A 72,089-nucleotide genomic window follows, 5' to 3' on the forward strand; every position below is an offset into this window, starting at 1 on the left:
CAATAACAAAAAGTAAAAAAATATATAAATAGCTTTGTCAGCACGCAAAATCAGATGGAGGGCAGGAAGTGAACTGACTGGAGGAAAATGCCGATGTGTTGTGTAGTTTACGGCTGTGCCAGTCGTTCTAACCGAGAGAAGGAAAAGCGATTTTTTTAGAGTACAGAATATCGTCGTCCACAAAGGTCAGAAATGGGAAAAGCCGACAGAACAACGCCGTAAAAAGTGGATTACAAACCTGTTTGTGGTCGGGAGGATCAGAATTCGCTAATGCTCGTGTCTGCAGTGAACACTTCAACAAAGTTTTGTTACAAAGCTAAATAGTTTTTTGTGGTTTACCTAAACATAAACGAATCATTAACGACTAACGACGTTTGTTGACATTAAATAGTTCAGATAGAGGTCACTGCCGATACACTGCAGTTTTTCCCATAACGTCTATACACATAAAATAAGAGAAACACTCACCCCGGCGAAGACCAAACGAACGATAATCATCATTTAGGCGTTTTGCACCAAGGTTGAGGATCCATCCACTGACAAAAAAAGTTATAAGCCTCCAAACTTTTGTACGACTTCATCTGTTGTCTGGTGTAGAACGATGTCTGAAGACCTAAATAGTTCGTGATCTCCTCTGCCTCGATTGTCGGCAAATCTTTTACTTCGGTTGAAAATTCTCTAATTTTCATCAGATCGGGGTCACGTCCAATATATTTGTCGACTAACTGCTCGTACTTTTGCCTCGCTACTGGCTCTAAATCCTTACAATAAGAACTCTTCTCCATATCTGTGTTCTCCAGAGCCGTGTTTGTCGTGTTTGTCTTCACTTCCTGCCCTCCACCTGAAAATCGCGCATCATCGTGATCACGTGACTGAAACCCTCCTATTGTAGGGGTGTAACAAAGGGGGTACACAAAAATCCCGGTTTGGTACGTATCTCGGTTTTGGGGCCATGGTTCGGTTCATTTTTCGGTACAGTATGTGAACAAAAAACATTTGCTTGTTGTTTATTTGTGTTTTTATTAAATCAACAACTTACAAACGGGAAAATAAAATAAATGCAAAGTGCTGCTTGGTAATACTAATAAGTTAAATAAAATATTCTCAAATAAGCAGCAAATGTATGAAATATTATAGAAAATAAATTCCTTGGAAACCGTAAACAAAACTTTTCAAAAAGTAAAACGCAGCACTAACAGTTCCAGTATGAAGTTTTACTCAATCTTCAAATTTTTGGCCAGAAAAAAAACAACTTGTCCACATTGTCTGCAGTAAGTTCAGATCTGCTGCAGTTACAACGTCCCCAGTGTTTGAAAATACCCCAGGAGTGAGGACCACGGCGTGACAACCGTACTTGTGCGAGGATTCACATAGTTCAGAGGGATGTACTTAAAGGTTGTATGGAGGATTTTTTTTGTTTCAAATTGTCAGTGATAGATTATAGATGCAGTAGCCTTGTAATTATGATGACCAAAGAAAGAGAATAAAAATTCATCAACTCTGGACGTGGTGGGGCTAAACATTTGCCAATAGATAACGACACTGCCTCGTTATCTGTGAGCTGACAGGCTGTCAATCAAACTCCCTACGTTTCTAGCGTAACTGACTTGCCTGCGCTGCTGTTACGTGGTTTACGTACGACTGTCACGCAGTCCACAGACGCACAGACACTGTTTACTTCACCAACGCAACAGTTCTTAGTGGCTTTTTTTGACCTATATCTTCCTCGCAGTTCGCACAAAGTTTGTTGCAATGGCGACAAGAATCCAGGAGCAGTTCGCCGCAAAAGAAAGTCCGTTTTTGAGGTCGCTGAAAGAAGAAGACAAGGGGAAAAGCAGCGAAGCCAAACTAAGGTGATTCTTGAAGATTCATTCCAGCGATGGCGCGACTGAAGCAGACGAAGAGTCTAAAGACTGACGCACTGGTCCACAAATTACTCCTGGACAGGAAACTTCTGCTTATTATGAAAACGTACTTTATTTCCAAGAGCTAGACAAACGTTTTTCAGGACACGAAAGCGATATCCTATGTCTGAAAACGTAATTTTCAAGGCAAAGAAAGAGTCCGCTTGCTGCTGCGTGTTGTAGCTAGTTCATTCGCACTGAATCTCCGCGCAACCTTCTCTGCACCCCTTTCCTGCTCCTGTCCCCGCTGCCCGCTCCACTCTTCCTCCTGCTTCTCACTTCTTGTCCGCGCACGAAATGTCCGCGCACCCCCTCCCCCCGCTCCTCACTTCTCCGTCTTGCCTAACCAACACTGTAGTTAGTTGTTTACAAGTCATGTGCACCGGCTGTAAACAAACCTGTTTCTGGCGTAAGGAGGAGGAGGGAGGAGGCGTTTCTACGTAGGAGCTGTGGGGGAGGGGGGGTGGTTTCACACATGCGCAACATTTGAAAAAGGACAAACAGTCGCTGGATTTCTCGTTCATGGGAAAATCCTCTATACAACCTTTAAGGCGAGGGGCTGTTGTCAAGGCAACCGCCCTAACTATGAAGCGCTGCAGGAAACACTGCCACAAGTTTCCTCATAAATGTGTGACGAATCCCTCAGTTATCCAGGTAGCATCCATGTTGAGGAGAAATTCAGCTTATCGACTGGACAAAGTTCGTTTGGTTGACAAACTGAATTTCTCCTCGACTTTCCTCATGAATATCAAAGAGCCGAGCCTCCGTGTAGCTGCACATGTAGAGGAGGAATGGAAAGACACACAAATTGCACAAAATCATCCATGCACAGCCCTACACCGAACCGTACCGGAACAATTCGGCATGAATAGACGTACCGTTACACCCCTAATAAATGGTAATAATAAATTTTAAATAAGTAGCAGTAGATTGGTATCGATTAAGGCATAATGAAGGTATTTTCTTCTTAATTGGTGATATAGTCACGTTGGCACAAATAGAAAAAAAAAACAAAAGCATGATAACTCCAAAGTCAGTGGAATCGTTTCTTTTCTTTTCTAATGTCATTTCCAGAAGAATATTGCGATTTCAAATTATCAAAATTATAACATAATGATCCACACGTGTCATAGAGTATAAGTATATAACAGACACAAGCACATTTTTTAAAGGATTTGATGAAAATTTTAAACTCAAGAGTACACTGAAGCTTTGCATTCTGTGAAAAAAATGACCAGGGTTTGTACCGACTTCAATTTAAGGTTTTCCATAACTTCTCCATCACCATTTCTCAATTTTTCATGACCTCGAATTAAAACGTTTCAACCAATTATGTACTTTTATCAGCTGATTCAGACTGAATAAAATAATTGTATGAATTTCAAACAGCAACTCAGTTACAAAAAAAAAAAAAGCCTGTGTAGTTTGACCAAGATGTTCTGTCATGATTAATTTAACCCTCAACCCACTGACATGAACAGAAACACTGTGTCCTCTTTAAAGATTTTATTTCCTATTTATTTTATCATTTTTTTTTCAACTGATTTTCTCATCTTTAGAGCATTAGATAACTATATTTCGTCCTGACTGTCAGAATAGAGGAAATTAAGTAAATATGAGACATAAATCGTTCATCTAAATTTGGTTATAAACACGATTTGAACTTCTGACTTGTATTATAATGCCATTGCAGAGGACTACAGGGGGTCCTTGGCACATTTTCATACAGATGAGTGGTCCCTGGCCTCCAAAAGTTTGAGAACACCTGTTTCAAGTGAATTCGGTGAAGTAGAAACTCTGGGAAAGAGACTGAGCGTTAGGTCACAAAGTCCATTCAGACAGTGTTTATGAGCTTCAAGAAGGACACATCCTTAAACTTACACTTGTGTCACTTTAAATGAAGTTTCCTCAAAAACTTCAGAGCACACCTTGTCTGCCATAAAGGTGAGACAGTTTGAGGTAAAAGCATTTGTTGAACGTTTAAGTGTCCTCATTGGCTGTTTTGCACTACGTTAGCGCTCGTCAGTCCTTCCCATTAAAAGCCTGCTCTTTCACAGATTACCTCCATGACCCTTTAGCTGCCGAACTTTTGAAGAAGTTTTAAGTAATTACGTTTTTATGGGCCCAAACGGCAGCGGGGCCCGGCCATTGTCCTTCTCCTTGTCTGCAGACCAACCCGGAGGTCTCGGACACAGCTTGCATATCTTCACTTCAGCTGGGTCTATTACGGAAGCATAAAAACACACTTCCACTTTCACTTTGAAAACACAAGAAAAATGGAGCCCTCTTCTCGATATTTAACTTCATAAACTCGTGAGAATCCATCTTAGCATGTGCCTACCGAAAGGGTCATCGGGCGGGTGGACCAATCACGTCGCGGCATAAACGAAGCAACCTTAACGAACCAAAACAAAAATCCGTGTATCATTCGTTCATTCGTTTTTCAATATAAAACCAAAAATAAGAAAACGAAAAAAAAACCAACAGTTTTCTTCAGTTATTTGTCTCCAAAACCAAAATGAAAAAAAAGGATAACGATTTGTTTTTTCAGTTTTCGAATTTGTGTTTAAATAAAAAATGGAAAAAATGAATAAAGGCCGTTTCCCGTTTACGTGACTTCCGTGACTGCGATGCCGGACTTTTGCACCTCATATGAACTGAACCAGGACTGATCCAGGTCCGAGACCAGACTGGGACCAGAGTGGGACTGAGACCGGACTGAGACCGGGACCAGACCAGGACCAGAGCGGAACTGAGACCGGGACTGAGACCGAGACCAGTGGTCCGAGCGGTTCTGTGTCATCGTCTCCGCGCTGGTTCCGTGCGGGGAAAGTGAGAATGTTCTGTGGACTACAGGTCCGGACGGGCTGCTCCAGTCCTCCACACTCAAGAACCGCGGCTGGTTCCGAGGTGGTGCAAAGCCTCCAACTGACGCTTTCACACCAACGAAAACGAACCGAACTAAGAGCTTTTGGTTCAAATGGACCAGGTCCGGGACCAGACCGGGACCAGAGCGCTACTGAGACTGGGACCAGAACGGGACCAGACCGGGACCAGAGCGCTACTGAGACTGGGACCAGAACGGGACCAGACCGGGACCAGAGCGCTACTGAGACTGGGACCAGAGCAGGACCAGAGCGGGCCTGAGACCGAGACAAGCCTGAGACAAGACTGGGACTAGACCGGAGGCTCAGAGCCCGGGGGCCGGAGCTCGAAGCTGAGGGTCAGACCCTGCGGAGGCTGGGAGTCAAAGCTCGGAGTCCGCCCTGGTCCCACTCTGGTCCTGCTCTGGTCCCGGACCTGCATCAGTCCTGGTTCAGTCCGTACGCGGTGCAAAAATTCAGCATCGCAGTCACGGAATCACGTAAAAGGGAAACGGTCGTTATCCGTTTTTTTTCCATTCTTCATTTAAACACAAAATCGAAAATTGAAAAAAACAAATTGTTATCCATTTTTTCATTTTGGTTTTGGAGACAAATAGTGAAGAAAACTGTTGCTTTTTCATTTTCTTATTTTTGGTTTTATACTGAAAAATGAATGAACGAATGTTACACGGATTAACAAACATGGCGACGCCGACAAACGGACTTCAGCCTATTTTATCGACAATACAGATACAGACTTTTTAGTTTGTGAAAAAGATGCAGAAGGTGAGAGCTTTGTGTATCTGTGGACAGTGAAGATGTCTGTCCTTTTCTTGATGTAACAAAGTATGTTTTTTTGACCTGTTCTGCTGTTGTGATGCTTCGACTAATCAGGTTCAAACAGTTGTCAAGACGATCCTTGTTTTCAGCTCTCACTCTGAACACTGTTCCAGACTGATCATTTGTAGAAGTCGGTTCTACACACGCCAATCTGCCGCAGTTAGTTAAAACTCTACAGAAGTAAAATACCTCCTCTTTAAAGATGCTCTGTGTAATTTTCAAAGAAGCTGCCTGCTTGTCTCCATAGATTGTCATTGCTTTGCCTAGAACAGGGGTGTCAAACTCATTTTGGTCCGGGGGCCGTATCCATCCTACTTTGATCCCAAAGGGGCCGGATCAGAAAACTCATGTCATATAAACCCCAAAAAACACCAATAAGTTAAAATATTTGTGCAGAGAAACACAAATCTATTACAGAAATCTTTTTTAACTGGTGAACTCTTTCTTATTATAATATTATGAACAACCTGAAACTTGAAGAAAAATTCAATTTCAACACAATGTTTTAACATGAACTTGTCTGTAAACAGGAATAAGTCAATTTTTCTTGTAAAATCCTGCACTCGGCTCCACTTTTCTCATGTTGGACATTTTTCTGATGAGGGTGTCACGGTCAACAGTCAAAACGATCGTCCTTTAAGAGCGTTTGGAAAGAGACAAGTCTTCATTTGTGCTGCTCTGGTGGGAGGGGCCACGTACAGAGACGCTGGAGACGCTGCTGTGATAAACACCACAGAAAATTAACAAGATTTTAATAGAAAATATCATTAAAATATTTTAGTAGAAAATCACCCAAGGGCCACATTAAAGGTCTTGGAGGGCCGGATCTGGCCCCCGGGCCTTATGTTTGACACCTGTGGCCTAGAATGTTACATGATCTGGCTTTAAACACATCTCCCGTGAGTAAAGCATTAGGCCACTTAACCACTTGATCAAATTAGAGCAAGAACAATACAGTAAGTAAGTAATACAGTAAGAACAGCCTCAGTGCTTTTAAAGTTGTATATGTAAATGGAACATAATTTTAATGCCATATTGAGGAATGTTCCAGGCAAAGCAATGAGTGCGTATACATATATATCATACATACATACGTACATACATACACATCAGTATCCCGGTTATGTCAGTATTCGGGTTACTGTGTTACATGTGCACTGAGAAACCGGGATATTCTTGTCCCCGTGTACATGATCAAATGGATTATCCCGGTTTATTGACATGATCTGACAAATGCACAAACACCAACATTTACTTAAATCAATTTAATAAACCAGGAAAAATACAAACCATGAGCTCCTTTAGCAGAGGAGGTTTAACCAGAGGTGAGGAGCTACATCCCACAATCCACTGCACACATCAAACCCAACAGATTCTTCATTAAAATCTTCTGCATAAATAAACTCAACTTTACAACATATAAACCAGAACCACTATAGAACACATCAGCCTTTTGATCGGATAATTCAGCTTTGATCACATTTGTTTACGTTTTACAGAAACGAAACTTAAAACCACATGGCTCATTTGCATAAACTGTAAGAGTCAGGACTAAACCAGGACTTAAACCAGGACTAACCAGGACTAAACCAGGACTAAACCAGGACTAAAACCAGGACTAAACCAGGACTAAAACCAGGACTAAACAAACAGGACTAAACCAGGACTAAAACCAGGACTAAACCAGGACTAAACCAGGACTAAAACCAGGACTAAAACCAGGACAAAACCAGGACTAAACCAGGACTAAACCAGGATTAAAACCAGGACTAAAACCAGGACTAAAACCAGGACTAAAACCAGGACTAAACCAGGACTAAAACCAGGACTAAACCAGGACTAAACCAGGACTTAAAACCAGGACTAAACCAGGACTAAAACCAGGACTAAACCAGGACTAAACCAGGACTAAACCAGGACTAAACCAGGACTAAACCAGGACTAAACCAGGACTAAAACCAGGACTAAACCAGGACTAAACCAGGACTAAACCAGGACTAAAACCAGGAGGACTAAACCAGGACTAAACCAGGACTAAAACCAGGACTAAACCAGGACTAAACCAGAACTAAACCAGGACTAAACCAGGACTAAAACCAGGACTAAACCAGGACTAAACCAGGACTAAACCAGAGGACTAAACCAGGACTTAAACCAGGACTAAAACCAGGACTAAACCAGGACTAAAACCAGGACTAACCAGGACTTAAACCAGGACTAAACCAGGACTAAAACCAGGACTAAAACCAGGACTAAAACCAGGACTAAACCAGAACTAAAACCAGGACTAAACCAGGACTAAAACCAGGACTAAACCAGGACTAAAACCAGGACTAAACCAGGACTTAAACCAGGACTAAACCAGGACTAAAGCAGGAATAAACCAGGCAGCAGTGATCTCATATAAAAATAATTTCTCTGTCAATAATATTTTTAATCTGATTAAGTAAAAAAAAAAAAAATTTAGCAGATAAAACATCTGATGTTAAGATTCTGGTCTTTTCTTCTCTACAGTAAAACAAAAGTCTGTTCATGGAGACTTGGGCTCAACAGACAATTTGAAGAGAACAAACATGAATTTTCAGGACCTGGTCGGTACATTCATGTAGTTTTAAAAAAAAATGACAATATAAAGTAATCCAAAGTAATCAGATTACGTTACTCTCTTTAAGTAATTTAGTGGATTACCGTTACAAACTACATTTTGGTGGATGTAATCTGTAATCTGTAGGGGAATACATTTTAAAAGTAACCTTCCCAATACTGTGTATGGTCACTTTATTTATGTTAAGATGTAAGATATGCATTAGTCCCACAGTTTATTTGCAACGCACAATTTAGAACAGCAGGAAAAAGGTAACACAGATTAATAAATAATAGCTGAAAATAATTAAAAATAGACTTAAAAATAATTGCACATTTATGATGACTGGTACATGTTGGTCATTTATGTTACTGTTGGTCACTTTATTTATGTTGGTCACTTTATTTATGTTGGTCACTTTATTTATGTTGGTCACTTTATTTATGTCGCTACTGTTGCGGTGAAAAGACTGGAAAGTGTTTGTCTTTTGGACGCATGCACACTCAACTTTATGTAGCAGTAACCGGGATACTGCAGTTACTACTGTTACTATCGGAATATACCAGCTACAGTATCCCGGTTTCTAATAACCGGGACACTGAAACCGGAGTACTGTGTTTACATGCACCATGAAGAAACCGGGATACTCAAAAAACCCGATCATAACGGGGATACTGATGTGCATGTACTGTATATGCACTCAATGATGAAGATCAGCCAACAGTGAACCTTCAACCAGAAAAGACCACAATTTCAGATCAATTTTCAGTGTGTGTTCTGCATAGTTTTAGTCATATTTTGTAAAACTGGATTTTTTAAAGCACTCAAACATGCATCGACTACTGTAAATACAACTTTAAATGAGTCAGTGAGTAGGGGGAACAGATATAACATGGTTACAAACTCTGAAAGTTCTTTAGTTTTTGTACAACAGTTCACTTTTTCTTTTTGCCTTGCAGTGGCAGAAGTTTCTACGCGTCTGCAAACATTTCGAGAGTCTTTTCTGTTCAGACTTGGCTTAGGTATGAAACAGGTCAGGGTCTGTGGGACTTTTGTGCGACAGTGGTGTACAGCGACGAGACTGACATCTGGGTTCGTCACTGGAACACAAAGGAAAGAAGTGACACAAAATCATCTGCTATAAAATATGTTAGCTTTTTGTCCAGGGTCATATAATGGAAATCTGAAAGAGCTGCAGCGTGGCCTTGAATTATTATTTAGCCAATGTGTGCACATGACATTTTAAATGCATTGAAATATGCAAGACTCATATTTAGATAATAGATAATATTTTATATGTAACCACTGTGCCAAGTTTGAATTAAATCCATGAAAGTGAAGGATGTGTCTCCGGCCAAATGACGGAGAATTCAGAGTCGGTTTGGGAATGTGGAAACATTATTTCTGTTATACGAGGTTTGAGCTTTTTTTTTTAAAATTATTATTATTTGTTTATTTCATTCATAAAGTATAAAAAGACATCAACAGTGTCACAACATCAAACATGAAAGAAATGAATGAAAAGGAGCAGAAATAAAAAGTCATTTTATGTTCTCTGCCCCATTTTCCCTTTTCTAGACAAAACATCAACACTGATAGTCACTTTAAAATATTTCAAATCCATACATTTCAGTTCAGGCACAATTATTAATCAATTGCAAACAGAAATCTTCACTATTATGCACAACAACTTAGTTTTCTTTTTCATACATACACATTTCATTTGATTTTATGTGTTTTTTTTTTTAATTCCATTATTGTACTTGATTCTTTTCTTTGCTTTTATCTCAAACAGACTTTGAATATTTACAGGTAAAAGATTGCACTTTGCTTTATACATGACTCTGAGGCAGGGGTGGGCAAACTTTTTGGCTCGCGGGCCACATAGGGTCCTAAAATTTGCCTAAAAGGCCGGACAGAACACAGGACATGACGTGTAAAGAGCTCAGCTGCATTATATTCCTATTTATGCTTGTGTAGGAAGCACATTATGCGCTACGACTTTGCCGCGAAAAATCCAGAATACACAAAAATGAACAGATCTGCTCCACTACACACCACAGGTGAAAGTGAATTACGAGCCATTAGATTTTACTGAGAAACAGAAACCACATCACAAAGTCACATGAGCTACAACAAGAATCTTAAGACATTTTATGCATTAAGATTTATAACACAATGTCTATAACATTCTAACCTTTGATTTTTATTAATTCAAAGCAGTGGAAGCAGTGCAAGGTTATATCTTGAACACCACTACTTCACTCATGGTCCGAATAACTCCTGTAAGAACACTTTCCCATAAAGCATTGCAGCCAACATAATACGCCGCACCTCAATGTGTATATATATATATATATATATATATATATATATATATATATATATATATATATATATATATATATATATATATAGTGCGCCATCTACTGGGAAACGCCGGAAATGCATGAAAAATAAAACATCAACAAGGTTTATTATTGTAATTTATTCAAGTTCGGCAGGCCGGATTAAAAGGTTTAAAGGGTTGCATACGGCCCCCGGGCCGTAGTTTGCCCACCCCTGCTCTAAGGAGACTTAAGTCAACAACATCCTTGTTACGACCCAGAAAGATGAGTCTCAACATACTTATATAAAAGGACACGGAGACCAAATTAAAGACTAGAGTTATTTTATTTCTTTCTTTGTGTAGGGATGTTTTTAAACCCAAAAAGAAACCCTTAACCCGTGCCCAAACCAAAAAAGTAACAACAGAAAGGTGGACCTGATGAGCCGGCCAAAAAGAACAAAAGGGTGCTACACCGGGCCAACCCTGTACAGGGCCATAGGAGCCGGTGCCAGCGCCCGTAACTAAAGACCAAAAAAAACACAACAACCTAAACCCAACAAAAAAGTGAAAACACCAGGTCAAAACAAAAGGGTAAGGGCTAACAAAAGCTACCCAAACGATGGAGCAGGGAGCCAGCATGGCGGCTCCCGGCGCGAAGCGTGCACACTCCAGTACCTGCGGCAGCGGCGGACGAGGAGGAGGAAAGAATGAGAGAGAGCGAGGCGGCGCCGGGCTCGCGCATTTAAGGCCTCCCACCGGAAATGAGTACAAAAAAGAACACAAAAACATAACTAACTTACAAAAACAAAACTAAGCAGAAATGCTTACAAAAAATATAAACAATAAAAAGAAAACAGGGAAAACCAAAAAGTGCCCAAACATAACAATCCTGCATTTTCAACGCTTCATTTCAAGCTGATAAACTGGGAAGGTTTTTTATTCTTGAATTGTTATTCTATGTCAATGTGTCACAGTTAATTCATATGTAGAGAAGATTTGTCCTTGAGAATGCCATTTTAAAATATATTTTTTCTATAAATTATCTATTAATAGTAAACAGAAATATATAAACCCCTATAAAGTTATGTTGTTGCATTCCACATCATGTCAGGATTCTTCCAAATTTCACGACTCTGTGACACTGTATGTGACTTTAGTAATAATTTTAACACACTCATTTCATTTCACACAAGGACGGTCCCACAGCAAGGACTTTTGGGTCCTGAGACTGAACGAAGCCCAGCTGAAATAATAGACTGTGTGTGTGTGTGTGTGTGTGTGTTGTGTGTGTGTGTGTGTGTGTGTGTGTGTCTGTGTGTGTGTGTGTTTGTGTGTGTGTGTGTTAGTGTGTCTGTTTGTGTGTTTGTGTCTGTGTGTGTGTTGTGTGTTGTGTGTGTCTGTGTGTGTGTGTGTGTGTTTGTGTGTGTGTGTGTGTGTGTCTGTGTGTGTCTGTGTGTGTGTGAACAGGACCATAGACTGTATATGTTTTCCACACATTCTAGATTTTTCTCAACGACCACTATGTATATCTTTTACAACATAAGCTGGTTTGGTGTTTAAAAAATATTTTAATTATTTTTATAGCAACACCATATTACAGTTATGTTTGTAATTGCTTTGATATATTTTGTGACATTTTTAATTAATCAGGCAAATCTTTTATGCACGTCGCAAAACCATTCACACAAAACAAATGAAAACGTTTGAAAAATTAAGCTTTGTAAATTAAACATAAAATCAAACTTCGTGATCAAAATGCAAACAGTCATCCGATTTAAAAACTCATGTAACCATCATCCAGACCGAGGCCAAAGAAAATATTTTGTCATTTTTACCTGCAACAGTTCTCGTGTTCATTTTGTGATTCCTGAAGTGTTAGAGTATGGCACATGCAGGTGAGTGTTTACAATTGGAATCTGTGTTCAATTTTGTTACTGTGTCCGGTCAAGTGGTAACGGAGGGAAACAGGGGCAGATTTTTTACATTCAAATGTCTCTTATTCAGAAACTAGAGGGACTATTGAAATAAGTAAAGTATCAGAATGTAGGAAAGAGTTACACTCCAACAGGGTCAAGTTAAACCTGTGATATTCTTTCAAGTTGTTGACAAAAAATTTAAAACTCATGTCGGTAACGGAGGGAATGAAATATGCAGCACTTTTTGGGCAATACAAACAGTGATAACTCTTGCGTACTTACATATCCTTAACAAACTGGTTTGAATATTTGCTTCATATAGTTTTCTACCATATGGTACAAGATTAGGTTGAAAAACCTCTTACTTTTTGAGTATTTTTTTTTATTAAGAAACGTTCATGGTAACGGAGGGAAAAGTAATGGAGGGAAAATTGTGCAAGTAAGTAGAAGGTGCAGGATTTTACATAATTTGTCGCTTTTTTCTTCTGAATACTTTAATATTACTTCAAAATGAAAGGAAACTATTTCTATAAAATATGTCAGTCCTTCCAAGCAAATTTTTATCATTTTAAATACATTTTATTTTATTTTTTTTAATCATGTACCTTCATCAACAGTTCAAAAATCGAATAACACAAGATATGATGAAAAACATCCATTTATTTACATGATTTGCAGGTCTTTGAAATTTGGGAAATAATTTTTGTTCCATGTTTCATACATGGTCTGTTTAAAACGTATGGAACTTTAGAACCAAAAATGCTACAGACAAAAAGCTAAACAGTTTCATAAACTAGAGTACATATGTATCTGTTCAATACATTTTTATATCAGATGCATTAACTTGAATTTTTGGCCTTACTGTATATTTCTGCTTGACCGGGCCCAACTACAACAGGAAATACTGAACTAGACGACTAGACTTTGCTGAAAACATGTGCAATTCAAAAACTGAAGAATAACTTAGAATAATGTGAGGCTACATTTGTACAAAATAACATACCTTTACCTTGAGCATTTGAGTTATTGCGCGAGACCCTTTCCAGTATCCACACATTGTTCCTCTGTCAGCAACACACACACACACACACACAAACAGGAGCGGCTGTCCTGATGAGCCCTATGTCCTTGTGTCCAGTGCACTGGCTCTGGCCTTGGTCATAGCCGTTGGAGAGGAGCAGGAGCACTTGTTTACCTGCCCTGTGCCATCACTCATGCCATTCAGGGAGGCCACACAAATAAACTCACTCTCCCCGGCCAGCCAGGTATTCACCGCAAGACAATGTGAACTCATATTTGAACTGTAAGAAGGAGAACAATAAGGCTTTAAAGGTTTTTATGACGCTATTGTCTGATCTGCGTTGTAAGGATCCGACTTGCGATGTCATGAGGTACACTAGTTCCTCGTTTATCGCGGTGGTTACGTTCTAAAAAAAACCCGCGATCGGTGAAATCCGTGATGTAGTCAACTTTATATTTTACAATTATTATATTTGTTTTAAGGCTATAACACCCCTCAGCACAAACTTTATACACTTTTCTCACACAGGACAGTTACAACCCTGTGTGCATCCTTCTTAAAAGTTATCGCTGCTGTCGTCCTTTTGTTATTTTCGTCCTTTATGAAACAAACCGAAAATTCATTTATTCTGTAATGCAGCCCTACAGAGCAGAGTCCTGCATGGGTTTAGTCCTGGTTTTGTTCCGGTGTAGTCCTGGTTTAGTCCTGATCCGCCTGTGTGTAATCACTACCAATTCCAAAACCTTAAAACCCGCCTTTTTCAGCAACTATTTTCCCCGTACCCGACCCGGTGCGGCACTCTGCCACAGCTGCGTAACTTCTACCTTCCTTCAGCGTGTCCAGAAGTCCAACTTTTTGTGCAGTGGTTAGATCTTCCTCTGCCTTTTAGGTGCGAGCGCAGGAGACTTTGTCAGTGCAGAATGTTTATAAACTTGCAAACATACAGCACTTCAGAATCACACTGCTAGAGAGCGAACATTTATGTAAATTTGACAAACTGAACACATTCTGTACTGTACAGGAGACGCTGCACGGAGGAGATTGATTGACAGTGGTCTACAGCCAATCGGGACACAGGGGGAGGAAAACAATGTGCATTCATACACTGTAAAAAAAAGCAACAAAAAATAAGGCAAGGCAAGTTTATTTGTATAGCACAATTCATACACAAAGTAATTCAAAGTGCTTTACAGAATAAGAAATACATTAAAATCATAATAAAAACAAATCAAAACATAAATAATCATGAAGATTAAAATTAAAAAAGAGAGAGACATAAATTGGAGAGAAGAGTGTGAGATGAAAACCTTTCAGTTATTTGCACAGTTAAACAGAAATGTTTTGAGTCTGGATTTAAACAGCGTCACAGAAGAGTCTGTCTCACATGTTCAGACTGTTCCAGGTTTTAGCTGCATGAACCTGAAACTCTGACTCCCCTTGTTTAGTCGTGACTCTGGGCACCAGCAGGAGGCCGGTCCCTGAGCTCCTCAGAGTGTGAGATGGTTCATATGACACTAACATGTCACAGATGGACTTTGGTGCTCGGCCATGGAGACACTTGTACAAGCAGAGCTGCTTTAAAGTCTCTGAGCCACAGGAGCCAGTGCAGAGACCTGAGCACAGGACTTATGTGCTCGTACTTCCTAGTTCGAGTCAGGACCCGAGCTGCAGCGTTCTGGATGTTCTGGATGTTCTGGATGTTCTGGATGTTCTGCAGCGTCTCACAGCTCGTTTGGAGAGACCAGTGAGCAGAACATTACAGTATCTAATCTACTGGAGACAAACGCATGGATAAGTTTCTCCAAGTCTGATTTAGACAGTAAACCTTTGATTTTTGCGATGTTTTTTAGATGGTAAAAGGCTGCAGATGTTATTGATTTGACGTGGCTGTTAAAGTTCAAGTCTGAGTCCATTATTACCCCTAGATTTCTTGCCTGATTTGAAGGTTTTAGAGAGAGAGACTGGAGGTGATGCTGACACTGTCCCTTTGTTTCTGTGGACCAAACACTATGACTTCAGTCTTGTCAGAGTTTAGCTGGAGAAAGTTGTTTTGCATCCACACACTGATCTGTTGGATGCAGTGACCAAGTGACTCCACTGGTCCATAGTCTCCTGCTGCCAGAGAGACGTAGATCTGAGTGTCGTCTGCATAATTGTGGTAGGACACGTTATTGCTGCTTATTAACTGGCCTAATGGCAGCATGTAGAGATTGAACAACAGGGGGCCCAGGATTGATAAAAATCCGCGAGGGACACCGGAAGTGCTCTGTTGGGTTCTTCAACTCCACAAACCTTCACCAGAATCATTTGGATAATTTCAGTCCTGGAATTGCCAATCTCTACAGAACTTAAGGTGAAAGGTAGTTGGTACATGACGTCACAAGGTGGAACAGAGCATTTTGAGCTTTGGAGATGTAGACAGACTAATAATAAAGAGTTACTCAAACATGTGTGAAAGAAACAAAACACAACTCCAGGTCTGTCTTTGAGCAGGTGACAACATTCTAACACAAGAATTTACATAATATAGGACCTTTAAAAGTGATATATGTAACTTTTTCTGCTTGTTTCCATGGAGATCGTTTTTGCATTGCCTCGAACATCCATGTCCAAACTATGGCCCGGGTGCCAAATGCGGCCCTAAGACCAGTTTGTGTGGGCCCTTAGGTTTAGTACTGCAGGTTTTTAAGAATCCTACTGTCATAATTAGGCTAACTACAGGTTTCAACAACAATGAGTGCGTATACATGCACATCAATAACCCGGTTATTAGCCATATCCCGGTTATGTCAGTATTCGGGTTACTGCGTTTACATGCGCACTGAGAAACCGGGACACTCATATCCGCATACATGATCAAATGGAGTATCCCGGTTTCTTGACATAATCTTACAAATGCGCAGGCGCAAAAATTAACTTAAATAAATTTCATAAACCAGGAAAAATACAAACCGTGAGCTCCTTTAGCATAAGAAGCTAAGGAGCTACGAGATCTCCCACAATCCACTGTGCAGATTCTTCATTAAAATCTTCTGCATAAATAAACTCAACTTTACAACATATAAACCATAAACACTATAGACACATCAGCCCGTTTGATCAGATAATTCAGCTGTGATCACATTTGTTTATGTTTTACAGAAACGAAACTTAAGACCGTTTGGCTAATTAGCATAAACTGTTAGCGGCGATAAAAACAACTTGCTCCTTGCGCCGCTGATGCGATCAGTTTTTTTTTTGACTAAATTGTGGATTTATGTGTGTTATTTCTGTGACAGAAGAGGCGCTAATGATGGTAAGTGTGTTCCGTGCGTATAGAGTATAGGAGATAGTTCATGTTTTAGTTTTCAGCGTCACACGAGTGCAGGTCGTACGAGTGCAGATTGTACGTGTGCAGGTTTAGCGCAGCTCTTAATTTTACAGTCATTTCACTCATTTGGTCACTTTATTTATGTTGGTCAATTTATTTATGTCACTGCTGTTGTGGTGAAAGACTGGAAAGTGTCTTTTGGACGCATGCGCACTCAACTTTATGTTGCAGTAACCGGGATACTGCGTATACATGCACCATCAAGAAACCGGGATACTCAAAAAACCCGATCATAACCGGGTTACTGATGTGCATGTATACACACTCAATGTGGCTCTCTGTGAATAACACTTGGACACCTCTGGCCTGGAATGTTCCACAGTATTGTATTAAGCTTGACTATGGAGAGACAAGCCTATTCAGAGTAATTGTAAGTGCATTCACTGAGTTCTAATAAATAATTCTAATTGAGTTAATGTAAGATGGTTCAAGACAAAGAAATAATATCAAGACAAATTACAATAGTGCACGTTTTAAAAGGTCCTATATTGAACAAATTGACTAACAAAGTGACTAATATTGTTTACCTCCTAAAACATTAGCCCTTCTGGCGCCACCTAGTGCCTCTGCTCAATTTCATTTCTCTCCAGCGACTGTAGGTCAGGACGGTTCACAAAAAACCCCGAAGTGCGAGTTCGGGCACCAGCCAATCAGCGAAGAGCCATATATTCTGTGTTGGCAACGATTCCTGAGATCAAGGATTTAAAGCCGGAACAAAGAGAATGTTTGGTGAATTTTATCAAGGGGAAAGACGTTATTGTCCTTCTTCCTACGGGATTTGGGAAAAGCTTAATAAACCAGTTAGCTCCGTTAGCGGCGCATTACATACGTCACGACCAGTGTTGGGAAGGTGACTTTTAAAATGTATTCCCCTACAAATTACAGATTACAAACACCAAAATGTAGTTTGTAACGGAATCCATTAAGGTACTTACAGTGAGTAACGTAATCTGAATACTTTGGATTACTTGATTTGCTGTAGAGAAGCAAAGATGAGGAAATTTTCGCATAAGAAGTTTTGTCTGCTAAAAGAAAATAAAAAGCCCAGACTTTCCTTAACCAGATTAAAAAATATTATTGATAGAAGACGAGGAGACATGGTCCGCGCGGCATGGTTTAGTCCTGTTAAATCCTGTTTTAGTCCTGGTTTAGACCTGGTTTAGACCTGGTTTTAGTCCTGGTTTAGACCTAGTTTAGACCTGGTTTAGTCCTGTTAAATCCTGTTTTAGTCCTGGTTTAGACCTGGTTTAGACCTGGTTTAGACCTGATTTTAGACCTGGTTTAGTGTCCGGCAATGAGTGGAATTACAGGAAAAAATAAAAGGGGGGGTATAGCCCAAAATGTAAAAACAGGAAAATATTGCCCTGTAATCCACTTATTTCAACAAAGTAACTGTAATCCAATTACCACTCACTGAAATGGTAACTGTAACTGAATACAGTTACTCATAATTTGTACTCTGATTACATAACTCCGGTACATGTAATCTGTTACTCCCCAACACTGGTCACGACCAAATAGCAGCGATTGGTTAAATGAATAAAGTACCCGCTACCATCGAGAGAACAAACTCTAACACTGTGACGGCTGATGAATCAGGCTACTGAAACATACCATTCAAAGATGTGTGAATGAAACAAAACACACTCCCAGACTGTGTCAGGAGGTAACAACATTATAACAAAGATCAGAAAATAGTGTTACAATAGGCCATTTGAGGTCCTGTTTTGCATCTGACTTAATAAACTTTATATATATATATATTTGTTTTAATAAATAAGTTATGTATTCCACATTTTAAACCAAGAGGGAATTATATGGAGCAGTGGGCGTGCAAGTCAAAATAAGATTTTCAGAGTTTCAAATACAAGACAGTATAGATCACTCCTACATGCATGAATTATTCAAAACACAACTTAAAGTTAGTTTAATATGAGAAAAACAGTATAACATGGCATGATTTTTACACGATTTAATATGGAGTCAACTAATCAAGTAATACTAACAACAACTAGCATGCTATCAGCACAATTCCTGATTCTCTAACAGTAAAATGCTTTGTAATTAGGAGCAGACAGTCTATATCTGTACAAGACACATTTTGCTCATATACATTGGAAAAAAACAATGAATTGTTTTGGTTGGGGATCCGTCACTTGCTTGTTTTTATGAATAGTAGGGATGGGCATTCAATGAAATTTCATTAATCGATTGTCAGGAGAATTAACGATCGATTATCGATCAATCATTATCATGTTTTTATATTAAATTGATCATCATTATTATTACTACTAATCTGCATAAATAAATTCAACTTTACGACATATAAACCGTAACGACTCTAGAGCCACATCAGCCCGTTTGACATTATAATGTGTTTAATGCAGATTTGCGCAACTCTCACAGAAACGAAACTTAAAACCACATGGCTAATGTGCATAAACTAAGCAAAGAAAAAAACAGCTCTTGTGCCCTGATGTGGTTCAACTTCTGTCGGATTAAAGGACATGACTCAGTGGATTATAGGTTAGTGTGACCAAATTTTGTGTTTGTCAAAACCAGGACACCGTACGGGGGGCGGGAGGTGGGGCCTCCTCATCGACATTGAGTGACTCTCACATGGCAAAGCTTTTTAATGTTTTTTCTGAGGTCCCTGGCACCACCACTGGACACCGACAACATATGTGTTGCTTTGTAAACTGTGCACATGGCCTCCCACTTGTTCCGACCGGGATGAAAAGCGGGGGATTTCTGATACACGTTACTGACTAACTGTCTGTGTCTGCTCCTTCTCCTTCTGAGTGCACAGAGAGCTACGAGTTTAATGGCCCAATGAAAGGTAATGAAAACCTGAACATTTGCATCACTTTATACAAAAAATAATAATAATCTGGACGGCCAGGACAAGACGTGGAAAACAGACATGAACGGACGTTAGGTCACCCTACGCTACGCACAGCAACCTACATTCGGTTTGTCGATTAAAAATGAACGTAATCCACAAAATTCTTAATGATCAATTATCGATTAATCGACTAATCATGCCTATCCCTAATGGATACGTCATTGCTCTGCCTGGAATGTTCCACAGTGTGACATTAAACAGTTCTACTTTACATTTGTTCAATTACAGGTGGTTTTATAGCTCAAAAATACCTCGAAAATCAGACATTCTGACTGTGATCAGGGTCGCCTCTCCACAGATCCGTCCTGTAACTTGGTCTAATTTGATCTCCACGAAGATAGAAAGGTTTAATGCCATACTGTGAAACATTCCTGGCAAAACAATAACATCTGCATGGAGAAAAGACTTTGATTCATTCTCCACAACTGTGCCGTCTTGACATTTCAGTATTTCTCGATTTTTTTTCTCGTTTGTTTCTTCTTTTTTCCCCGAACAGGCAATTCCTCTCTCCTTTCGGCTCCTCTGCTCCCCCCCGTCCCTGATTATGGCTGGTAGCTTCGCCGTGGTTTTGGTGAGTCTCGTGCATCTTGATTAAAGCCAGTGGACGCCGCGCTGCTCAACGGTTTGATTTAAGACGATGCCAGGAGAACGTTTTTGCGCCTCTTGCATAATGTAGGTAAAAATAATTCCTGTAATTTCCGCGTCCGAGTGCGTCTCCTCACCACGCCGAACAAGCTGCAATTACCACACTTGATTTCTAACTGTCCGCGTCCAATCCGTCCTCACGTGCAGGTGGAGGAGCGGGATCCAGCCTCGTCAGTGCTGCTGCTTACAAAGCTCGTCAGTAGTGTTTACCAAATGCAAAATTGTCCCCTTACAATTAAAAGGCTCTATCTGCGTTCTGTGTCCCTCTGAGATATTTTGGTTTAAAGTTTTGACCAATTGTACAGCAGAAATAAAAGAGGGGTACATTAATGTCACCCTCAGGAGAGTCTTTATGACTTGTGGACAGGCCCGTTTCAAGGTACTTGGCAAAGACCCTATGGGCACCTACTAAATAAAATTAACACAATTCCAAATGTTTACAGTGTATACACATGTACAAATAACTTTAAAAAACTTCAAATAAATGCAGGCATTAATAAGAACCTCTATAAGAACATAAGGTAAGTCACGCACATAATTATCTTGACTTTCTACTGGAGTCGCCTAGGAAAACTTTTGTAAATATTTGTGCGAATAGGATAGAAATTCATGCATATTTGGCTGGAGTTGAGCATAAAATAAATAAATAAATCAGGACTAAACCAGGTTTAAAGCAGGAAAAAAACAGAACTGAACCAGGTCTAAAGCAGGACTGAAAAAGGACTAAACCAGGTCTAAACCAGGACTGAAACTAAACAGGAAAACTAAACAGGGGACTAAACCAGGACTAAACCAGGTCTAAACCAGGACTCTAAACCAGGACTAAACCAGGACTGAAAAAGGACTAAACCAGGACTTGAAACCAGGAAACCAGGACTAAACTAAACAGGACTAAACCAGGAAAACTAAACCAGGTCTAAACCAGGACTGAAAAGGACTGGACTAAAACCAGGAAAACTAAACCAGGACTGAAAAAGGACTAAACCAGGTCTAAACCAGGACTGAAAAAGGACTAAAGGAAACTAAACCAGGACTAAACCAGGACTAAACTAAACCAGGACTGAAAAGGACTAAACCAGGACTAAAAGGACCAGGTCTAAACCAGGTGAAAAGGACTAAACCAGGACTAAACTAAACCAGGACTAAACTAAACCAGGACTGAAAAGGACTAAACCAGGACTGAAAAAGGACTAAACCAGGACTAAAAGGACTGAAAAGGACTTGGGACAGGCTGGAGTTGTGCTTGTGCAGTTGTCGGGTGACCGCAGTCACCTGCTCGTGCTTTACTGACACCGCGGATTTAGTCCTATTTCAGTCCTGGTTTAGACCTGGTTTAGACCTGGTGCGGGTGGGAGCAGGACTGAAAATTCTGTCCCGCGCAGACCTCTTTTGTGAACCTTCGACTATTGGAATTTTGATAAACACAATACACATCAATCTGGGAGAATTTGGGTGTCTTTGACCTATTTGTGTAGCACAGGGGCACCCATACTTTTTCAGTATTGAGCTACTTATACAATGACCAAGTGAAAATAATCTACCTCACAATCAAATCAAATTTATTTGTCATTCCAGATAAAAAATACCAGAAACGAAACAATGTACTCAGGTCCAGGTCAACAGAGCACAGATAACAATAAAAACAAATAGCTACTACAGAGCCAAGCAACCTGTTCTGCACTGAAACACTCTGCACCCCTTTTTTGGACCCTCAGCCACAGTTTGAGAACCCCTTCTTAGAGCCGCTTCTTAAAGAGAACTTCCACTGGCACAGAAGAAAGTGAAGAAAGTGGGTAGGATTTTGGAACCTAATTTATGAAGTTCCTAACTGGAGTTACATTCTCTTTCTGGTTCTGCAGTGGGATTTAGCCTCTGCACATTTACCAAACCAAACATACATATGCATTTGTGCACTTTTATCAGACAAACTTCAGCCACATGTCGCGGTAGGCCTGTTATGTGCTGTAGGAATCCTCTGTGCCGACACTGTAGCATAAATTTGGATTCATTTTTGCTTCACGTTTTGTCTTCTAGTCAGAGCACATACAGGAGGGAGCCTGTGTGCGCTGTACGCAGGGAGGAGCGAGAGCGTGAAAAAGCGAGGAGTACCGGACTGACGTGAGGCAGATGGACAGTAGGAAGTAAAAACAAAAGCTTATGCAATTAAACGACACAAAGGCAACAGAGAGGCGCAGTGTAAATGTTGCTGCAGCAAAACCTGACTGAATTTCCCTCAGGATCAGTAAAGTACTATATGTCTGTGTCCACATTTGTCTATATCAGGGATCTCAAACCTGTAGCTCGGGAGCAACCAGTAGCTCCCCACCCCCTTCCAAGTAGCTCGCCAAAGGATTTTTGAATTATATGTCTTACACTTAATAACTAAAATCTGATCAGTCACCTTTGTAAACGTGTAATTTTGATGCCTAACTTGTGCACAAAATGGATAATGGTTTATGTTTGATATACATCTAACTGTAATCATGCCATAGCTTCTCTACTTTCTCAATTTCTTGCGACCTCTAAAATGAGTAGTTCACCAGAGAAAAAAGGTTGGAGACGTCTGGTGTATATGGTTACGCAGGCAGGGACAGTGTACAGGGTTAGGGTTAGGGTTTCCAACATGGAGCTCAGACGCTACCAGTAGCTCTCCACAATCCGTGTATCATTCGTTCATTCGTTTTTCAATATAAAACCAAAAATAAGAAAACGAAAAAACAACAGTTTTCTTCGTTATTTGTCTCCAAAACCAAAATGAAAAAAACAGATAACGATTCGTTTTTTCAGTTTTCGATTTTGTGTTTAAATGAAGAATGGAAAAAACGGATAACGGCCGTTTTCCCGTTTACGTGACTTCCGTGACTGCGATGCCGGAACTTTTGCACCGCATACGGACTGAATCAGGACGGATCCAGGTCCGAGACCAGACCGCGAGACCAGAGCGGGACTGAGACCGGGACCAGACAGGGACCAGAGCCAGGGGACCAGACGGACTCCGAGCTTTGACTCTGAGCCTCCGACGGGGTCCGAGCCTCAGCTTCGAGCTCCGGTCCTGCCGTGGGCTCTGAGCCTCCGGTCTGGTCCCGGTCTGGTCCTGGTCTTGTCTCGGTCTCGGTCTCAGGCCCGCTCTGGTCCCGGTCTGGTCCCAGTCTCAGTAGCGCTTTGGTCCCGGTCTGGTCCCGGACCTGGTCCATTTGAACCAAAGTCGGAGGCTTTGCTCCACCTCGGAACCAGCCGCGGTTCTTGAGCGCGGAGGACCAGAGCAGCTCTGTCCCGGTCTCAGTCCCGCTCTGGTCCCGGTCTGGTCTCGGACCTGGATCCGTCCTGATTCAGTCCGTATGCGGTGCAAAAGTTCGGCATCGCAGTCACGGAAGTCACGTAAACGGGAAACGGCCGTTATCCGTTTTTTCCATTCTTCATTTAAACACAAAATCGAAAACTGAAAAAACGAATCGTTATCTGTTTTTTCATTTTGGTTTTGGAGACAAATAACGAAGAAAACTGTTGTTTTTTCGTTTTCTTATTTTTGGTTTTATATTGAAAAACGAATGAACGAATGATACACGGATTCTCCACCCCCTTCCAAGTAGCTCGCCAGTGGATTTTTAAATTATACATATTGCGCTGAATAACAAAATATAAATATAAATTATATAAAAATAAATATATAAAAATGTGATTGATCAAATGCCTATTTCCCTTGTAAATGTATCATGTTGATGCCTAACTTTGTGAACTGTTAATGGTTTAGGTTTTATAGGCGTCTAAGGCTACGTTCAGACTGCAGGGCTTAACGCTCAATTCCGATTTTTTTGTGAAATCCGATGTTTTTGCGAGGTCGTTCACATTTCCAATTAAATGCGACTTGTATGTGATCTCCAGTGTGAAGGTTAAACGACCCGATAGTGTCCCGCATGTGCACTGGAGACACGACGACGTCGACCGCAGCGAGCGTCTCTGTGTTTACGGAAGTTGTCCAAACATGGACACGAGCATTGAGCAACTGGCGATTTTAAAGTTTCTCTCGTACCGGAGCCAGAACATGAACAACTTACTTGTTTTAAAGAGGAGATTGAGAAGGAGAAGGACGAGGTTTTTGGCCGTGTTGTTTTGTGGGACAGCGGCAACGACGTCCGTTGAAAGGAACGTGTGGATGTGGAGATGTAGCCAAGAGTGGTGAGTGGTGAAGAGTTCATTAACAATTTTCACCTGCTTCAGCGCAGAATATTGACATTTGTGGCTTGTTGATAACGTGTAGGTCAGATGAATGCGCTTTGGCCGTTCACACTGAAGTCGCACGTCAAAAGATCAGATATGTATCTGTTTCAGGAGCACATATCCAAGTGGCCTGGGTCGCATTTGAAAAAATCGGATCTGTGTCGTTCAGACTGTCATTAAAAGATCAGATACAGGTCACATAGAAGCCAAAAATCAGATTTGGGTCACTTCAGGCTGCAGACTGAACGCAGCCTAACTGTACCCCATCTGAGGCTTACCGTGGCTTTTATGTTTCCTTTGTTCCTCTGCCAATCTCTAAAATTAGTAGCTCTCTGGCATTTTCGCTTTACAGAAAGTAGCTCAGAGGAGAAAGAAGGTTGGAGACCCCTGAGTGTACAGTGATGCAAACATTTTTCCCCAACCTTGAGGTGAGCAAATCTCTACCCTCCTCTTTGTTCTTCTTGTCTTCTCTATAGGTCTTCAAGTACCCTATTGAATTTTTCTTTTTTGATTAAGCTTAATAACTTTTAAAACTTTTCTGTGCAATAGTAATAGACCGATCTGCAAAGTTTTTCACATTGATTTTTGAAGTGCCACTTCTTTGTAGGAAGCATAAAACCAGAATTAGATCAAGGCTTGGCTGGTCCAGTCCATGCAGCAGTGCTCTGATCAGAAGCACTCATTTCATATAAATGAATTTTTGGCTGTAGTTAGAAATCATCCAGTTTGAGACTATAGGAGCCAGAAAAGTATAATCAAGCTTTATCTCAGACTCCAATGGGCCCACATGGAACATTTTAAACAGACAGAAGACAAACAAAACTGTAATAATGGTCCATATAAGCAGCTCCTCCAATGCCTCCAGTGTTCAGAAGTGAACCTGACACCGCTCTGCTCAGGCATTATTAAAACATTCATATTTTCATTTTGTGAGTCCTCGAGGCGCTTCATAAACTTGGGACATTATTCTGCACAAACAGCAAACTGGCACTTGTCCATCGAGGGACTTTCAGCAGGATACGAAGCGCATCATCTTTATATGAAACATGCAGCTTCTTAAATTTAGTTTTACTGTAACTGCACCACATGTGTTCTAAAAGTTTTTGTTACACATTTTGAGTTTTAAGCTGTTGTTTCATTAGGGGACAGTGCAGTGGTTGTGTAATTTATCTGCGTCATCATGAGTAAACAAATAAATACATACAGGTTTTAGCACATGGAAAATAAAAAGTATATACAACAATAACTAAATAGCTAAAAATAGAATGAAAAAAGGTAATACATGTTTTTGTTTTTCAATTTCAATGTGTTTTTTGCACTAAAAATCTTGAAAAATCCAACATTCATACTGTGGGCCTCCCCTTGTTTCCATGGAAATATTGTCTCTTTGGCAGTATAGCATAAAACTCAACTATATCCATAGAGAATGCTTCAAAGCGTGGTTTAAACTTTTTATTTCCATGGATTCATGCAGGTGATGTGCCACCTGCAGAAAGTTACATACTGTATCTTTAAAGGTCAACTAAATAAACACGAAGGCTTATCATTCCAGGTCCTACACTGTGAGTTTAAACAGAAAAACAGCATGTGCAGTTTGTGGGCGTATTGTGTGTGGTTGTGTGTGGTTTGTTTCTGATGATGCAAAACTGAACTGTAAATGAGAGCAAAAGCAGAGTGAGTGCAAAGGTTTGTGTGTCTCTGCTCCTGTGGGCGACTGAGTTATGGTCTTAAGGGTTGTGCATTTTCACATTTGCCTTAAAATCAAAAACATTCTCACAGTGTTTGGACTAAGGAGCGTCTCTGAACAGCAAATTAAACAGTGTTATTCTACAGTAACAACGTAGGACATGAGACAGTGTTGGGACATGGAACAGACTTAGAGACATAAGCCTGATTTTAGGACATGGGACCGACTTGCTACATGGGACAGACTTCAGGATATGGGACAGTTTTAAAAATATAGGACAGTCTTTAAGACATGGGACAGACTTTAGAACATAGAGAGGAGGCCAACATCTGTCTCCACCTTGTCAAAAATAAAACAAACCTCTGGGGTATCCATTTAAGCACAACAACAACACTAGAAATAGATTCAAAGATGTAATTAGAATAATTTATTTTGTTGTCTTAAGTTTTCTCCTGAATGTCCAAAAAATAGTGACCCTTGTATCACTATAACACAGCGTGTAGAGGTGTAGTATTTTTAAAGTTTATTCAGTGTTTTGCAGCTCCGTTTTTCAGCACCCCTGAGTGGGGTTAGTTTGGAGTTGGATTGAGGTTGTTAGGATTAGAGCTAGAGTTTCTGTTTTTCTCACGAGAAAGAGAAAAGCAGAAAGAGACCTTCATTTGGAGGTCTGTAAACCCAATTATTTTGACAGCAAATCTTCGTATAATCGACTTGTGGATCTTTGAACACACAACTTTGACGTGTTCATTCCTTTTGCGACCTATCTGTCTAAAATGTAGCTCTAAATACTGTTTTTCAAGCCCCGTAAACAGGAGTCATAAACAGAGTGCTATGTTAACTTTCAGCTCAAATGTAGACCAGCTGCTGAGCAGCTGTTAAATAATTGGACAATCCATTTACTCAAATAATAGACACAAAATGGTGCAGCCTGTTGAGCTTGGCCTTAAAATAAGGCATGAAACAATAAAAATAAGTATATGAAACAAGTCAAAATCAAACAACTGGAACATGAGCAACTTCCTGTTTAAAAATACTGTGTAAATGTTGGCGATGGGGAACTTGAAAAGTCAACAACAGTTTTCCTTTAAACTTCACAGACCTGCCACACAAACTGAATGTGCAAATCCCCTCACAAAAAAAAAAAAAAAAAAAAAAAAAAAAAAAGCATTAATTTGTCTGTACGTCATTTTACAAAATCTTCCTTCTTTCCAAAAGTGAATTCAGCTTTTATGAGTATCTGTCTGGTTGTTCCATGCACAGAGAAAAATTTAATTGGTGAAATATTGAAACCTACGATTGAATACAAGGAAAAAACAAACAAAAAAAAAAAAGGAAATAAATAGAAGGGGTGGTTGCACCATTTTAAGACTCCATAATCCAAAGGAAGTACAAGTTTCATCTGAAAACCAGACATGGATATATTACTAGATTCTTTGGAGTCATGCAGTGCTAACATTTTTGTCATTTTTGCTTAGTTGGCAAAACACTGTCTCTGAACATCTAATCGGAGGATAACCAAAGGTTGAACTTAAACCCCTGCTTCACATGCTGAACACTCTACTCATTTGGCAAATGATCCCATAGCAATGTCTGTTTGGCATCGAAAAGAAAAGTGCACAAAATTAAGTATTTGCTTTATTTTATTACAGCATCAAACTTAAGCGTTGATAGTTATGCATGACATTTTAAAGGGAATTGGTAAATTTGGAAAAAAAAAAAAAAAAAAGTTCCTTCAAAACTGTTGTGAAGAACTTCAAGAATCTGACAGTGGCATGAGTAAAAAGTAATAGTGTATCCTTCTTTAAAAAACACTGTGTCTAGTCCAGTTGCATGATGCCAAGTCTATGCACTATTGCAGTTTACTAATCATGAAGCTGCATTCCTTCATGTTCTTTTAGCCAGTTCTCTAAAGTGAACATGGAACACCAAAACTAACAACCATGGGTCGATGTTTCTATCACAAACCATGTTCAGAAGCAAAACTTAACACTTCATATTTGCAGCATGAACTAGAACATTATGGAGTTGACACAACACTGTGTTTCCAACATACTTTAGCCTTGATTTTATGCTCTTAAAGCATCAATTTAAATTCTGCTACAATATTTTCAAGTATTTTACTCTGTTTCAGCAAGTGGTGGACTTTACCCAAAGCTCATCGACTGGACTCAGATTGCTCGACCCTTTGGTTCCCTGAAGGTATCCAGCACCAACGCTAATCGAAAATAATCTCTTGTGCAGTATCAAGTCCTTGTATCACCAGACTTTACGGACTTTACTACAGAAATTCAAAGAGTCTAAGAAATTCGTTCCAAACGCGGCCGGTTAGCTCAGTTGGTGAGAGCGTGGTGCTAATAACGCCAAGGTCGCGGGTTCGATCCCCGTACGGGCCAGCTGATTAATTCTGTTACAGTATTTACCTCCGCAAGGAGGTTATTTTTTGCCAGCGTTTGTTTGTTTGTTTGTCTGTTAGCAACATAACTCAAAAAGTTATGGACAGATTTTGATGAAATTTTCAGGATTTGTTGGAAATGTGAAAAGGAAGAACTGATTTCATTTTGGGGGTGATCCGGAAGAAATCCTGGATTCTGGATCACTTTGAAATTTTAGTTAACATTGTGGTAAATGGGGCCAAATATTTTGGTTAATCTCGGTTAATTATCGACCAAACCCCATGAAATTTGACTCGGGGATGGACAATGGGATCCTCTTTCATATTCCAAAGGCTGATCCGGATCTGATCCAGAAGACTGATTTTATCGCAATTTATATAAAAAATGGGGGTAGTCCTTGGCGGAGGTCTGCGCTCTCTGAGTGCTTTTCTAGTTTCAAGTATTTTACTCTGTTTCATCAAGTGGTGGACTTTACCCAAACCTCATCGAATCAAATAACCTCTTGTGCAGTATCAAGTCCTTGTATCACCAGACTTTACGGACTTTACTACAGAAATTCAAAGAGTCTAAGAAATTTACACTAAACACGGCCGGTTAGCTCAGTTGGTGAGAGCGTGGTGCTAATAACGCCAAGGTCGCGGGTTCGATCCCCGTACGGGCCAGTTGAGTTTTAACATAAATCTTAACACGGAACACCAAAACTAACAACCATGGGTCGATGTTTCTATCACAGACCATGTTCAGAAGCGAAACTTAACACTTCGTATTTGCAGCATGAACTAGAAGATTATGGAGTTGACACAGCACTGTGTTTCCAACATACTTTAGCCTTGATTTTATGCTCTTAAAGCATCAATTTAAATTCTGCTACAATATTTTCAAGTATTTTACTCTGTTTCAGCAAGTGGCGGACTTTACCCAAAGCTCATCGACTGGACTCAGATTGCTCGACCCTTTGGTTCCCTGAAGGTATCCAGCACCAACGCTAATCGAAAATAATCTCTTGTGCAGTATCAAGTCCTTGTATCACCAGACTTTACGGACTTTACTACAGAAATTCAAAGACTCTAAGAAATTCGTTCCAAACGCGGCCGGTTAGCTCAGTTGGTGAGAGCGTGGTGCTAATAACGCCAAGGTCGCGGGTTCGATCCCCGTACGGGCCAGCTGATTAATTCTGCTACAGTATTTACCTCCGCCAAGGAGGTAATGTTTTTGCCAGCGTTTGTTTGTTTGTTTGTCTGTTAGCAACATAACTCAAAAAGTTATGGACAGATTTTGATGAAATTTTCAGGATTTGTTGGAATTGTGAAAAGGAAGAACTGATTTCATTTTGGGGGTGATCCGGAAGAAATCCTGGATTCTGGATCACTTTGAAATTTTAGTTAACATTGTGGTAAATGGGGCCAAATATTTTGGTTAATCTCGGTTAATTATCGACCAAACCCCATGAAATTTGACTCAGGGATGGACAATGGGATCCTCTTTCATATTCCAAAGGCTGATCCGGATCTGATCCAGAAGACTGATTTTATCGCAATTTATATAAAAAATGGGGGTAGTCCTTGGCGGAGGTCTGCGCTCTCTGAGTGCTTTTCTAGTTTCAAGTATTTTACTCTGTTTCATCAAGTGGTGGACTTTACCCAAACCTCATCGAATCAAATAACCTCTTGTGCAGTATCAAGTCCTTGTATCACCAGACTTTACGGACTTTACTACAGAAATTCAAAGAGTCTAAGGAATTTACGCTAAACACGGCCGGTTAGCTCAGTTGGTGAGAGCGTGGTGCTAATAACGCCAAGGTCGCGGGTTCGATCCCCGTACGGGCCAGTTGAGTTTTAACATAAATCTTAACACGGAACACCAAAACTAACAACCATGGGTCGATGTTTCTATCACAGACCATGTTCAGAAGCGAAACTTAACACTTCGTATTTGCAGCATGAACTAGAACATTATGGGGAGTTGACACAGCACTGTGTTTCCAACATACTTTAGCCTTGATTTTATGCTCTTAAAGCATCAATTTCAATTCTGCTACGATATTTTCAAGCTGTTTTAGCAAGTGGTGGACTTTACCCAAAGCTCATCGACTGGACTCAGATTGCTCGACCCTTTGGTTCCCTGAAGGTATCCAGCACCAACGCTAATCGAAAATAATCTCTTGTGCAGTATCAAGTCCTTGTATCACCAGACTTTACGAACTTTACTACAGAAATTCAAAGACTCTAAGAAATTCGTTCCAAACGCGGCCTGTTAGCTCAGTTGGTGAGAGCGTGGTGCTAATAACGCCAAGGTCGCGGGTTCGATCCCCGTACAGGCCAGCTGAGTTTTAACACATATCTTAACATGGAACACCAAAACTATCAACTGTGGATGGATGTTTCTATCACTAATCATGTTCTGAAGCAAAACTTGACACTTCATATTTGCAGCATGAACTAGAAGATTATGGAGTTGACACAACACTCTGTTTCCAACATACTTTAGCCTTGATTTTATGCTTTTCAAGCATCAATTTCAATTCTGCTACAATATTTTCAAGTATTTTACTCTGTTTCAGCAAGTGGCGGACTTTACCCAAAGCTCATCGACTGGACTCAGATTGCTCGACCTATTGGTTCCCTGAAGGTATCCAGCACCAACGCTAATCGAAAATAATCTCTTGTGCAGTATCAAGTCCTTGTATCACCAGACTTTACGGACTTTACTACAGAAATTCAAAGAGTCTAAGAAACTTACGCTAAACACGGCCGGTTAGCTCAGTTGGTGAGAGCGTGGTGCTAATAACGCCAAGGTCGCGGGTTCGATCCCCGTACGGGCCAACTGATTAATTCTGCTACAGTATTTACCTCCGCCAAGGAGGTAATGTTTTTGCCAGCGTTTGTTTGTTTGTTTGTTTGTTTGTTTGTCTGTTAGCAACATAACTCAAAAAGTTATGGACAGATTTTGATGAAATTTTCAGGATTTGTTGGAAATGTGAAAAGGAAGAACTGATTTCATTTTGGGGGTGATCCGGAAGAAATCCTGGATTCTGGATCACTTTGAAATTTTAGTTAACATTGTGGTAAATGGGGCCAAATATTTTGGTTAATCTCGGTTAATTATCGACCAAACCCCATAAATTTGACTCAGGGATGGACAATGGATCCTCTTTCATATTCCAAAGGCTGATCCGGATCTGATCCAGAAGACTGATTTTATCGCAATTTATATAAAAAATGGGGGTAGTCCTTGGCGGAGGTCTGCGCTCTCTGAGTGCTTTTCTAGTTTCAAGTATTTTACTCTGTTTCATCAAGTGGTGGACTTTACCCAAAGCTCATCGAATCAAATAACCTCTTGTGCAGTATCAAGTCCTTGTATCACCAGACTTTACGGACTTTACTACAGAAATTCAAAGAGTCTAAGAAACTCATGCCAAACACGGCCTGTTAGCTCAGTTGGTGAGAGCGTGGTGCTAATAACGCCAAGGTCGCGGGTTCAATCCCCGTACGGGCCAGCTGAGTTTTAACACATTATCTTAACATGGAACACTGAACCTCACAACCTTGGATCAATGTTTCTATCACAAACCATGTTCTGAGGATATGCGTCAGAAGAGTGTTAATTTTTGGTAGAGCGGCCAAATCAATTGGCCCACAGGCTGCCGGTGCGATTGTCGGGCAAGACACTTTTGTCTGTGTACACTCATGTATGTGTGTGTGTGGGAATAGGTGAGTGGTTCCTTAAGGTAAAATGCTTTGAGCCTTTAAGGTAGAAAAGTATTGTATAAAACCTATTGTTTATCAGTATTTGTTGTCAGTTAAGTGAATTGAACTACCCTAAGATGTGAAGTGTTCCTTAAGGCATATTTTGAATAATATTTCAAGTCTCTAATGGGCAAGGTTGAATCAAGGTGGTACAGTGGATGGCTTGAAGTTTTAGTTGGGGGAGTGTGGCAATTCCAGCTCTGACAAGGTCTTTGTGCGAGGCATCGGAAGACACAGGCTGGGACAGCAAAGACAGGGCCGGATTCAGTGGGCTGTTGTCAAAGTTGACCACTAAACTGAATGTGAAATACTAGAGGACAGAAGTACCACCATCCCAAAGGCCCATGACAGAACGACCAACTACTGTATGTACGAGGAGAGCCACTGAGAGTAAGGAAGTTTCCCACCATACACCCTGTTTGTCTAAGCAGTAGTTGAGAATATGAAAGAGAAGTGTTCACAACAGAGTAGTGGGCAGAGGCTCATACACTCTGATAAGTCAAACAGCAGTCCTCCACCCAGACAGCAGCTCGGCGCAAGACAATCATCGTCATGGAGAAGATGAAGTGAAATGTTTGTGTGATGTTCTAAACATTAATGAGCAGGAAGCACATACTGGCTAGTGGAGACAAGTTAAAAATCTCCTCACAGCAGTGGACACTCTCGGCAAGTAATACAGACTGTGAGCGCGCTTTAACACCATGAATAATATAGAGGGAGCCTGACAACTAAACTCCATCTAACCCGCTCTTCAGAAACACTGTGGGCCCCATACACTGCCACATGTGAAAACCTGACAAAGGCAGAAGAGCAGCTCATGCAGCAAGTGTCATGGCTCACAAGACTTTTTTTACTCCTTTTTGGAATGTGTTGTGAGTCCTTAGAATCATCTCAGACCAGATTGCTGTTTGAGTTGATTCAGTTCTATTGCCTCATTTACAGTTTTCATTAATATGTTTGCTGAGGTTTCCCCACAATTTACATGCAATGATTTCATAACCAATCTTCATATTACTTCAAAAGTATTTATAACTTTAATGAACTGCTTTGTTGTGAGGTTACAGTGGGATGAACTGAACCTTAACATGTTTTATGAAGACTTGAAATGTTCATGTTGCTGTATAAGACTGCACTAAAAATAAACAACTCTCCCAACAGGTCAGTCTATATCAAGGATACTCTTTGTGCGGCTCGCGAGCCACGTTTGGCTCACCAAGCTTTCACTGGTTGCTCACAAGTTTGTACCAAAAATGTAATTTATTATATATATATATATATATATATATATATATATATATATATATATATATATATATATATATATATTTTTTTTTTTTTCAAATGTGTTAGATAAACATACAGTGAACATTGCAACACAAACATCTGCATTACATGAAGTATAAATCTAGAATCCATGTATCATTCATTCATTCGTTTTTCAATAAAAAAACAAAAATAAAAAAATGAAAAAAAGGATAATGATTTGTTTTTTCAGTTTTCGATTTTGAGTTTAAATGAAGAATGGAAAAAATGAATAACCGTTTACGTGACTTCCGCGACTGCGATGCCGGACTTTTGCGCCGAATATGAACTGAACCAGGATTGATCCACGTCCAGGACCAGACGGGAACCAGAAGCAGGACCAGGGCGGACTCCAAGCTTTGACTCCGAGCCTCCGTGGGGTCCGAGCCTCAGCTTCGAGCCCTGGCCCTGCCGTGGGCTCTGAGCCTCCGGTCTGGTCCCGGCCTGGTCCTGGTTTGGTCTCGGTCTCAGTCCCACTCTGGTCCCAGTCTGGTCCCGGTCTGGTCTCGGTCTGGTCCCGGTCTCAGTCCTGATCTCAGTCTCGGTCTGGTCCCGGTCTGGTCCCAGACCTGGATCAGTCCTGGTTCAGTCTGTATGCATCGCAAAAGTCCGGCATCGCAGTCACGGTCGTTATCTGTTTTTTCCATTCTTTCATTTAAACACAAAATAGAAAAATGAAAAAAAAAAAACTAATCATTACAATTTATGCAAATGAGCCATGTGGTTTTAAGTTTCATCTGTAAAATGTAAACAAATGTGTCAAAGCTGCATTAAACTCATTATAATCTCAATATATATGGTGATATGGCTCTGGAGTCATTATGGTTTATATGTTGGACAGTTGAGTTTATTTATGCAGAATACTTGGAGTGTAACGATATGCAAGTCTCACGATACAATATTTATTGCGATATCGTGGGAAAGCTCATGATTTGTAACAATGTCCAAATTTCTCCGTACGATATTTTCATGATATACACCTCACGGTACGATATTTATTGAGATATTTTGTGGAGGCAACAAACAAACAAAACTGTTAATCTGCTACTTTTTCCTTTAAAATGACAAGACTTAATCCAAAGAACTAAGACTTAAAAGTGCTTAGAACTGTTATTTCTTCTTGTAGTCTGCACTGAAATGGAGCAAAGGATCATGGTCTATGTAGTTCTCTCTGTTTTTTTTTTTTTTTTTAGCAATTGTTGCACCATAACTCTTAATTTAAACAAAGAGACTTGTAATTCGATATATTGTGATGCTCCATGATATTACTTTGAAGATACGATATCACGATATTTCAGTTATTGTTACATCCCTACAGATTAGTAATAATAATAATGATGATAATTTTTATATAGAAAACGTTAATGATTAAGCCATAACTCAATTGTTCATTCTCTCAACGATTGATTAAGAAAATTTACTATATAAATCTATTATCTTAATTAGTGCTGTCAAGAGATAAAAAAAAAAGAGATTAATTAATTATGATCTGTAATTAATTAGTCTGATTAATCTCTTCTTTAATTTCACCTAAAAATTGCTGAGAAAAGCTTCAACTTGAGGTATTTTCATTTAAATTTATTATTACATTATTGTGGCAGATCAAAAGACTGATATAGAACAAAAAAAAGTTACTTTATAAAGTCATTTATTGTTTAACAAACTTTAACAGATGCAGTCACTTACATTCCACAGTATCATCATTATTATTACTATTACTAATCTGCATAAATAAACTCAACTTTACAACATATAAACCAAAAACACTCTAGAGCCACATCAGCCCGTTTGACATTATAATGTGTTTGATGCAGATTTGCGCAAGTCTCACAGAAACAAATCTTAAGACCGTGTGGCTAATTTGCATAAACTAAGCAGAGAAATGAAAAAATGACATGATTCAGTGGAATATGAGTGTTCTTTCTGTGACAGAGGGATGTTGATGCTGAGGGTGAGTCTGTTCTGTGTTTGTGTCACGATGTTTTCAGAGATCATCCGTGCGCAGGTTTAGCGCTGATGCGGCGAGAACGGGAATGAAAATTACAATTCTTTGCGGGAGCGATGTGTTGTTATCCCAACAACACATAAAAACAGATTTTATAATAAGGAAACTCGCGTACAGAAACAGTAAAATTAGAGATTAAAAATTAGATTAACGCGATAAAAAAATATAACACGCTAAATATGACTGTAATTAATTAATCGCAATTAACGCAATAATTTGACACCCCTACTGTTAATTAAAAATGTACTGCTGTGTTTCATTTTTGTGAGATGTCCATCCAGTTTATCTGTAGAAATGCACATTTGCAAAGCTGACTTGGTATGTTGGCGTACGTTGGGAATAAGTGGCTCTCCTCTTGATTTTACTCTTCCAATGTGGCTCTTGTGGGAAAAAAAACCCCCCAAAAAACTCATAACCTTTATAACTTCATTTTAATGCAAGTGTTTTTCTACTATATACAGTATTTTTCTAGCGCTGTCAGCTCGTTAAAGCATGTGATAATTCCGACAGTCCTCACACGGAACTGAAGATGCCTCGTGGATGGACAGCTTCACACCAGCGTTGTTCTTTTAAAATGGAGCCTACCTGAATGCCCGAGGGACACAAACATGTTTTCTTATCGAATCGGATACTCCCGGGTGCATTTATTCAGTCTGACGGAGCAGAATTTGAAGACTGAGGCTTTGGCACTGGACTAAAACTCCAGATCCATAACGATCCGGCTGCACTCTCGTAAAGCACTGCTCTTTTACGGTCTGTCTCAGGACAAACTGCTCCTTTAGACTTTAGCTCATTTGGCCTGATTTGATTATCAGAGAAGTACATTTTCCTCAAAATCACCCCACCGCTCTAACTCTCACAAATGCACTGTTTGTGTCTAAGACCTGCCACGGCCAAGATCACTTTAAAGGCTCTGACCCTGATTTTTTGCGCAAGTGAGGAATAACTTTGAATCACTGCATTGTTTAAAATGAACTACGTATTTTTTTAAGCTTTTAAGAGAAGGTACAGCGCCTTTAAAGAGCCCATATTACAGTATTTTCTGATTTTCTCTTTTATAATGTTTCACCTTCACTAGAAACACTCGGATACTTTCAGCCCTGTAATTGCCAGTCCTTCCTCCACAAAAGGTAAAAGACAAAAAAAAAATGAGAATGAAAGCACAACTCCAAGTCTGTTTTTGATGACATAACAACATAATATATATAATGACTTATTAATCCCTGTATCATTTGTTCATTCATTTTTTTAATACAACCAAAAATAAGAAAATGGAAAAAAAAAACACAAAAAAAAAAAAAAAAAACTATTTTCTTTATTATTTGTCTCCAAAACCAAAATGAAAAAAAACATTTGTGTTTAAATGAATAATGGAAAAAATGGAAAACAGCTGTTTCCCATTTTCGTGACTTAAACTGTGATGCCGGACTTTTACGCTGCATACGGACTGAACCAGGACTAACCCCAGATCTAAACCAGAACTGAACCAGGACTAAACTGGTCTCATGGTCACTGGTCATGGTCTCAGTGCCGGTCTCAGTCCCGATCTGGTCCCAGTCTAGTCCCGGTCTCAGTCCTGGTCTGGTCCCTGTTTCAGTCTCGGTCTGGTCCTGGTCTCATTCCCAGCCTCAGTCGTGGTCTGGTCCCAGTCTGGTCCCGGTCTCAGTCCTGATCACCCGACAGTCTACATGGGCACACCTTCGGGCCTGTCTCGACACTCCTGGTTCAGACCTGGTTCAGTCCTGGTTTAGTCTTAGTTTAGTCCTGGTTTACGACTGAGACCGGGACCAGACCAGGACCAGGACTGAGACCAGGACTGGGACTGGGACCAGACCAGGACAAGATCAAGATTGTGACCGGGACTAGACCGCCACCAGACCGGGACTAAGACCAGGACTGAGACCGGGACCAGCACTGACACCGGTTTACACCTGGTTTAGTCCTGGTTTAGACATGGTTTAGATCTGTTTTAGTCCTGGTTTAGACCTGGTTTAGATCTGTTTTAGTCCTGGTTCAGTCCGTATGCGGTGCAAAAGTCCAGCATTGCAGTTTAAGTCATGTAAACGGGAAATGGTCGTTATCCATTTTTTTTCCCCATTATTCATTTAAACACAAAATCGAAAACCAAAAAAAAAAAAAAAGTATTATTATCCGTTTTATCACTTTGGTTTTGGAGACAAATAATGAAGAAAAACTGTTTTTTTTTTATTTAGAAAAATGAAATGATACATGGATTCTTACATCTCATGAGTCCGTTTTGTGGAACATAGGACCTTTTTATTGACGGTGACGGGTTTGTGCGGCTCTTTTCCTGCCTCGCGGTGCATCTCGTCCTTGTCATGAGATATAATGGTCCCATCAGCCCCCACCCTCCCTCTCTCTGACCCCTCCCATCTCCCCTGTCAATAGCCATCACGTCACACCGGGGGGGGGGCATCGGTCAGTGTCCATCTTCATTCCGTGTCCAGAGCCTGTCACTTAGCTGGTGTTTTATGACTCGCACTCGCGCTGGGCTGTGGATAGGCCAAGAGGATCTATTTATAGAGCTTCTAGGTACAATCGCGGGTTTACTGGAATGTTTACACACACACACAAAAAGCCTGACCGTGATCTGAGTTCAGGAGTTATCGGATTATTGAAATGTCACGTTAACAGTTATATCTGATGTGAGTCATTTGATTTCTGTCTGATTTTGTTTATTTATTTAATGAGAGAGGGACAGTGCAAAATATACATTAACCTTAACTAGGGCTGGGCAATATGGAGCAAAAAAAAAAGATCTCGATATATTTTGCTATATCTCGATATACGATATATGTCTCGATATGTGTACAGGAAAAATAACCCCTAAAACTACAGCAAAAACAAATATGCCAAATTCGATATGGTCTTTTTATTGAAGTGCAAGAGGTCGGCATTTCATATAGGAACAATGTGCTTCTGTCACATGTAAGATTACAAAAAAATCGATGATTACATAAATAATAATTTAACTGTAAAATTAAAGAAATAGGCCTAATACATATTTCTTTCTTTTCATTCATAAATAAAACAACTCAACTCAAGCTCATCTTTGCATTAATTCTGATAATCATGAGCTCCTTTAACAGAAGAAGCTCAGGAGGTTCCTTATTTTGGCGGCACGGTGGCTGAGTGGCTAGTACTCATGCCTCACAGCAAGAAGGTTCTGGGTTCGGTCGCCCGAGCCTTTCTGTGTGGAGTTTGTGTGTTTCTCCCTGTGTCTGGAGGGGCCATCAACCCAAAACATGCTACATAGGTCTTCATGAACAGTTGGTAGTCAAGGTCAGTTTAATGCATTCATTTCAATAATTGTGTGTCATTAGGCAAGACACTTCACCCACATTGCCTAGTATGAAAGCGGAGTGTGCATGAGTGGTGGTTGGAGGGACCGATGGTGCCGATTGGCATAGCAGCTGTGCTTCTGTCAGTCTGCCCCAGGGCAGCTGTGGCTACAATAGTATCTTACCATCACCAGGTATAGAGTGAATGAATAATGCTGAATAATGCTCTGTAAAATGTCTTTGGGGACAAAAAAAAAATGTCTGTGAAAAGTGACCCAAATCCGATTTTTTTGGCCCTATGTACCTGTATCTGATCTTTTAATGACAGTCTGAACGACACAGATCAGATTTTTTCAAATGTGACCCAAGACACTTGGATATGTGCTCCTGAAACAGATACATATCTGATCTTTTGACATGCGACTTCAGTCTGAATGGCCAAAGTGCATTCATCCGACCTACACATTATCAACAAGCCACAAGGCGAAAATCGTTAATGAACTCCGTGTCACTGACACAAAGCACATCACCACTCACCACTCTTGGCTCCACATCCACACGTTCCTTTCAACGGACGTCGCTGCTGCTGTCCCACAAAACACCACGGCCAAAAACCTCGTCCTTCTCCTTCTCAATCTCCTCCTTAAAACAAGTAAGTTGTTCATGTTCTGGCTCCGGTACGAGAGGAACTTTAAAATCTCCAGGTGCTCAATGCTCGCGTCCATGTTTGGACAAATTCCGTAAACACAGAGACGCTCACTGCGGTTGACGTCGTCGTGTCTCCAGTGCACATGCAGGACAATTTTGGGCCGTTTACTGTTCACACTGGAGATCACATACAAGTCGCATTTAATTGGAAATGTGAACGACCTCGCAAAAACATCAGATTTCACAAAAAAATCTGAATTGAGCATTAAGCCCTGCAGTCTGAACGTAGCCCAAGTGGCCTGGATCGCATGTGTAAAAATCGGATGTGTGTCGTTCACACTGTCACTAAAAGATCAGATGCAGGTCACATAGGGGTGAAAAAAATCAGATTTGGGTCACTTCAGGCTGCAGTCTGAACATAGCTTTAGTTCATTCATTGTTTATGTTTGGTAGCACAACACCCTTAAAGTTGCATCGTGTAACTTTTCTGGTGGAGAGTCCGCCAAATGCTTTTCCCCATGGAGTTACAGGTCAGATCTGTACCGAGGCAAAACCTCTCAGAGTCTAAATTACCTGTTTTTCTAAGTATTTTTGAGCTATAAAAGGACTTGTAATTGAATAAATGTAAAGTAGAGCTTACTTAAAAGTTACACAATGAACCTTAACTTTGAAAATATTGGACATTTCAAACAATTCATATGTCAAGTAATAAAAAGTTATACTGTAATGGGTTTCAAAAGTCCAGAAGTCTTCAGTCATGAACCAGACATAATTCAAGCTTCAACATCTTTCACGGTCTTTCCTTCCTGCATTTAATCGTACCTCAAAGTGAAAAGTTTTGCCCATCTCTAAAGTGAAGCCTCATTCTGACATTTCCCTGTTGTGGTCTAACCTTCTTGTTAAGTCTCCTCTGTTTTGTGAACTTCTTTTGCCGTTTCCACAACAAATACCAAATCGTCTCCACAGCAGGGCCCGGCCACCGCTCGCTACGCGTTTGGACATTTCACCAATTAAATTTGTGTCTCGCAAAAGTGTCTGACAGCTTCAGGGCGCATTGTCTAACTTTTCTGGTGGAGCGTTTGTCAAGTGCTTCATGGAGGTGTTTTTGCTTCGTCTGGAATGTTGCACAGTGTGGTATTAAACATTTCTATTTTCATGGAGACCAAATCAAATCAAGTTAAAGGTCAGATCTGTGGAGAGGCAACCACAGTAGTCAAAATGCCTGTTTTCCTTGGTATTTTTAAGCTTTAAACCATCTGTAAATATAAGGTAGAGTAGTTTAATGTCATATTGTGGAACATTCAGGCAGAGCTATGACAGATTTATAAAAACAAGCAGATGACAGACCCATAACACAGAGTCCTTCACTGGTCCATTTTTGGAGACCTGCACCTGCCCGCACCGGCGCAGTACAGCACCACACCCGCCCGTTCACCTGTGATTATATCAAAGTTAAACCCGCACCACACAGACCTGTTAACAACCCAACCGTTACCCGCCCGTGCCCCGTGATAAATCACACACAAATGTAAGCGTTCTGACTGAAGCATTTATCAGAATATGAATTGAAAAGTTACGACTTCAAGAATTACAATCATGAAATGAAATAAAACGGTCAACGAACAGGAATTCACAGACACGACTCGACTGTCATCACTTCACAGACATTATTTATTGAGTAGAAGAAACATTGATTGAAATGTCGCACTAAACCAGGACTAAACCAGAACTGAACCAGGACTCACTGTCCTAGGAGGTGCGCCCGTGTACACTGTCGGGTGATTGCAGACGAAACGGGCAGAGCTCCACACCGCACGGAGGTAAGTGCAGCTGTCGCCCGATCTGGCTTTGCGGACACCCTGCTCCACGGGCTCAGAGTTCTCTCTCTTAAATCCAAGATTAGTCCTGGTGTAGTCCTGGTTTAGTCCTGATTTAGTCCTGACCCGCCCGGATGTAACCACTACCAGCTTGCATACCCGCCTGTCAATTTCCACGTTAAAACCTGCCCGTTTCAGCAACTATTTATACCCGCAGGTACCCGACCAGGGAATCTTTGCCAACACAGAATGTATGACTTCGTCTTCATTCATCCTGACCGCTTTGTTTACTGTTGTGCTGTACCACACAGTTCTTCACTGATTGGTCGGTGTTTGGTCAGCAACTTCTGGGGTTCTTGCAAACTGTCTTGTGTATTCTGATTCCTGACCTAGTCACTGAAGAGAAATTAAACTGAGCGGGGGCACTAGGTGGCGTCAGCCTGACTACCTTTTAGGATCCTGAGCACTAAATTTGTATAGCTGAAACAAATACACATAAGGGTTAATCTGAGTTTAGCTGTAACACAATCTGACCAGAAAAACCTGATTTAGTTGGAACTACAGCAGGGAAGCTGAGCTATGCTGTTAAACAAGACTCACACATAAAATTAGTCTCAAGATAGTTAGTATTAGCCCACAGTTTTTCAGTTAATCACTCGCACCTTTTACTTGAAAATCAAACTCCTAAACAACACCATGGATCACAGGCTCCTGAAAATGTGCCGTTTAAATTCAGTTTTAATGTTTTCTTGATGTTTGAGATGATCTTTTGACAGTGTTTGCTGATGTGTATATTGTGTCACCATGGTCCACCATGGAGATACATGTAGAACACCCCCAACGTGGTTAGTTTGACCAGACACTGCTGTTTACCCGAGACAGTCCCAGTTTTGAGCCCTGTGTCTCCTGTCCCAGCAGATTTATCCAAAACCAGTTATTTGTCCCACTTTTGTTCAAGAAATGTCCCAGGTGTCCCTATTTTTGACCAATCTGATCCTCGCAACAGCAGAAAGAAGCATAAACTGTCATTTATTTCGGTAAAATACAGAAAAGCTGCTTTTAAAATGACCAAAACTCCAAGAAAATGTGACTATACTGACTCATGTTCGTCGTGAATGGGCCGAGTGCAGAACAATTTTCCTTAATTACGCACTCGTTTCACAATTTCATTATTACCAGCTATCACAAACCGGGGGTGTCCCAGTTTCTGAATTAGAAAATCTGGTCACCCGAAGCGTGACGTCACTGCAGAGTAACAACACAAGAAGTGGCAGTGAGTTCTAAAACAGGTTATTACCTCTCCCTGTGCCATCAACGCTGAAAATTGCGTCCAAAATACAGGGACTATTCACATAATGGGGAACTGTGCAATGAGTGGAGTGAGCAAAATTTTATTGTTTGGCCCCCCGTGACCCCAGCTCTTTGGGACAACAGATGGAAGTGAACCTTTGGCGATAATCTGGTGTTTTTACATTCAGGTTGAATCATGTCTGTCCAGTAACGCTCACTCTATCTGTTATATAATTCTCCAATTTTGTCATATTTTAATTATTGTGTAGAAATTTGGTAGCCAGGCTGGCGCCACCTAGTGCCTCCGCTCAATTTCATTTCTCTCCAGCAACTAGGTCAGGAATCAAAATACAACAGACAGTTCGCAAAACCCCCGGAAGTGCAAGTTTGGGCACCAGTGGTACAGGAGTGAGTGTCAGTGTGGAAATTCTAATACGCTGCAGGAAACACCCGAACCATGAAAAAAAGTCCGACTTATAGTACGAAAAAATACGGTAATATCTGGGTTTCACGTGACATCACAGGGCTACGTTTGTCAGCACGCAAAATCAGATGGAGGGCAGGAAGTGAACTGACTGGAGGAAAATGCCGATGTGTTGTGTAGTTTACGGCTGTGCCAATCGTTCTAACCGAGAGAAGGAAAAGCGATTTTTTTAGAGTACAGAATATCGTCGTCCACAAAGGTCAGAAATGGGAAAAGCCGACAGAACAACGCCGTAAAAAGTGGATTACAAACCTGTTTGCGGTCGGGAGGAGCAGAATTCGCTAATGCTCGTGTCTGCAGTGAACACTTCGTCAAAGTTTTTGTTACAAAGCTAAATTGTTTTTTGTGGTTTACCTAAACATAAACGAATCATTAACAACTAACGGCTAACAACGTTTGTTGACATTAAATAGTTCAGATAGAGGTTACTGCAGATACACTGCAGTTTTTCCATAAGAGTCTACACAAATAAAATAAGAGAAACACTCAGTCAAATGATAATCATCATTTAGGTGTTTTGCACCAAGGTTGAGGACCCATCCACTGACAAAAAAAGTTATAAGCCTCCAAACTTTTGTACGACTTCATCTGTTGTCTGGTGTAGAACGATGTCTGAAGAGCTAAATAGTTTGTGATCTCCTCTGCCTCGATTGTCGGCAAATCTTTTACTTCGGTTGAAAATTCTCTAATTTTCATCAGATCGGGGTCACGTCCAATATATTTGTCGACTAACTGCTTGTACTTTTGTCTTGCTACTGGCTCTAAATCCTTACAATAAGAACTCTTCTCCACATCTGTGTTCTCCAGAGCCGTGTTTGTCGTGTTTGTCTTCACTTCCTGCCCTCCACCTGAAATTCGCGCATCATCGTGATCACGTGACTGAAACCCTCCTATTAAACAATGTTATTTATAGAGAGGGACTTTGATTTAAATGTGCTCTCTGCACTAAATCACCCCCCCTTCAGAGTGCTGTCACCACAGAATCAGCGTGCATCCTGTTAAAACACATCTGCTCACTGAAGTTGTTCTTCTTTAGCCCTCTAGACTGTATTACCTATTTGAAACGATTTAATAGGCCATAATACATGTCCATCCAACCATATTTGTTCTCCGTAGTGCAGGTTTGAGCAGCAGCAGCCGTACAGTTATTTCTTTCATTGAAGTGCCCCCACCAGAGCAAAATCTGTTTCCCTGGTAAAAAAAATAAAAACTGTACTGCAAACTGTGGGCCCGTACAGAACACACACATCAGACTGAACAACACAATTGTTTATTTAAGGGAAAGTGCTATTCAGATCTGCTTAAACCGCTAAAGTAATTACCATCAAGAGCTCTTTATAGTTACATAATCCAATCTGAAGAAATGTTACCCAAGTTACGCTGTGCCGATTGAGTAAGCTTCATCAACAAATAGTGCCTCGGGTAGAGTTAAATCTTTGTTTTTTGTAATAGCTTCTCTTTTGTACAATGCGTCTTAAGCACACACTCATAATCATCAGTTTTATAAATGAATATGGTTCATTAAAAGAGCTACACAGTTGGCTTACTGTTTGAAAAAAAAGGTTTTACAATCACAAATGAACCTGTGCTTCCAGAGCCTTAACCTGCAGATAAAAAAAAAACACATCCAAGTTTAGACTTAGACTTAGACCATCTGTATTGATCCACAAGGGAAATTACTTAGGCTGCGTTCAGACTGCAGCCTGAAGTGACCCAAATCCGATTTTTTGGTCCCTATGTGACCTGTATCTGATCTTTTATTGACAGTCTGACAGTCAGATTTTTTCAAATGTGACCCAGGACACTTGGATATGTGCTCCTGAAACCGATACATATCCCATCTTTTGACATGCGACTTCAGTCTGAATGGCCAAAGTGCATTCATCCGACCTACACGTTATCAACAAGCCACAAACGTCACTATTCTGCGCTGAAGTAGGCAAAAATTGTTAATGAAATACGTGTCACTGAAGCGAAGCACATCACCACTCACCACTCTTGGCTACGTCTCCACATCCACAACAAACGTCGCTGCTGCTGTCCCACAAAACACCACGGCCAAAAACCTCGTCCTTCTCCTTCTCAATCTCCTCCTTAAAACAAGTAAGTTGTTCATGTTCTGGCTCCGGTACGAGAGGAACTTTAAAATCTCCAGGTGCTCAATGCTGCGTCCATGTTTGGACAACTTCTGTAAACACAGAGCACGCTCACTGCGGTTGACGTCGTCGTGTCTCCAGTGCACATGCAGGACACTTTTGGGCCATTTGCTGTTCACACTGGAGATCACATACAAGCCGCATTTAATTGGAAATGTGAACGAACTTGCAAAAACATCGGATTTCACAAAAAAATCGAATTGAGCGTTAAGCCCTGCAGTCTGAACGTAGCCAAGACACAGTAGCTCACACATCACATTATATTACAATAACACAAAGTAAACAAATATTTAAAAAAAAATGGTAATGAACTTAATTTAATGAAAATAAATTCTAGAAATGTATGTACAGTAAGAAAAAACAAATATCATCATATAAAATAGTTGTACAGTAGGGAGTATTATCTGTCCCTCTATAGGCTGGTGCAGTGGGCGAGTTGTTGCACAGTTGTAGGGAGTATTATGTGTTACATAAAGGTGAATTGTTGTACAGTTGTAGGGAGTATTATCTGTTACATAACAGTGAGTTGTTGCACAGTTGTAGGGAGTATTATCTGTCCCTCTATAGTCTGGTGCAGTGGGCAAGTTGTTGTACAGTTGTAGGGAGTATTATCTGTTACATAAGAGTGAGCTTGTTGTACAGTTGTAGGGAGTATTATCTGTTACATAAAAGTGAGTTGTTGTACAGTTGTAGGGAGTATTATCTGTTACATAAAAGTGAGTTGTTGCACAGTTGTAGGGAGTATTATCTGTTACATAAAAGTGAGTTGTTGCACAGTTGTAGGGAGTATTATCTGTTACATAAAAGTGAGTTGTTGCACAGTTGTAGGGAGTATTATCTGTTACATAAAAGTGAGTTGTTGCACAGTTGTAGGGAGTATTATCCGTCCCCCTATAATCTGGTGCAGTGGGTTCTATTCTGTTGTATAAATGAAAGTGCTTTTTTATTATGATTGTGGTATTTCTTCTAAATTGAGACCACACTAGAGCAAAGTGAACAAATAAAGAAATGCAAAAAAAATAAAACGGAAAATAAAAGAGGCAAAGGAATCCGTCTGTGTGTGGAGCGGCGCCCGGGACGACCAGACTCACTCCTCTGAGCGTGGAGGTCTGCGCCGGCGTGGCCCGCTCGCACCCCTCTTTATGACAAATTGAGTGGTTTTACGGCTGCTCGGTGCTGCTGTTTTTTTTGTTTTTTTTCCCATGACTGAGCAGAGTGTCAGGCAGGGCATCAGGGGCGATTCGGGGACGCGCCCAGGGACCAGGAGAACACGGTAATGCAATCTGCTGTCGGTCTTCACGGGCAAAACAGCTCCAGTCGTCCATGTAAACACACAAAACACATCTCTCTTCATGACGTATACACAGACACGACCCAACAGCCAACAACAGCAGCCATTTAAAAGCTGCTGTACCTGATTTTTACTTAGAACGAACGATTCTTTTCGACGGACAGGAGAGTTTGACATGTTTCAGCTACTTCCTGAAGGTACATAACGCTTTTTTAAAGAGTTTTATTCAGCCTTAAACCAGCGCTTTCATCCGCTTCATTCAAATCGGGTTGTGTCCAGTTAACCAGCGCTAAGGAGCTATGAGGCATCCCACAATCCACCGCACAGATCAAACCAAACACTGCAGCAGATTTTTAATTAAAATCTTCTGCATAAATAAACTCAACTTTACAACATATAAACCAGAACCACTGTAGAGCCACATCAGCCCGTTTGATCATATAATTCAGCTTTGCCACATTTGTTTACGTTTTAGAGAAACGAAACTTAAAACCACATGGCTCATTTGCATAAACTGTTAGCACTCGCTCCTTGTGCCGCTGATGCTGTTCAGCTTCTGTTGGACTAAAGGACATGACTCAGTGGATTATGTGTGTTTTTTTCTGTGACAGAGGAGGTGCTGATGATGGTGAGTCTGTTCTGGGCGTATATCATAGGAGAAGTTTCATGTTTAACTTTTCAGCGATCATACAAGTGCAGGTTTTAGCGCAGCTCTTCATTTCACTCATGTATGGTCACTTTATTTATGTTGGTCACTTTATTTATGTCGCTACTGTTGTGATGTGTTTGTCTTTTGGACGCATGCAAGCTCAACTTTATGTTGCAGTATTCGGAATACTGCGTATACATGCCACAGTATCCCGGTTACTATCGGAATATACCAGCTACAGTAACTCTGTTTCTAATAACCGGGATACTGCCTTATTCGAGATACTTTTTTTTTTTTTTTTTAGTTTTATTTATTTAAAAGGGACAATGCATATTCATGAACATATACTTGTAAATACGTCAGAATTAGCCCAAAGGCTACTTTTCATCTGTAGTCCCTGGCAGGTCAGAGAGATAGAGACATAAAACATAAGAACATAAAACGCGTCACAATAGACAAACACACAAGCATGACATACAACAGTGACATTTACATAGGAGCATAACATTAGTGATCACAGATCTGGTTTCTCTTCTCACCAAGATACTTAAATTCATCTACGAACTGGAGTCCCTCACCCCTCAACAACACATTTAAACAAGACTTTGATGGACGTTTTGAAAAAAGCATGCAAACAGTTTTTTTAGTATTCAGTAAGAGACTTCACTTGGTCAGCCACTTATACTGAATCTGGGATACTGTGTGTACATGCACCATGAAGAAACCGGGATACTCAAAAAACCCGATCATAACCGGGATACTGATGTGCACGTAAACACACCTCTATACAACCTTTAAACATATGTGCAGTTTTGACTGCACATTTGGTCTGCTGTCATTTTGTATCTCAGCAGTATAGCAATATAAACAATATATAAAAATAAACTTGCCTTGCCTTACATGCACCATCAAGAAACCGGGATACTCAAAAAAAAACAACAATCATAACCGAGATACTGATGTGCATGTGTACACACTCAGTATTTCTTTGGACTTTTTCACACTTTAGTCTGACCCTTGAAAACACACACACACAAAAAACAAAACACCTCTTTTCCCCGTCTGCACCCGCCTGCCCCCGTCGCGGCGCACCCCGACGGAGCACTCGGACACAGCGGGCTTCCTCATACACGCCCGGCACACGCTGCGAGGAGCTATTTTACTGCCCCGCTTTCACATTTCACACTCACAATTTACAGCGACGCGTTTCAATATGCATTTATTCATTTTCTGCTCCATTACGGACACAGAGAGAACCGGCGGGAGGTAACGTCCGTGAGTGGATTTGTATCAGTCTACTTTGATTGTCGTTTTTTTTTTTTTTTTTTTATGGCTTTTCCGCATACAATATCAGCAGCTATTCGGAGTTCATTCAGTTTTACATCAAAAGCTGTCTGGAATCTATACGGCTATATTCTAGGAACAGAAAAAAACTGCCAAGAATCCATACGAAGACGAATATCGAAACACAATTTGAGCAGGTGTCCGTAAAGGAAAAATAAAATCACACCAGTAGGATATTTTGAGCTTTAGTGTTTGGATTTGATTGCCTGATTTGGACAAGAATTAGTAATGGTCAAAAGAAAAGTGCAAAGGACAAACAGTTTCTTCATTGGAGTAAAGTTTTAGGTCATAATATGGAAGGTTCTAGTCAAAGGAACAACTCAGCGTCTCACATGATCTCAGAGAAGAATCTTATCTTTTACCTAAATCCTTTTTGCGCCTTCTTCGCTCTCTTCTCTTCTCGCCGCTCTTCTCTTTCTCTCTCTCCTCTCATCTCCTCGCCTTTCTCCTCTCCTCTCCTTGCTCCACACCTGTCTTCTCTCCTCACTCCTTTCTCTCCCCTCACTCCTCCCCTCTCCTGCCCGCTCTCCTCTCTTCCTCTCTCTCCTCTCCTCTTCTTTCCTCTCTCCTCTCCTCTCACTTCCCATCTCCTTCCCTCTCTCCTCTCCTCAGTCCTCTCTTCTCCCCTCTCCCCTCGCTCCTCCCTCCTCTTTCTTCTCCTCTCTCTTTCCCTCTCCTCTCTTCATCTCTCTCCTCTCCTTTCCTCTCGTCCCTCACTCCTAAACTCTCTCTTCTCTCCTTGCTCCTCACCTTTCTCCTCTCTCTCCCCTCACTCCTCCCCTCTCCTTTCCTCTCTTCTCTCTCCTCTCTCTTCCCCTTGCTCTTCCCCCTTCTCCTTGCTCCTCCCCCCTCTCCTCTGTCTTTCTTTTTCCCTCACTCCTCTCCTCACTTTTCGCTCCTCTCCTCCCCTCTCTCCTCTCCTCTTCCCTCTCTCCTCTCATCTCCTCGCCTTTCTCCTCTCCTCTCCTTGCTCCTCACCTGTCTCCTCTCCTCACTCCTTTCTCTCCCCTCACTCCTCCCCTCTCCTGCCCGCTCTCCCCTCCTCTCCCGTCTCTCCTCTTTCCCCTCGCTTCTCTCCTCTCTCTCCCCTCGCTCCTCTCTAGTATCCTCTCTCCTCATTCTTCCCCTCTCTCCTCTCTTTTCCCCGCTCTCTCCCTCTTTCCTTTCCTCACTCCTCTCTCCTCTCCTGTCTCCTCTTCTTTCCTCTCTCCTCTCCTCTCTTCATCTCTCGCCTCTCTCTTCCCCTCTGTCCTCCACTCCCTCCTCTCCCCTCTCCTTCCCTCTCTCCTCTCCTCACTCCTCTTCTGTCTCCTCTCTTTTCCCCTCGCTCCTCCCTTCTCTTTCTTCTCCTCTCTCTTTCCCTCTCCTCTCTTCATCTCTTTCCTCTCTTCCCTCACTCCTAAACTCTCTCCTCTCCTCTCCTTCCCTCTCTCCTCTCCTCACTCCTCTTACCCTCTCTCCACTCGTTCCTCTCCTCTTTCTTTCTTGGTCTGAAACGGGCGAAGTGACCAGCAGGCGGCAGCACAGAGACGGCAGGGGTTCGATTTTTGGTTCAAATTAAAAATAAAAATCATCAGGAGGAGAGAGATAGTCGAACAAATCGGCTTCTTTTCAGACACACAAACAGATATTTGAAGGTCCTGCTATGTAACTTTTCTGCTGGAAGGTATGTGCAGTTTTGATTGCACATTTCGCTAAGTCTATGTGCAGTTTTGATTGCACATTCCCTTGACCATATGTGCAGTTTTGATTGCACATTCTCTTGACATATGTGCAGTTTTGATTGCACATTCCCTTGACCATATGTGCAGTTTTGATTGCACATTCTCTTGATGTATATGTGCAGTTTTGATTGCACATTTCCTTGACCTATGTGCAGTTTTGATTGCACATTCTCTTGACGTATATGTGCAGTTTTGATTGCACATTCTCTTGACGTATATGTGCAGTTTTGATTGCACATTTCCTTGACCTATGTGCAGTTTTGATTGCACATTCCCTTGTTGACACATGTGTGCAGTTTTGATTGCACATTCTCTTGACGTATATGTGCAGTTTTGATTGCACATTCCCTTGACCATATGTGCAGTTTTGATTGCACATTCCCTTGACCATATGTGCAGTTTTGATTGCACATTCCCTTGACCATATGTGCAGTTTTGATTGCACATTCCCTTAGCCTGTGTGCAGTTTTGATTGCACATTCTCTTGACGTATATGTGCAGTTTTGATTGCACATTCCCTTGACCACATGTGCAGTTTTGATTGCACATTCTCTAAGTCTTTGTGCAGTTTTGATTGCACATTTCCTAAGCCTGTGTGCAGAACATGGATTGGGTCACTGGCCTCCTTCCTGCCGAGCTTCTCCTTAAAAATGAGCTGAAGTGAGCGAGGGGCCACACCCGTTATTTTACCCGCTCTTTTTAGTCAAGTCTAAAGGGTCGTTCTGGGTTAAGTTAGTACAGAGGCAGTCAGATTGTCTGATCTTAAGACCTCTGTAGCCATAGGCAGTTAGGGACAACAATCTGACCCAGAGCTCTGTATTAGAATTGTATTGTATAGAGAATAAATTCTTTTTGTTTTTAATCGACCAATTCCAGTTGTTATTTTTAAGAGAACACGCTGAATGGTTTTTTGAGGATACCTAACAAGATTAATTTCAGTGTAAACATAGTCTTGGTTATTGATCCATGTGCATAATCGGTGGTGCGTGTTGTTAGTATTGACACGTGTCTCGGTTGCTGGGTGATGCAGCGGCTCCATAGGCTACACCTGTAAAATGGTCACACTTTTCCACCTTCAAGGCACTCAAATCACTTTACAACAAGGAACCACTCACCCATTCACACACCAGTGTACGCAGACACTATGGGCAAGGTGGGTTAACTGTCTTGCTCAAGGACACAACGACAGCATTCATCTGTGGGAGCTGGAATCACACCAGCCAACCTGTGGGTCAGTGGATCTGACCGCTCAACCTGTGATGTTTATGTCGAGAACTGGAAATCAAACCGCCAACCTTCAGATCAGTGGGCGAATGCTCTACCAACTGAGCTACTGCCACCTGCCCCATTTTGGCAACACTCTTGCGGTCCGAGGAGGCTAGTTCGAGGGCTGCAGGCTTCACCGCATCAGAGGACCCTGGCGACGATGGGATCATGGCGTCATTGTTTTCCGAAAACTGCGGTTTGCTCGTCCACACGAAAACACGTCGCTGGCGTTCTCAGATTTCTCCACTCTGGCACCTATTTTCAAAGAACAACCCACACGAAACGCTGGCTCTGTGTGGACAAAACTCTAAAACAAATTCAAACTTGTCCAGTTTGTCCAAAAAACATTGCTGGGCATTTTTTTGATGCTCTGGTGTTAACGGCCCTTAATAACAAAGAGTCAAACATCAGTCAAACATGTGTGAATTAAACAAAACACAACTCCAGGTCTGTTTGCGATCAGGAAATGACATAATAACACAACTTAAAGGTTGTATGGAGGATTTTTTTTGTTTCAATTGTCAGTGATAGATTATAGAGGTGCAGTAGCCTTGTAATTATGATGACCAAAAAAAAAGAGAATAAAAATTCATCAACTCTGGACATCGTGGGGCTAAACATTTGCCAATAGATAACGACACTGCCTCGTTATCTGTGAGCTGACAGGCTGTCAATCAAACTCCCTACGTTTCTAGCGTAACTGACTTGCCTGCGCGCCGCCGTTACGTGGTTTACGTACGACTGTCAAGCAGTCCACAGACGCAAGACGCACAGACGCTGTTTACTCCACCAACGCAACAGTTCTTAGCGACTTTTTTTGACCTATATCTTCCTCGCAGTTCGCACAAAGTTTGTTGCAATGGCGACAAGAATCCAGGAGCAGTTCGCCGCAAAAGAAAGTCAATTTTTGAGGTCGCTGAAAGAAGAAGACAAGGGGAAAAGCAGCGAAGCCAAACTAAGGTGATTCTTGAAGATTCATTCCAGCGATGGCGCGACTGAAGCAGACGAAGGGTCTAAAGACTGACGCACTGGTCCACAAATTACTCCTGGACAGGAAACTTCTGCTTATTATGAAAACGTACTTTATTTCCAAGAGTTAGACAAATGTTTTTCAGGACACGAAAGCGATATCCTATGTCTGAAAATGTAATTTTCAAGGCAAAGAAAGAGTCCGCTTGCTGCTGTGTGTTGTAGCTAGTTCATTCGCACGGAATCTCCGCGCAACCTTCTCTGCACCCCTTTCCTGCTCCTGTCCCCGCTGCCCGTTCCGCTCTTCCACCTGCTCCTCACTTCTCCGGGCACCGAATCTCCGCGCACCACTCCCCTCTCCTCTCTCCTCTCCCTGCTCCCCGCTCCTCACTTCTCCGTCTTGCCTAACCAACACTGTAGTTAGTTGTTTACAAGTCATGTGCAGCGGCTGTAAACAAACCTGTTTCTGGCGTAAGGAGGAGGAGGGAGGAGGCGTTTCTACGTAGGAGCTGTGGGGAGGGGGGGGTGGTTTCACGCATGCGCAACATTTGAAAAAGGACAAACAGTCGCTGGATTTCTCGTTCCTTGGAAAATCCTCTATACAACCTTTAAAGCTCACAGGAATCCATTTAGTGCGTTCTGTCGTGATTTTAGACAAACCTCCGCAGAAGTTCTCCGTAAACGCTGTGGATCTGGTGTGTGTTAAAAGGATTGTGTGGGCACGGTGGATGAGAGCAGACTCCTCCGCCCGCAGCCCTGGCACACATTTCTCCGCTCGCACTATAATTAATGCCCGACGTTTGAACTGGTGACCGGGCGCTTGAACCCGGGCAGTAATTGGATAACTAATAACTCTCATCTGATTGGCCCTTGGCTTCTCAGTGCGCTGTATTGATAGACTGTCCACTGCTGTATCTGTCAAAGAAATACATCTGTCCACCTCTTTCTCCAGCACAACACAACTCAATGTTTTGTTTTTTTTTCACCGCAGCTGCTTCTAATGGAATAACATGTCGAAGTTTGAAGCCAGAGAATTTCTAACTTATTTTTTTTAATCAAAGAAAGGTTACAGTTAGGCTTCGTACCAAATTTTCGTGCATGTATTTGAGCAAAATGCGTCTCGCTCCAGTGCAGCTCTTGACGTCAAAATAAAACAGCTGCCTGCATCTAACTACAGTACAAAGTATTGTATTTGGAAGTGCGCTATTTGCATACTAGATGTTGTTAGCTTCACCGATGCTTCAAAACTACGCACTGGTTTCTAAAAGTTAGGAAAAGCGCTTAAAAGAGCCAAATGTAGTTGCCTCATCACAAACCGACCTGGAGTCAAGAGTCCTGCACCGGGGTGGGCACCCGCGGGTAAATAGTTGCGGAAACAGGCGGGTTTTAAACGTTCTGGAGTTTTGCGGGCGGGTAGTGATTACACATGGGCGGGTCGGGTGAATCAAATGAACGTCGAACGGGAGAAAAATACCTGACGCGTGTCCAGGAATTCCTCTGCCCTGGAAACAAGTGATATTTCCCAGCCTTTTCCTGGAACAATGTCCTGATTTAGACCAGGTTTAGTCCTGGTTTAGACCTGGCGATAGGCTCAGCTGTTGTGGCATGTATATATTTATGCTAATGACACTGGTTCAGTCTCTGTGCTTGCAGCGTGTATATTTTTATAATTTGCTCATGACACAGCATAGGTTCAGTCCTGGTTCAGTCCTGGTTCAGTCCTGGTGTAGTCTTGGCAATCAGCTCAGCGGTTGCGGCGTGTATTTATTGATAATCAGCTAATGACACAGTATAGGTTTAGTCCTGGTTTAGTCCTCGTTAAGTCCTGGTTTAGACCTAGTTAAGTCCTGGTTTAGTCCTAGTTAAGTCCTCGTTTAGTCATAGTTAAGTCCTGGTTTAGTCCTAGTTAAGTCCTGGTTTAGTCCTAGTTAAGTCCTGGTTTAGTCCTAGTTAAGTCCTGGTTTAGACCTGGTTAAGTCCTGGTTTAGTCCTAGTCCTCCTGGTTAAGTCCTGGTTAGTCCTAGTCCTGTTTAGTCCTGGTTTAGTCCCCTGGTTTAGTCCTGGTTAAGTCCTGGTTTAGTCCTAGTTAAGTCCTGGTTTAGTCCTAGTTAAGTCCTGGTTTAGTCCTGTTTAGTCCTAGTTAGTCCTGGTTTTAGTCCTAGTTAAGTCCTGGTTTAGTCCTGGTTTAAGTCCTGGTTTAGTCCTGTTTAGTTAGTCCTGGTTTAGTCCTGGTTTAAGTCCTGGTTTAGTCCTGGTCCTGGTTTTAGTCCTGGTTTAGTTAGTCCTGGTTTAGTCCTGGTTTTAGTCCTGGTTTAGTTTAGAGTCCTGGTTTAGTCCTGGTTTAGTTAGTCCTGGTTTAGTCCTGGTTAGTCCTGGTTTAGTCCTGGTTAAGTCCTGGTTTAGTCCTCGTTTAGTCCTGGTTTAGTCCTGGTTTAGTCCTGGTTTAGTCCTGTCCTGGTTTTAGTCCTGGTTTAGTCCTGGAGTCCTGGTTTAGTCCTGGTTTAGTCCTGGTTTAGTCCTGGTTAGTCCTGGTTTAGTAGTAGTAGTTTAGTCCTGGTTTAATGTCCTGGTTTTAGTCCCTGGTTTAGTCCTGGTTTAGTCCTGGTCCGGGCAGGTGCAGATTTAACTTAACTTAACATGTTTCATTCACACATGTTTAACCCACAAACCCTGCGTATTTAGACTGAGTTCTTCTCTCAAACTAAAAACACTCTGTTCCACCTTGTGATGTCATGTGGTGATACAGGAAAGGCATTAAAATAACCTGCAATAAACCCGACTTTTGCTTTTTTTTTTTTTAAACCTTCAACATGTAACTTTTTTCTTCTTCTATATATTTTACTTCATTATTTAAAAAAAAAAATAAAAATTAAGCAAAACAAAACAAAACAGATTAACAATATTTGTTCTTCATCGAGCTTTGTCTGACTCTGAAATGTTTCACAGTCTGGTTTTAAAACTTTCTATCTTCATGGAGACCAAACCAGACCGAGTTACAGGTCAGATCTGTGGAGAGGCGACCCCGCTCACAGTTTTTCTAAGTATTTCCTTCCTCCTTGTGTCTGTCCTCCTCCCCTCTCTCTTAAGCTCTCTCCTCTTCTTCCCTCTTTCCTCTCCTGTCTCCTCTCCTCCGACCTCTCCTGTATCCTCTCTTCTCTCCTCTCTCTTCCCTCACTCCTTCCTTCTTTCCTCTCCTTTCATCTCTCCTCTCCTCCCATCTCTTCTCTCTTCCTCTCTCTTCTCCACCCTCTCCTCTCTTCCCCTCTCTCCTCTCCTCTCCTCTCCTTCCCTCTTTCCTCTCTTCCCCCCGTCTTCTCTCTTTCCCTCTCCACACTTTCCCCTTCTCCTCTCTCCTTTCCCCTCTCTCCTCTCCTCTCCTCTCCTTCCCTCCTCTTCTTCCCCCATCTTCTCTCTTCCCTCTCCACACTTCCCCTTCTCCTCTCTCCTTTCCCCTCTCTCCTCTCTCTCCTCTCCTCTCCTTCCCTCTTTCCTCTCTTCCCCCCGTCTTCTCTCTTTTCCCTCTCCACACTTTCCCCTTCTCCTCTCTCCTTTCCCCTCTCTCCTCTCCTCTCCTCTCCTGTCTCCTCTCTTCTCCCCTCTCTCTTCACCTCACTCCTCTCCTCTCCTTCCCTCTCTCCTCCCCCTTCTTCTCTCCTCTTCTCACTTCCCTTCACTCCTCTCTCCTTTTCCCATCTCTCTCCTCCCCTCTTCTTCCCTGTCTTCTCTCCTTTCCCCTCTCTCCTCTCCGCCCCCCTCTCCTTTCCTCTCTCGTCTCTTCTCTCCTCTCCTATCTCCTCTCCTCACTCCTCTCTCTTCTCCATCCCTCTTTCCTCTCCTCCCCTGTCTTCTCTTCCTCCCTCTCCACATGTTCCCTTTCCTGTCCTCACTCCTTCCCTCTTTCCTCTCCTTTCTTCTCTCACGTCAAATCAAACTTTATTTATAGAGCGCTTTTCATACAAAAATGCAACACAAAGCGCTTCTCTCCTCTCTTCTCTTCTCCTCCCTCTCTTCTTACTTCCCCTCTCTCCTTCCCTCTTTCCTCTCCTGTGTCTTCTCACTTTCCCTCCTCTTTTTCCCTCTCTTCTCTCCTTCCCAGCTCTACTCTCTCTCTTCTCACTTCCCCAACCCTAAAAATGCACATCAGCATTTTTTTATTTTTTTTTATTTTTTTGTAAATATTATTATACTATATTAAAGCATAATTTTGTATTATTCCTATATGGAAAAAAAATAGATTCAATAAATAAATAAATAATTAATAGAGCCATTGACGGAGAGTTTTTTTTTTTTTTTTTTTCTATATATATATTTTTATACTATATTAAAGCATCATTTTGTATTATTCCTGTATGGAATAAATAAAAAAAAAAAAAAAAAAAAAAATAGAGCCATTGACAGAGTTTTTTTTTTTTTTTTTTTTTCTTTTTTTTTTTTTTTGGATATATTATTATACTATATTAACTTATAATTTTGTATTATTCCTATATGGATTTTCTTTTTTTTTTTTTTTTTTTTTTTTTTTTATATTATGCTATATTAAAGCATCATTTTGTATTATTCCTGTATGGAATAAATAAAATAAATAAAAATAAATACATAAATAAATAATAGAGCCATTGATGGAGGTTTTTTTTTTTTTTTTTTTTAAATTTTTTTTATATATTATTATACTATATTAACTTATCATTTTGTATTATTCCTATATGGATTTCTTTTTTTTTATTTTTTTTTTTTTATATTATGTTATATTAAAGCATAATTTTGTATTATTCCTGTATGGAATAAATACAATAAATAAATAAAATTAAAAAAAATAATAAATAAATAAATAAATAATAGAGCCATTGACAGTTTTTTTTTTTTTTCTTTCTTTTTATTTTTTTGATATATTATTATACTATATTAACTTATCATTAACTTATCCTATATGGATTTTTTTTTTTTTTTTTTTTTTTTTATATTATGCTATATTAAAGCATCATTTTGTATTATTCCTGTATGGAATAAATAAAATAAATAAAAATAAATACATAAATAAATAATAGAGCCATTGACGAGTTTTTTTTTTTTTTTTGATATATTATTATACTATATTTAACTTATCATTTTGTATTTTTTTTTAATATATATTTATGTTATATTAAAGCATCATTTTTTATTATTCTTGTATGGAATAAATAAAATAAATAATAAAATAAATAAATAAAATAAATAAATAAAATAAATAATAGAGCCATTGACAGTTTTTTTTTTTTTTTTTTTCTTTTTTTTTTTTTTTTTGATATATTATTATACTATATTAACTTATCATTTTGTATTATTCCTATATGGATTTTCTTTTTTTTTTTTTTTTTTTAACAAATACAAATAAATAAATAAATAATAAAGCCATTGACAGAGTTTTTGTGTGTGTGTGTGTGTGTGTGTGGTTCTGACTGGACAATTCAGCGTGTTTAATTCCTGCCATGTTTAGTTTTAAATTTTTTTTTTTACACATTTGCATGATTGAGCTGCCTCTGCTTCGATTAGTCACCCACCTCCCGTTTGCCGTGTCCTTGGGCAAGACATTTCACCGTTTTTGATCCGAACGTGCACACTAATTGACTCCGGTAAACATATTTTAGTCACAACGTGTAAACCCTGAGAGACCGCAGCCGAGGGAGGAACAATATTAACGACGAAGCCGCAGAAGTCTTATGCTATTAACGCTCGCTAATTACCTCACGCTGATGATTTAATGCGTCTGTCGGGGCGCTAATTGTGGCGTGTACTGTAAATGTATGTCGCCGCTTTTCTTCTTCTGCGGAATTAGCCTTCGGTGAATCAGCCGGCTCCGGGACGCCGCAGCACGGTGACATTTAGCGGGTTGTCAAAGGGTTGGCGTTAATAATTAGCACGAAAGCGATTAGAAAGTCAATGTTTGGCAACCTCTGCTCCTTTCCCCGGCTATCAATCACCATCAAATTTCTCTTATTCCTAATCATCTAATCATTCGTTGTCAAGAGCGCCGTCCCAGTCTATAAATATGTATGGAGGATTTTCCCCGAAGATGCCTGCAGATAAGAGCGCCGGCAGATGAAATCCTAAATGAGTTTGCGTGATTAGAAAACGCTCTCGGAAGGCAGCCCGTCTTCATCAATGAGGCTGATTATTGCCAAGATACGCACAAAGCAATTTCAAAATCGCCCGTTCAATTCGGAATCTATTACACTGAAAGATCGCTATCCAGAGTTCCCGCTGATTACGATGATGAACACTATATTTGAAAATACATGTCTTTTTTTATTCGCTGGCTTGAATCAGGCTCTTGCCAAGCAGATTTGGGGGAAGTGAAATGTTATTAAATAATTGTTTTGGGTGGTTTTATCCGCGCGATAGATGTGGAATTGATTGCGTTCAAGTATGACATGCAGGTCGGGCACTTTAAACGGCATATACAGGATGTTCTTAAAGAGGTTTGGGAGGATTTTCCCTCATCGGAAACATGCCTGAAGAGGTTTTAGGCTCCATTACCACGAGAACGTATTTGAGTCATTTGCGTTTTGTCATTTAAAAAAAAATCAAGCAAAACAAAACAAAAAGAAACAGATTAACAGTATTCAGTGTTGGGAAGGTGACTTTTAAAATGTATTCCCCTACAGATTACAGATTACATACCCCAAAATGTAGTTTGTAACGTAATCCATTAAATTACTTAAAGTGAGTAACGTAATCTGAATACTTTGGATTACTTGACTTGCTGTAGAGAAGCAAAGACTAGGAATATCGTAACATAAGGTGTTTTATCTGATAAAAGAAAATGAAAGGGCCGAGTCTTTACTTATTATTATTAAATTATTATTTATTATTATTAAAAATATTATTGGTAGAAGAGGCACGGTCTGCACAGCATGGTTTAGTCCTGTTAAATCCTGTTTTAGACATGGTTTAAACCTGGTTTAGTCTTGGTTTATTCCTTGTTTAGACATGGTTTATACATGGATTAGAACTGGTTTGGTTCTGGTTTAGTCCTGGTTTAGACCTGGTTTTAGTTCTGGTTTAGTCCTGGTTTAGACCTGGTTTTAGTCCTGGTTTTAGTCCTGGTTTAGTCCTGGTTTAGTCTTGGTTTAGTCTTGGTTTAGACATGGATTAGAACTGGTTTAGTTCTAGTTTAATCCTGGTTTAAACCTGGTTTTAGTCCTGGTTTAGTCCTGGTTTAGACCTGGTTTTAGTCCTGATTTTAGTCCTGGTTTAAGTCCTGGTTTAGACCTGGTTTAGTCCTGGTTTAGACCTGGTTTAGTATTCGGCAATGAGTGGAATTACCGAGAAAAAAAAAAGAAAGAAAAAGGGATATAGTCCCAAATGTGAAAACAGGAAAATACCTCTGTGTAATCCATTTATTTCAACAAAGTAACTGTAATCCAATTACCACTCACTGAAACAGTAACTGTAACTGAATACAGTTACTCATATTTTGTACTCTGATTACTTAACTCTGGTACATGTAATCTGTTACTCCCCAACACTGACAGTATTTAAAGGTGCATCGTGTAACTTCATCAAGCTTTGTCTCACTCTGAAATGTTTCATTGTGTGTTATTAATCTGTTCTATTTTCATGGAGCCCAAACCAGCCCAAGTTACAGGTCAAATCTGTGGATTTTTGAGCTATAAAACCACCTGTAATTGAGTAAATGTAAGATAGAGCTGTGCCATACTTTGGAAAAGAGCGATGACATTTCCATAGAGAAACAAGATGGTGAAAGTTACATAATGCAGCTTTACATGTATGTTTACATGTGTAATGAGTGTCTGTAAGGTCATGTGATGTGTAAGGTAAATGTCAAACTCCACACCTCCACCTCCTTGTGTCTGTTGTGTCTGATGTATTTATTGTAAATACTGATTTTGTATCTGTCCCTTAAAGTATCTGAGTCATTTTCATTGTGGATGCCGTGTTCGTCCACACTAATCAAATGGAAAACGGCTCCAGAGACGAAACGATCTGATGCCTCCAGCTCCCACAAGTTCATCTGAGTACAGATCTGATCCGGCACTGTGTGGACGCCTGAAAACGCTGATACGCTGTCATAGGAGTTCTAGTTGCTACTTATTGGACCACGTGACATTTCAAGTTCTACCTTTTTGTTTTACCCTTTTGTTTAGTAGAGATGGGCAATTCCATGGCTAAGATCATCCAAATGATTCTAGTGAAGGTGTTTGGAGTTTAAGGCCCCATTTGCACATACACCGGTGTTTTTGAAAAGAGACATTTCCCTTCGTTTGTTCCATCTTTTACATGGAAACAACAAAGAATCTTTCTAAAAACTCCAGCTAGTGGAGATTCTGGAAAACTACAGTTTGGTGTTTGCATGTAAAGTGAGTTTTAGGAGCTGATGCGCCAAAAGTGTGACCAATGTTTACCTTTTGCTCTGATGATGATGATGATGAAGCATTCACAGTAGCAGTCACATTTTTTCTGGCATAAACACTTTTCATGTGTTAGTGATTTTGTCTCTTCTTTAACAGTTCTGTGGAGAGGCGAGCCCGCTCAGTAATGCACGTTTTTCAAGGTATTTTTGAGTAATACTTACAACTCACAGATACAAGCGCTTGAAATGAGTTTCCTCCGCAGGGTGGCTGGGCGCTCCCTTAGAGATAGGGTCCTCACCCTATCTCTCAGCTCAGCTCAGTCACATGGGAGGAGCTCGGAGTAGAGCCGCTGCTCCTCCACGTCAAGAGGAGCCAGTTGAGGTGGCTCGGGCATCTGTTCCAGATGCCTCCTGGGCGCCTCCCTCAGGAGGTGTTCTGGGCATGTCCCACTGGGAGGAGTCCCCAGGGAAGACCCAGGACACGCTGGAGGGACTATGTCTCTCAGCTGGCCTGGGAACGCCTTTGGGTCCCTCTGGAGGAGCTGGAAGAAGTGTCTGGGGTGAAGGAAGTCTGGGAGTCCCTGCTTAGACTGCTGCCCCAGCGACCCGGCCCCGGATAAGCAGAAGAAAACAGATGGATGGACTTACAACTGTAATGAAATAAATACTACAGGTTTGAGTCTAATCCAGGCGCTGCCCAGTGGTTTGGTGAAGTTATGGGCCTCGATGGAGTAGTTATGCAGGTTGATGTAAACGAAAACATTTTTGAAAACGATGCTGTGTGCACGATGTTATTTTGGAAAACGGTGGGAGGGAAATATTCGTTTCACCCGGCTATGTGTAAACGCAGCCTAAAATCACAATGGAGCACTTCCTGTATTACCACAAGACATCACAAAGAGGAAGAGTGTTTTCCGACTGAGAGAAGAGAGTTTGTGTGTTAAACGTGTGAATGAAACAAAACAAAACTCCAGGTCAGTTTGTGATGAGGAAACATTAAAACAGAGATCAGAAAATAGTGTAATATGTTCCCTTTAAAGCCAGTTTCGTGTAATATAGGACCTTTAAACGCCAGTGAAAACATATTTAATAACTTCACAGGTTTGATGAACCTTCCCAACACTTACTCTGGCGATTTCCTGTTTGTGCGGTGCTGCGGTGGGGGAGGCAGGAGGAGACAGGTGGCATAGAGTCTGTCACTGTTGCCGCTCTCACACCTCCTCCACCCGAGAATCAGCTCCGACACCTGGGACCCGTCTAATTGGTCTGTCTCACCCCGCAGTTCACTCCAGATAAGTCCACCGCCCTAAACTTTTGACACCCTGAAAGTTCTCAGACTTGTGCAACTCAGAGCGCGTTCACAGACACAGGCAGAAGCGTAAACATTAGAATCGTAATTAAAACTGAGCTGGAGGACTGGTCTGAATTCTGTGCTGGAAATTGTTGTTTAATTGCAGATTTGTATTTTGCGTCATTTGAATTTGTTTCATCCTGTTTACAAGGTTTTTATTGTTTTGAAATATTATTCTGAAGGCGTCTGGCTCAATTTCTCTATAGTTTCTTCATCACCACACTCATTTGGAGCATTTTTTGAGGTCAGCTTGCATTATTACAGCTGCATGCTTGTTACGGCTCGCGAGCTGTCTCCAGCTCCGCGTCGCCTGGTGCTCCCCGTTTGTTTTACCACGTGTATCTTCCATATTTGCATGTCCTGTGTGGTACCTGACATCTGATTGGTGGGGCGTGGTTCCGTCGCTGTGAGCTGGTTCCGACATCCTACACATCCATCTTTTCGACCAGTAAAAGTGCTGTGCGCCTTGTCCCTCCTGGCGGCTGGATGACAGTTTCAGTTCACTACTCACGTCAATAGACGATCACTAGTTGCTTTTCTTTTGATATTGTAAAGTGTGTATTTATAGGGGTCGTTAATGACCTATAATTTTGTTAGTTTTGCCAGTTTAGCTCCGTCCTTGGGCAGTTGTTTTTTTTTTGTTTATGTTAGCTACCTTAGTTTAGAAGTTGTTTAGTTAACTTTGGAAACATCAGATTTATCAAATGTAAAACACTTTGTTTTTTTGTTTTTTTTTTTTTTGTTATGGTACTTACTTACATTCACTTTATAAAAGTCGTTTACTTTACATCATGTCTGGTTTGTGTTACTTTCCTTTGTCCCTAGCACTGGGTTGTAACAATGCTCATGTCAGTCCAGTGTCTTCTATATTTGGCTTTTGTTTTTTCCATGGTTCATTCCCACTATTGTCAGTAGATGAGTGATAATATCGAAACCAAGTGTTTTCTAAACACTGGCATTGTTCTAAAGCAACTCTGTGACTTTTTGGAGTTGGCAGATCACTGTTTGATTCCTTTAAATAGAAACTTAAAGCCATACTTTCATTCATTCTCCGTGGAGATAGATTTGTGCTTTATGGGGGGGGGGCTCAGAAGATTTGCATAGGGGCCCCCAAAGGTCTACATAACTTTACATAATCAACTTTACGTAAGATATTTGTTTATATTTCTGTATATTGGTATTAAACCATGGTGTAAAAAAGTGTAAAAAAAAAAAAAGTATAATTGCACATCCACTACAGTAGTTGGCAGTGACGCTGTCATTGTCACAGTGTGCACAGCGCAGGGAGTTTCAGGGAGCCCTACAGCGCAGTACAGCACCGCACCCTCCTGTTAACCTGTGATTATATCTAAGTGAAACCCGCACCTACTCGGAAATAACTCCACAAATTAAAAGCATTCTAACTGAAGCAGCTATCATAATATGAATTGAAAAGTTATGACTTTCTTCAGTACGAATAAGAATTTACAGACGCGAATCGACTGTCATCACTTCACAGACTTGATTTACTGAGCAGAAGAAACACTGATCGAGATGCTGCACTTTTGCGCCGCACATGGACTGAACCGAGACTAAATCAGGACTAACCTAGGACTAGGACTGATTCCAGGACTGAACCAGGAGGACTAAACAAGAAACTGAACCAGGACTTACTGTTGGCATGGGCTCGGAGGTGCGCCTGCGTAGACCGTCGGGTGACCGCAGGAGAAAGGACCGGCTCAGAGCTCCTCGCCCCACGGAGACTCTGCTCCACGGGCTCAGGGTTCTCTCTCTTAAATCCAAGATTAGTCCTGGTTTAGTCCTGGTGTAGTCCTGACCCGCCCGTAAGATTTCAGAACGTTAAAACCCACCCATTTCAGCAACAACTCTGGTCTACAGTCCCTTAGCCATTAATCAGGACACAGCAGAGGAACGCAAAGCACATTCATACGGTGTAAAAAAAGAAAAAAAGAATGCAAAATTTAACTAAATAAAATCCTCAAAACAGTGAAACAGTGAGACTGTGAAAGGTGAACCCAACCTCTGGGCTTTCAAAATGGCCGCCTATTCAAATCAATGGGCCGAGCTCAATGGCGCGTGATTCCAGATTAGTCTTTAGCCCGACGAGGTTCTTCTGGTGGCTGCACGTGAGCACAAACACGGAGCGCGGGCTGTTGTATCATGTGCTCGCTTTGATCGCTTTGAGCAATCAGAGCGAGAGGATCAGAGCAGAGCCAGAGCTAACGATTATAAAGCGTTTTTTAAGACAACTGAAGGATTTTGAGCTGAGAAAAAGTTTAAGATCTAAAAACAGGTAAAAATCGCCACAAAATCCGACATTTCTGAAAGTTGTAGGTCCCCAGTTTGAGATGACATTGCGCTCTGTGAGAAAAATCCTCTCTCAGCCCAGGGGATTTTTTTCCGCTGAAATTCCAGTTGAGTGTCACTACGTCAATTGGAGGCAGCTACAAGCAGAAACACCCTTATTTCAATAGATCCACGGGTGAACCGCATTATAGTGAGGGACGACTGTTATGTTTTCTTCTTCCGAGGGGGGGGCGTGATGGAAAATAATTAAGAAGCACTGCTCTAAAGACAAAATCCCGAAATAGGATCATGTCGAGCGGGTTCAGATTAAAGGTTGTATAGAGGATTTTCCAAGGAACGAGAAATCCAGCGACTGTTTGTCCTTTTTCAAATGTTGCGCATGCGTGAAACCACCCCCCCTCCCCCACAGCTCCTACGTAGAAACGCCTCCTCCCTCCTCCTCCTTACGCCAGAAACAGGTTTGTTTACAACCGGTGCGCTGCACATGACTTGTAAACAACTAACTACAGTGTTGGTTAGGCAAGACGGAGAAGTGAGGAGCGGGGGGAGGGGGTGTGCGGACATTTCGTGCGCGGACGAGAAGTGAGGAGCAGGGAGAAGAGCGGATCGGGCAGCGGGGAGAGGAGCAGAGAAGGGTGCGCGGAGATTCCGTGCGAATGAACTAGCTACAACACGCAGCAGCAAGCGGACTCTTTCTTTGCCTTGAAAATTACGTTTTCAGACATAGGATATCGCTTTCATGTCCTGAAAAACGTTTGTCTAGCTCTTGGAAATAAAGTACGTTTTCATAATAAGCAGAAGTTTCCTGTCCAGGAGTAATTTGTGGACCAGTGCGTCAGTCTTTAGACCCTGCGTCTGCTTCAGTCGCACCATCGCTGGAATGAATCTCCAAGAATCACCTTAGTTTGGCTTTGCTGCTTTTCCCCTTGTCTTCTTCTTTCAGCGACCTCAAAAATGGACTTTCTTTTGCGGCGAACTGCTCCTGGATTCTTGTCGCCATTGCAACAAACTTTGTGCGAACTGCGAGGAAGATATAGGTCAAAAAAAGCCGCTAAGAACTGTTGCGTTGGTGGAGTAAACAGCGTCTGTGCGTCTTGCGTCTGTGGACTGCGTGACAGTCGTACGTAAACCACATGTAACGGCAGCGCGCAGGCAAGTCAGTTACGCTAGAAACGTAGGGAGTTTGATTGACAGCTCACAGATAACGAGGCAGTGTCGTTATCTATTGGCAAATGTTTAACCCCACCACGTCCAGAGTTGATGAATTTTTTTGGTCATCATAATTACAAGGCTACTGCATCTCTATAATCTATCATTGACAATTTGAAACAAAAAAAATCCTCCATACAACCTTTAACATCGTATGGTCAGGATGAGGAACACATCGGCAGTCGTTACAGAGAGAGCAGCAAGCATTTCGAAGGAACCACTTTGCACTGATGCTCACTTCCTGTTTGAAGCCGTTTATATATGGAGCAAATAAACTCCGCCGTTTCATGAGCTGCGCTTCCACAGAGCAGAGTGTCCGTGCGAGGAGGTCATGTGTGAAGACGATTTACGGCGTGAGCTTCTGCGGGAGCACATAAACCTCCCGAGAGCGCCGCATGTAAATAAGAACATGCGTGTGCTCATAAACAGCTGACACGCAGACTCACCCACCATCCCTATCGAGCCTCATCTTTAATACATAGCCCACCTTTCAATACCGAGACCATACATTATATCTATACAATATCCTGTCTCTGCCACTTCAGCGCGGTGCATTCACTGACGCACGTTTATCCCACTATTCAGAGCGCGTCCGTGCACTCCAGCGGGCCCTGTGCGCCTCCCCATCTGATAGTAAATGTAATTTCCTGATGCCCCAAACACAACTTGATATTCATAGGCAAACTAGTTGCATTTAAAATATTAATCATGCAAAAAGTCCATTCATAATTCAGGGTTTGGATGCGCGCTCTGAAATATGAGGCGAGACGCAGACCTGGATTTGATGAACGCGGTAAGAGTAGTAGGAGATGGAGGAGATGCAAACTTCAAATTATTCATTAACATTCTAAATTCTGTCTGTTTCTTGATGGATTTGGGCCACTGGGGTCTCTCAGAATTCCAGTGATTTCACTTTTAATATATACATGGAGGACACGGAAGTCGGGAGAAATTAAAAGTTGTGTTTGAGTGGTTAAACCTTCTTGTCAAAACCAAGATAAGCAAGGTCGGGCCCGGTTAATACTTGGATGGGAAACCGCGGGGAATACTGTGTGCCAAAGTGGGACGAGAGTGTCAAAAACTGTTGTGTTCTTAGCAGTGTTGGGTATTTTATTTAGTTATTTTAGTTACTGTTAAGAACTGGCTCAGGGTTCGAACAAGAGGGAGTCCACACATGTTTAAAAAGAGCACAAAAATAAATATTTATTTAAAAACCAGTTGAAAAGTTGTGGCCACATGGTGGAGAGGAGAGAAGAGAAAGAGCAGTCTCCAGTAGAGGTCTGCGTGGGACAGAATTTTCAGTCTCGCTCCCGCAAAGAAGTGTAATTTTCAGTCCCGCTCCAGTCCCTATCTGTAATATTTTGTCCCGCGCCTGCCCGCAAGTCCTGCAGAATGGGAACCTTTACTTTCTAAAGCTCTATCAGACACAAAGAAGCAAAAGGAATTGGGCTGTGTATGAGGAGGAGGTGCGGTGGGCGGTCCTGCGGCATGGTTAAGTCCTGGCTAAATCTTGTTTTAGTGTTGTTTTAGTCCTGGTTTTAGACCTGTTTTTAGACCTGGTCTAGTCCTGGTTTAGTGGCGCAGCCTGCGTGACATATGGGATGTGGGGACTCTCCGCTCAGCGTACAGGAGGGGGGACGATCTGCTGCTTAAAATGTTTTTATAAATGCCAAATAAAATATCCAGAATAAATTATGCATGATAGACACACATTCATCATTTGTATATTTTACTTTACACCAGTCGATCACCAAGGTCGTGTGGGTAGATCGCCGTGTCTCGTCTCGGACTCGCGTTTGGACTCGGTCTTGTCTCTCACTCAAGGTCTGACACTCAACAAGTGTGATCATATTTCATTACGGCCGCTGCTGTTGGTAATAAACTTGTAGTGGGGTGCAGGAGCGTGTGGGGCGTCTCAGTGCAGCCTGTGTGCTCATTTGAAACCCGCGGAGACTCTACGGCGCATCACAAACACACACGCTCCCTATGCACGGCTCGTCTGCAACAGCGTGTGCCCTCGTGTACCAGCGTGCATCACAGGGCAGGTTCAACTTCCTAAACATCCTACCTGTCCACCTGCCTCACGTCAGCACGCCGCCCCTCGCCTTTTCACGCTCTCGCTCCTTCCTGCGTACAGCGAACACAAGCCCCTCCCACAGTGCGGCTGATTAGAAGAGCAAGACCAAACGTGAAGCAAAAAACTAGTCTAAATTTGTGTTCCAGTGTTGGCACAAAGCAGGTCTACAGCATAGAGCGGATCTACAGAACAGACCTACTGCCACATTTGGCTGAAGTTTGTCTAACAAAAGTGCACAAATGCATCTGTGTTTGTCACGATGTGCGTTTGGTTTGGTAAATGTTCTCAAAGGTTCTCAAACTGTGGGTGAGGGTCCAAAAAAGGGGCACAGAGTGTTTCAGTGCAGTTTGCTTGGCTTTGTATTAGGTAGATCATTATGACTTGGTCATTTTGTAAGTAGCTCGCATGCTGAAAAAGTGTGAGCACCTCTGATTTACACTCATATTTAGTTTGCAGGACTGCAGTTTATCATCCCACCCGCCGGCTCCCGTGTTGTGCACTTCCACCCGCAGTGAGCTTTCAAAATGTGTCCTGCACCGCACTGGTTTGCGTCGGGTCCAGTGGGAGGCTCTAGTCTCCAGCACTGGAGGACTGAGAACGGGACTGAGACCTGGTTTAGTCCTGGTTCAATTCTGGTTTAGAGCTGGTTCAGTCCTGTTTTAATCCTGTTTTAGTCCTGGTTCAGTCTGTTTTTGATTTAAACACAAATTTGAAAACTGAAAAAAAAAAAAAAAAGTCAATATCTGTTTTTTGTTTTTTTGTTTTTTTCGTTTTGGTTTTGGAGACAAATAATGAATTATTTTTTCGTTTTCTTATTTTTGGTTTTCTATTGAAAAACGAATGAACGAATGACACACGGATGTTGTTTATGACGAGGAAACAACACTGTAACACGGAACAGAAAACAACGCAGTACGTGCCCTTTAAGTACGGTACTTCTGTTGTTTATTCTTCCTTCCACCTTCCAAGCTGTCCGAGTGGTGTCAACATTTCTTTGTAGCTGGACGTCAATGTAAAAAAAAAAAAAAAAAAAAAAATCAATCTTGGTACGTGCCTTGTCAACACAGTCTGACATGTGTTTTCCCCGTTCATTCCAGTGTAAACAGTTCCATCAGCTTTCATATGTGAGCGTGATTACTGCGCTCCGTGTTTGTTTTGACGCTGCCCCGTATCTGACATGCCTCCCGTCCCCGCGGACACCAGCCGTCTGCTCACTCCGCACACCTATAGATGTTCGGATGCACGCAGACGGAGGGCGGGGGGGGCTTACGTAACGGCCCCAGAGAAAAAGTCTCCATCTAAATGTAAACAGCGCGGTCCCCGATGGCGCCGCCTAATCGTAGCGGCGGCGGCGGTTCGGTTTGTGCGCGCGCTGAGAGATTGGCGCGCGATATAGCCGTACGTTACAAAAGTGTACAGGTCCCCCGGCGTGCGGCCTATTTCATGTGGGAAACTTTCGATGAAAACATGCAGAGGAAAGGAAGTACATACTGTCTGTGATAAAGATAAATATGGTTCATTTCGTCGTCTTTGTAGTAAACCACTGAGCTACACGCCAAAACGGTTATTTTTTTTTTTTCAAAATATGATCCAATCCAATCCAACTTTATTTGTAGAGCACATTTTACTTAAAAAAAAAAATAAAATAAAATAAAAATCAGCAGAATTATGTTTCAACCATGAGGAAACTAATAGAATAAATAAAATAATAATAAAATCAATGAACAAAAATAATAAAATCAATACAAAAAAGCAGTACTAAAAAATCAAATAGATAATAAATAAATTAATAAAAGACACAGAGGACCATATAACTCACGTGGTCTTTAAAAAAAAAAAAATAAAAAAAAAATCTTGAAAAAGTCTCGGTTTGATGTGTTGGGCTCTAATCAAACCCTCCTTTCATAAATATACCGAAACATTGCTGTGGTTTACATTTTATAATTCCCAAAGCATCTGCTCACCTGACTGTGATGCTTCCTGTGTTGGTGTGGAGTATTCAGAGAAGACTCCAAAAACAAACTCTGATAGTGTAGTATTATTTATTACAAAAACAGAGTAAAAAAGCCTACACTGAAAAAACAGTCTGAGAGGAGTTGCTCAAATTGCAAAAACTAATTTGACAACAATAACATGACTTTTTTACGTTTCTCTGTCCAGCATGTTTAAATGTTACAAAGGTCACTTGATTGTGGCCGATGTGAGACCTGCATGTTTTAATCAGGTTGAGGAAACATGACTTTATTATTTCATCTCTGGTGAGGCTCGTCCCTCTGGAATTCTCCTCCCAAAAACCTTTGGAGGGAAAATTCAAATATAACAGGACACAGGAGAGTTCCAGGAGCAGAGACACACAGTGTGGAGCAGGAGGATTATCAGAGCTGATCTGGAGGTGAGACTTTTCAAAGATTTTATTATGTGTTTCTCTGGACTAGAATGACGTCATTGTTAAAACATGTTTGTGGTGTTTTATTTGAAATTAGAGTTAATGTCAGGAGTGTTTCCATGAAACAAATAGTCTTTGACTGTCCATCTACAAGAGTGTGACAGTTGTACTCAGATGTGAATGTGTTTGTTCCAGAGTCGTCTACAAACACAGAGTGACGTCCAGGTTCTGCTGGAGCTGAGGGGAAGTTCATGAATGTTACAGCTGATGTTTCAGGAAAAAAGGAAGATGTTTGAAAACCAACAAAACACAGACCACAGATGAACAAAGTAAGTAAACCAACTAAAATGATTTGAAACGAATTTTCCAAAATGAACTTCCTGTTGAAACAGTTTTTGTGTTTCTACAGGGTGATGTGGCACTAGGAGACTTTATACCAGATGCCCTCCCTGTTACTGCGTTTAGAGGAAGAAAAGCAGCACACGGTGAGTTTTGTTTCTGCAGATACAGTTCTAATGTTCTTGTCATTCTGTTCTGGTCCATTATAGGTCCTTTAAATGTATTTAAACATGTAGAACAGAGTAGATCATCAGAATGTGATCATCATGTGTTATTCTGTGTCCACAGAGACCAGAGCTTCTTCACTGGAATAAATCTTCACACTGTCCAGCTCCAAACTGTGTGTCTCTGTACTTGTGTGTCTCTGTACTTGTGTCTCTCTGTGTGTTTGATTCTGTTTAAGACAAGACAGAACTGTGGAAAACTAAAGACTGTTTTTGTATTCTTTTACAGAATTAGATCAATTCAATTAAATTATACATACTTATACATTTCACAATAAGTTAACATAAGATAAATATGCATATTCAGCTGGATTTGATCAAATTTCAAAGCCTAAACATAATTTTATTGCATGCAGCCGCTTTCCAGAACTTTTTTACGCAAATCCAGCAACCTTTTTTTGTCAGTGTTCCTTCTAAGGCGTCATATTTCTTCTGATATGGACCATGCATGTCCCTGATTGGTTAATCCACCTGTCAATCACTCCCACCTGAACCGGACTCACATCTTCATAACACATTGGAGAAGTGTGTATTCTGGATTCCAGGCAAACAAAATGACACCAATTGCCACTTTTTACTCCCCTCCTCTTCTCTCTCTCCCCCTCTCTCCCTCCCTCCCTTTTTGCTTCTCTCATTCTCTCTCGCTCTCTGATGCCGCAGATAGAGTTGTGTTTGACACTTCTCCCTCTCCGGTGCAGCAGATCTGGTCTCTGATGGTTGGTAAAATGAGCCTGTGTTGTTTGGGAGTATGCAGATTAGACACAGAGGTATCAAAGCTCCATCCAGCGCCCCATGAGTCCGTCATCCACAGCCTCCCCGTCACTGCAGGGGCCCCTCGCTCCTCCCCGTCACTGCAGGGGCCTCTTCCCAAAACCTTCCTGTGTAAAGAGACTGACATTATACAAGTGAGAGCAGAGTCACGACGAGCGCCTCCGTGAATGTGTCGGAACGATGAAAGGACAAAGAGGTGGAGTTTATTTCAAGAATATTTTAAGCAGTCATTCTAAGCTGCTATACAGTCATACTCTAAAAACTGTGGCGCATTATGTTATAATTTGCACATTTTAAATCACAATATTGATCTAAAATGACTTAATAAAAGAAATAAATGCACTGATTTATGCATTAGAAAAGCTGTAAAAATCACCACAACAAAGAGTCTTGAAGCTGCAGATTT

The 72,089-nt window shown here is 41.1% G+C and overlaps 1 long non-coding RNA gene and 7 other non-coding genes across 8 annotated transcripts; all 8 read left to right on the top strand.

Annotated features, from left to right (window-relative positions):
- Window positions 1-28,602: 28,602 nt before the first annotated feature.
- On the top strand, window positions 28,603-28,676 carry trnai-aau (transfer RNA isoleucine (anticodon AAU)). Its single transcript has one exon. It is a non-coding gene; the product is annotated as a tRNA-Ile (tRNA).
- A 588-nt stretch (window positions 28,677-29,264) lies between these two features.
- Window positions 29,265-29,338, top strand: trnai-aau (transfer RNA isoleucine (anticodon AAU)). The gene has a single exon. It is a non-coding gene; the product is annotated as a tRNA-Ile (tRNA).
- A 427-nt stretch (window positions 29,339-29,765) lies between these two features.
- trnai-aau (transfer RNA isoleucine (anticodon AAU)) lies at window positions 29,766-29,839 on the top strand. The gene has a single exon. It is a non-coding gene; the product is annotated as a tRNA-Ile (tRNA).
- Window positions 29,840-30,429: 590 nt separating this feature from the next.
- Window positions 30,430-30,503, top strand: trnai-aau (transfer RNA isoleucine (anticodon AAU)). The gene has a single exon. It is a non-coding gene; the product is annotated as a tRNA-Ile (tRNA).
- Window positions 30,504-30,923: 420 nt separating this feature from the next.
- trnai-aau (transfer RNA isoleucine (anticodon AAU)) lies at window positions 30,924-30,997 on the top strand. The gene has a single exon. It is a non-coding gene; the product is annotated as a tRNA-Ile (tRNA).
- A 427-nt stretch (window positions 30,998-31,424) lies between these two features.
- Window positions 31,425-31,498, top strand: trnai-aau (transfer RNA isoleucine (anticodon AAU)). The gene has a single exon. It is a non-coding gene; the product is annotated as a tRNA-Ile (tRNA).
- A 600-nt stretch (window positions 31,499-32,098) lies between these two features.
- On the top strand, window positions 32,099-32,172 carry trnai-aau (transfer RNA isoleucine (anticodon AAU)). Its single transcript has one exon. It is a non-coding gene; the product is annotated as a tRNA-Ile (tRNA).
- A 37,896-nt stretch (window positions 32,173-70,068) lies between these two features.
- LOC129410739 (uncharacterized) lies at window positions 70,069-70,828 on the top strand. The gene is made up of 3 exons (XR_008633009.1): window positions 70,069-70,355; window positions 70,545-70,678; window positions 70,759-70,828. It is a non-coding gene; the product is annotated as an uncharacterized LOC129410739 (long non-coding RNA).
- The last annotated feature ends 1,261 nt before the right edge of the window (window positions 70,829-72,089 follow it).

This window comes from Boleophthalmus pectinirostris, unplaced genomic scaffold (assembly GCF_026225935.1).
Source record: "Boleophthalmus pectinirostris isolate CB_2022bp ecotype Guang Dong unplaced genomic scaffold, ASM2622593v1 HiC_scaffold_23, whole genome shotgun sequence".
Taxonomy (NCBI): Eukaryota; Metazoa; Chordata; class Actinopteri; order Gobiiformes; family Gobiidae; genus Boleophthalmus; species Boleophthalmus pectinirostris.